The 64,891-nt window shown below is 35.5% G+C and overlaps 1 protein-coding gene across 1 annotated transcript; it reads left to right on the top strand.

Annotated features, from left to right (window-relative positions):
- The first annotated feature begins 8,395 nt into the window (after positions 1-8,395).
- Positions 8,396-59,998, top strand: vwa5b1 (von Willebrand factor A domain containing 5B1). Its single transcript, XM_073823779.1, has 21 exons — positions 8,396-8,534; positions 9,372-9,530; positions 11,219-11,438; positions 13,261-13,409; positions 13,883-14,014; positions 19,463-19,587; positions 23,578-23,754; positions 28,333-28,443; positions 30,829-31,031; positions 37,715-37,829; positions 38,148-38,333; positions 39,819-40,020; positions 40,219-40,418; positions 48,247-48,436; positions 52,757-53,047; positions 53,120-53,257; positions 53,444-53,575; positions 55,228-55,302; positions 55,548-55,617; positions 56,949-57,075; positions 59,016-59,998. The coding sequence occupies exons 1-21, from the start codon at positions 8,396-8,398 to the stop codon at positions 59,697-59,699; spliced, it is 3,825 nt and encodes a 1,274-aa protein (XP_073679880.1). The 3' UTR covers positions 59,700-59,998.
- Positions 59,999-64,891: the final 4,893 nt, after the last annotated feature.

The raw sequence follows: 64,891 nt of genomic DNA on the forward strand, positions 1-64,891 counted from the left end.
TAATGTACTCACCCCCTTGTCATTCAAGATGTTCATGTCTTTCTTTCTTCAGTCATAAAGAAATGGTGTTTTTTGAGGAAAACATTTCTGGTTTCCTCTCCATATAATGGACTTCTATGGTACCCCCTAGTTTGAACTTCCAAAATGCAGCTTCAAAGGGCTCTAAACGATCACAGCCGAGGAAAGAAGAGTCTGTTTTTAGAAAATAACCAATCGTTTCGCTAGATAAGACCCTTCTTGCTCAGCTGGGATAATTTAGAGCCCTTTGAAGCTGCATTTTTGAAGTTCAAACTCGGGGGCACCATAGAAGTCCATTATATGGAGAGAAATCCTGAAACGTTTTCCTAAAAAAAACACCATTTCTTTATGACTGAAGAAAGAAAGACATGAACATCTTGAATGACAAGGGGGTGAGTACATTATTTGTAAATTTTTGTTCTGAAAGTGAACTACTCCTTTAATATACTACTGATTTTTGGCATAAAAGAAAAATCTGTCATTTTTGGCTATTGCTACAAATATAATATAATATAATATAATAGTGCTACATAAGACTGGTTTTGTGGTCCAGGGTCATATTTGTGGATCAAATGTGTATATCAAAGAATCTTCATTCAAAAAGATTGCGTAGCTGCTATTTATGACTTCCATTCATAGCTTGTGGAAGTTGGATTTGACATATTTTCTTCTTTATTGCAGATGAAATGATCAGCCACCGCTGCAGCCCTCGGTAAATCCCAGCAGATGAGATAAGAGACATTCACCGAGAGCGAGCGAGCAAGAGAGGGAAAGAGAGACAGTAAATAGCACATGTTAATTTAATTGAGAAACAGAAGCTGAGGTTTAAGCCAAGGCAGCACATCACTAAACACACACTCACACAGACACACACTTTCTCCAACCAACCTGTTGTCTTTTACAAAAGCCCTAGAGGCTCCATATTGATTGTCATGGTTACGTCCTCTGCAAAAGCAGATTAATCACACAGCCATGGGGACAAAATGCATTCAGAAAAAAATAAACTAAAACATCCTTGTCATATTGAAATCAAGATAGTGAGCTTAGCAATCACTAGTGGAAAAAACAGGACACAAAAGAACGTGAGACCAAAATTCTCAATGTGAGTCCTTTGCATGATCTGTGATCTCTCACCCTCCCCTCGTTTCCCCCCCATGCATGGTGTTGCATTTCAGCCAGTGGCACCCCTGGCTATCAAATAGAATACATGAATGGGCTCTCGTCAATGATTACGGAGAGACAGAGAGGTGGGGGAGCGGGTAGGTGGGTGGTACGGATGCTGAGGGGAGAATTGAGCGTCGGTGGGGGGCTGCTGAGGTTCGTGTTCATCTGTTGCACAGGACAAGCCCTCGTTTCCAGCTCTGAGCTTCATAACCACATGTTGCTGCGCTGACTGACTGCATTAACGCTCCTCCAGCTGCTTCTATATCTGTCGGTCTCTCTCTCGCTCTCTGCCTCCCTCCTGTCCATCCTTCGTTCGGCTCAGTTGTTGTGTCATCTCCAAGAAGCAGAGAGCTTTTTCGGAGTTGCAGCCTGATGTTATTTTGGACCTCGCCGATTCAGACGTCGAGAGGGCTGCAGATGTGAGGTAAGAGTTCTGCTTTGTGGAAAGTGCATGTTTTAGATTCAAGGTGAATTTGGAAAGTGTTTCAGAAGCACTGGTTGTGCATCCATAGTCAGTTTGGTGGAGATACGGGATCAACAGGTGGTTGTTTCTGTGCCGTGTCTCCCGCAGTGTGTGTGGTGGCAGCCGTGGAGTGCGTGGAGTGGGTGATTTGCCTGTTTCTTTGGGAGTGATTCACACTCCACTGCTCCGGGGAGAGGATGGATGGGAGGCGGGGGTTGATTATTGTCTGTCACTTTGGGCTCTTCTCATTTGGGTCCCCTATAGAATATGGAAGAAGGCTAGAATAGACAAACAAAATCGTATCAGTGTTGAGAATTAAATAGATTTTGACCTTTACCTGCTCTTTTTGCTTTGGTAGTGCTTCATTTTAGCTTATCATTATATGTTATAAATGTATTTTGAGCAGAAATTCAGCATATTAGAATGATTTCTGAAGAATCATGTGTCACTGAAGATTGGAGTATGATGCTTGAAAATGAAAATTCAGCTTTGCATCATAGGAATAAATTCCATTTTAAAATATATTCTTATAGAAAACACTTTTTTTAAATAGTACAAATATTTCAAAATTTTACTGTTTTTGCTTATTTGAAATTGAAATAACATTTCAGATTTTTGATTAAATAAATGCAGCTTTAAGTGAGCATCAGAGATTATTATTTTTAATTTGTTTTTAATTTTATTGGTTGCCTACGTGGTTTCAGTTTTTTTTAGCAGCAAATCGGTATTAGAATAATTTCTGAAGAATCATGTGGCACTGAGGACGAGTATGATGCTGAAAATTCAACTTTGCATCACAGGAATAAATTACAATTTTAAAATATATTCAAATAGAAAGCAGTTATTTTACATTTAAATAACATTTCAGATTTTTGATCGAATAAATGTAGCCTTAGTGAGCATCAGAGATTATTATTTTTGAGTTTTTAATTTCATTGGTTTCCTGCATGATTTCAGTCTGTTTTTTAGCAGCAAATTGCATATTAGAATGATTTCTGAAGGATCATGTGATTAAAGTCTGGAGTAATGATGCAGAAAATTCAGCTTTGCATCACAGGAATAATTACGTTTTAAAATTATTCATATAGAAAGCAGTTATTTTGCATTGAAATAACATTTCAGATATTTGATCAAATAAATGCAGCCTTAGTGAGCATCAGAGATTATTATTTTCGAGTTTTTATTTTCATTGGTTGCCTGCATGATTTCAGTATCTTTTTATAGCAGCAAATTGACATATTAGAATGATTTCTAAAGGATCATGTGATTAAAGTCTGGAGTAATGATGCTAAAAAAAATTCAGCTTTGCATCACAGGAATAATTACATATTTAAATATATTCAAATAGAAAGCAGTTATTTTAAATTGAAATAACTTTTCAGATTTTTGCTTGAATAAATGCAGCTTTGGTGAGCATCAGAGGTGATTATTTTTGAGTTTTTAATTTCATTGGTTGCCTGCATGATTTCATGTTTCTTCAGCAGCAAATCTGCATATCAGACTAATTTCTGAAGAATCATGTGACACTGAAGACTGGAGTAATGATGCTAAAAATTCAGCTTTGCATCACAGGAATAAATTCCATTTTTAAATACATTCTTATAGAAAACAGGATTTTAATTTATAATAATATTTACATTTTTTTGATCAAATACATGCAGCCTATGATTTTTTAAAATCATTGGTTACCTGCATGGCTATTATATCATGTTTACAGTTGACACATAACACCTTTGCATTGTGCAGAAACGCCCGCTCCACTCAGGACACATGATGGCAGTGTTTGACCGGTTTGCCGTGTGTTATAAGGGGGAAATCTATTGCACTCTCATCCCGTCACGCGGCACCGCGCCAAACCCTAATCTATTAGAGAGAGGGGGTGTGTGTCTGAGAGTTATGGCCATGTGGACACCTTGATGAAAGCGTCTGTTTCTGTTCTGTGATAACAGAGAGCTGTTTCATCTCAAACATTTATGTCCTCTGAAAATAGTTGCTCATAAATCTTGAGCCGAATTGGCTGGGAGTCAAGTCAAATTTCCAAAACACCCGCCCACTGTGGAAGTTCTACAAGTTCGTTTTTTAGTCTTGAGCTAAATGATAATGCGGTTTCCTCTTTCTTGTTTTATATTCTTGGATGTTTCTCAGAGGTTGCTTGTTCCGAGCTCAGGAGACCTAATTGAGTTCTTTGTGTTTGTTTGAGTCTTAGAAAAGAGGTGGGAAAGCTGTTTGGAAATGATCATTATTTTTCATGATTTTGTTTAGTTGCTTCTGCTTTATGAGCTTTATCGCAGATGTTTCACCTGTAATTCATTAAATGTTGAATTTAAAATAATAGTAATATTAGAAACAATGAGTTATCAATCGGCCATATTGGTGGGACTGAACGTAAACAATGCCACTGAACCGAACGAAAACTCGCATATTTTGCTGATCATTGCTGCTGAAAATGGTTATTTATTGTCCTGTTTTGGGCTGTACTAATCAGACAGACCAGGAAAACATTTGGAGTGCTGTAGACTGGCAAAATTTATAACAAATCAAGGAGAAGAGTGCAAAAAACTGTCTTGAGGAACAAAAGGCGTTTTTGATTGAAGAAGATTATATTAAAATCTCTTATTTTTGAGCACAGTGTGAGGCGTGAGATCATTTCCAAAGCACTTTTGTGGTTTTCAGACAAATCTGAGAACAAGAATCAACAAAAGTCTTAGGAGAAACAACTGCAATATTTATAAATGTCATAGTATAAGAGATCTTATTTGTGACATTTTTGTTGTTCAGAGGTTTTGTTTGTTCAAATCTCAGGAAACGTAATGGAGTTTTCAGTTATGATTTATTTGCCAACATGTCAGATATGTCTTCTTATGTCTTAGTAGAAATAAAAATAGACAGAAGTAAAAATTGTTGACACATGCTGGTTTAAGAACAACCATTTCTGGGTTATTTTGACCCAGCTTGTTGGGTTTTATACACTAACCCATTTGCTAGGTTGTTTTTTGACAAAGTGAGTCAGTCAACCTATTGAAAAATTTACTGTAAAATCTGTTGATACTGTACATATACAATCATAAAACCTTCCAAAACATTCAGTAAATGTTTAGGACATGACAGGAGCACCAAGAGCAGCCAATGGGAATCTGTGGGAAGAAAACTGCTATTAGCTGTTCCAGAATATGACTTATATTTATGACTTTACGTTCATGTTTTAAAAAGTTACATCAAAAACAGTTTACTGTGCCATTTTGTCTATCAGACATTAAAGTTAAGCGCGACCACAACTGCAACAATGGCGCACTAGATCAATAGCGCTCCTATTGTGGAGCGCACAGTAACTTTGTCACATATAACTGCAAAGTCACGTCGTGTTTCAGTCCTGGTTGAGCTTTCGTTTTTGTCTTTTCCCACTGAGGACAACTGAGGGACACACATGCAACTATTACAGAAGGTTGAATCACTCACTGATGCTCCAGAAGGAAAAACCATGCATTAAGAGCCAGGGGGTGAAAACTTTTGAATGGAATGAAGATGTGTACATTTTTCTTAATTTGCCTAATTAAATATCATTTTTTAAATCTTTCATTTAGTACTGCCCTTCAGAAGTTATAGAAGATACTTACATGTTTCCCAAAAGACAAAATAAGTGAAATTTACCCTGATCTTCAAATTCAAAAAGTTTTCACCCCCGGCTCTTAATGCATTGTGTTTCCCTCTAAAGCATCAGTGAGCATTTGAACCTTCTGCAATAGCTGCATATGAGTCCCTAAGTTGTCCTCGGTGCAAAAAGATGGATCTCAAAATCATACAGTCATTGTTGGTAAGGGTTTAAATACACAAAAATGCCGAAAAACCAAAGGATTTTTGAAGGATTTTTCTGAAGAACAGCAGGCCATAACACATATTTTATGTGAAATATCTAATTCAGGTCAGTACTAAAAAAAATGATTAACAAAAAAATAACATCACTCTTATGTTGGAAATATTATTTACATTTTGCAGATTCTGCAAGGTATATGTTAACTTTTCAACTCAACTGTAATAGAAACCTTCATTTCTGGGTTGTATTGACAGTAAAAATGATCCAGCAGCTGAGTTACAGAAAAATACCCAGCATCAGGGTAAAGAAATATTAAAAATAACCCAATAAAATGACCCAACAGGCTGAACCAAGCATTTGGGTTTAAAAAAATAATAACAGCATTTTTTAGAGTGATGAGTACAGAGTTATACAACAAATCTTTTGGTGACAGACTTTGCATTTTGGCAGATCTGAGCAGAGTTTGAAACATTGTTCAAAGAAATCTCTCTGAGAGCATTAGAGTTTTTTTTCTAAAAAGAGAAACCTGTAATGCATTAGCTTTCCATTTCAGTTCCATTACTGTCCAAGGGAATCAATTGAAAAGTTAAAGAGATCTCATTTGTGCTCTGAAAACCGGTTAATTTGAGTATTACATCATGTTAATCGCTTTTTCTGGAACAATCATTAATCGGACTGAGAGACACAAATGCTGATCTCTATCATGTAACTGCTCTGGTTTAGTATTCCTGTAGTCTGACGTTCTGTACACTGACCTCAGGTAAAAACCACATCAGCACTACAGTGCCCGTGGCTTGTTTGATGTGCCAGAGGTTTCTGTTCCCTTTGATGCTGCTGAAGCAGACCTGAGCTTTGTGTGCCAGAAATCCAGTCGTGGGACAGGGAGGGTTTGTGTGGACCTGTCAGAGGTCTTCATTCGGACAACAGAGTGACATCCAGAGCGATACGGATAATGCTGTTGTCTTCTCCTCTTGATTAATGCGACAGGCGTGAGGGCAGTGATGATTGTTATGATGTGTGACATCTGTGAATATGAATGATTTGGTTTTGTTTTTTTTACTCTGTGAGCACAGCTATAATAGGCACAGAAATACTAGACACTTGAGCCACACTTAAAATTGGTGAATGTCACCGCTTTAGATATGAAATTTTAAACCGGGTGGCATTTATCTGAAGGACATGCACAAAGACAGTTTGAAATAAAAACATGTCACAGTTTGTATGGTTGTAAGTGATAAAATAGTAAAAGCACTTTTCAAAATGAGTTTCTGGTGGTTTCCAAATGTCTAAAGATAAAATGTCATGAAATACATCTGTGGTCACGTCTTTCTTAAAGGGATAGTTCACTCAAAAATGAAAATTAGCCCATGATTTACTCACCCTCAAGCCATTCTAGGTGTATATGACTTTCTTCTTTCTGACGAATACAATCGAAAAATGTTTTGTCTCTTCCAAGCTTTATAATGGCAGTGAATGGGTGTTGAGATTTTAAAGTCCAATAAAGTGCATCCATCCATCATAAAAAGTCCTTCACACAGCTCTGAGGGTTAATAAAGGCCTTTTGAAGTGAATTGATGTGTTTGTGTAAGAAAAATATCCATATTTAAAACTTTATGAAGCGTACTCTCTAGCGCCTGCTAACTGTTGTACACGCGTTCATGAGATGGCGTTCCAGCAGATTTATAAAGTTTTAAATAGATATTTTTATTATACAAATGCATTATTTCACTTCAGATGTCCTTTATTAAGCTCCGAAGCCATGTGGAGCACTTTTTATGATGGGTGGATGCACTTTATTGAACTACTGAATCTCAACAGCCATTCACTGCCATTATAAAGCTCGGAAGACTCATTTTTTAATATAACTCTGATTATATTTGTCCGGAAAAAAAAAGTCATATACACCTAGGATGACTCGTAAATCATGGGGTAATTTTCATTTTTGGGTGAGGTATCCCATCAATCTGTTTATTTTTTTCCTAAACATCCCTAAAATAAGATAAATTTAACTTGAGAAACTAAATTTTGTAAGATATTAAATGTGACTTGCTTTAAGAGAATATATTTTGAAAGTTTATTTTTCGTACTGTAGTTTTTTAAACTAACACAACAAAATTTAATTTGTTAAATGTATGCTTAAAACAATAATAATAACATTCCAGGTCTTTTATGCATTTTTGCTTTTTTATTAAAAGTACTTTGTTGTAAGGATGTTTAGATATTGTCTGGGCATTCTTACATTTTAATGTGTCCAGATAAATAAATAAAATATAAACAATGCATAAAAAAATAAATAAACAACAAATATACATTGGACTCTTATTTATTATTTATTTATTTACATTTATGTATATTTATTGATTATTACAAGAAAACAAAATTATTGTTATTATTATTAATGATATTAATAACAACAAGAACAATAATAATAATAATAATAATAATAATCATAATAATAATAATAATAATAATAATAGGTTCTTTTTGCAGTTTCAGTTTTTTAAATAAATTTATCTTGTTTTAAATATGTTTAGATATTTTTCTGGACGAACTGGAAATTGTCCATAAAATAAATGTATGTCAAAAAAAAAAAAAAAAAAAAATTAACACACATGGACAATAAATATACAAGGTCAATGTTTGTTTGTTTACGTTCTGCAATATATGTCTTGTTTTATTGCTTAAAACAAGAAAACACAATGATTAATAATAATAATAATATATTCTTAGATATTTTGATATATTATTTCTGCCCACAAAATTAAATGTGTCTAAAAAAAAATGAATAAAAAAATAGCCCCAAATTATGATTTATTTATTGGCGCTCTGCAAGATATATTGTAAAACATGTTTTCAATGTTATCTAGGTTTTTTAGGGAAACATCCCCTCTCACACCCTTCTCTGAATGTGAGAAGCTGTACTGGACAGAACCACCAACATGCCGGGCCTGATCAACAAGAGCAAATGGAGCGCTCTTCCTCTCAGCGTCTCCGACATCACTTCCTGTGTCAGGGGTTACACCCTGGCAATGACAGCCTCCTTGACCTATGAAAACATTGAAGATCACTCTATCGAGGGTGAGTATGCTGTCTAATAGGCGCATTAGTTCTTCTAATATTTGTGACCCTGGACCACAAAACCAGTCTTTAGTAACACAGGTATATTTGTATCATAGCAAAAAATACATTGTATGGGTCAAAATTATTCATTTTTCAAATATATTTTGTAAATTTCCTAGTGTTAAAATATCAAAATATCATTTGGACAACTTTAAAGGCGATTTTCTCAATATTTAGATTTTTTTGCACTCTCAGATTGCAGATTTTCAAAAAAATTGTATCTCTTATTTATTATGATGTATAAATCTCCATTTCTAAAAATGGACCCTTATGTGGTCTGAAATGTAAATCTTTAGCAGCTCTTGTCAATTCTTCACTATTACACTCAAAAAAGATTTGGATTCCAGTGCATATTTCTTTGCAGATTTGTCATAAAGTATTGATTTTTTTTGTTTTGATCCAAAAGCACTTATCCTTTTCAGCTTTGGACAAAAACCACAAAAGTGATTCTTATCCTCAAAAGCAATTTGGGAAGAAATACACTGAACTCTTTATAATCATAGTAATACTACATAAAAATGCCCTGGATGCAAGAAAAACACTTGTCTTTCCCTCCCAACCTCATCAGCTAATTGCGTAAAGTCTAGAAATGTCACTGGCAGATTGCTGCTCTGCGGTCTCCAGTGTCTTATTGACTCCGGCAGATTGGATTTTGCATTGGTCAATGCTGAAAGCACTAAAACGAAGGATTTAATTTCTGTCAAGTGCAAAATTAGCTTTGTGGAAAGATCGCCTTTCGCTATTGTGTAATAAACAATGCTTTCTCCTGTAATCCTCTTCCTGTGATTCATGCAGGAATCTTTCTATACCCTCTGGATGGGAGCAGCGTCGTGGTCGGGTTTGAAGCGATGATTGGCAGCCAGATAATAACCGTGCAGGTCAAAGATAAAACGAAAATCGATGATTGTTACTTTGATGGCTGCAATGCCAATGGAAGCCCGAAGAGCGGAGGTGGTAAGATTGTATGCTTATTTATAATGCTCTTACTAGCTAATCCCTAATTCAGAGCTTGAACATAAGGCCTGTCACGGTGTCTGTTGAATCCAGTTAAAGGAATAGTCACCCAAAAATGAAAATTTCCTGAATATTGACTCACCCTCAAACTATTCAAGATGCAGATGAGTTTGTTTGTTCATCAGAACAGATTTGGAGACATGTAGCATTACATAACTTGCTCACAAATGGATCCTTTGCAGTAAATGGGTGCCGTCAGAATGAGAGTCCAAACAGCTGATAAAAACTTCACAATAATCCACAAGTAATCCACTACAGTCCATCAATTAATGTCTTGTTAAGTGATAATCTGCACGTTTGTAAATACAAATCCATCTTTAAAATGTTTTTAAATTCAATCAGTTGCTTCCAGCTAAAATATGATTGCTTTCTATAATATTGCTTTCACCCGTGTAAAAGCTTGCTGAATTAGGAGAGAAATATGCAAAGAACAAGCAGCATTTACTAATAAAAACAATCCAAAACAGTTCTAAACAAATTAATTAATTAATGGAGTCATGTGGGTTACTTTTTTATTGTGATGATGATTTGATCAGCTGTTTAGACTCTCATTCTGACGGCACCCATTCACTTCAGAGGATCCATTGGTGAGCGAGTGATGTAATGCTACATTTCTCCAGATCTGTTCCCACAAAGAAACTCATCAACATCTTGAATGGCATAAGGGTGATTAAACTTTCCACAAATTTTCATTTTTGGGTCAACTATTCCTTTAACACATCTTATTAAAGGGGTCATCGGATGCCGATTTTTCACAAGTTCATATGATTCTTTAGGGTCTTAATAAAAAGTCTGTAATAGACTTTGGTTAAAAATTTGGTTAAAAAAAAAAAAAAAACACCCTTTTACTTTGTCAAAATCAGCTCTGCAAAATATCAGCTTATTTTATTGCATGGGCCCTTTAAATGCAAATCAGCTCTGCTCGCCCCGCCCTTCTCTGATGTGGGATTGTGAGCTGTAATGTTTACTTTAGCCACATTTAGCTGCGTTTAGCTGTGTTTATCAGCGAAACTTGCCAACAAGCACATTATTAAGAAAGGCCATTTGCAAAGATGCATAAAAAACCCTTATACTCACTTCTGCTGTGGGTGAAGCTGCATCACGAATGATTCACACGAACATAGATGTATATGTAGCTCAGGATCGATGCTTTCCTTTTAAAAACGAAAGTAACGTTATCCTCTGCCTCTTTAGTGGCTCAGATGTCGGGAGTAAAAAATGACTGCTATGTTCATTATTACATCCAACAACAGAACACCTTGATCGCTCAATTAGAGTCTTCCTCTGCACCTGAGTCGACACAATGGCGATCGTATTCGGACTGTTTCGGCTCGGTGAGGGCGGGTCTAAGGTAAGACGCTCCTGTCAATCAACGGTGTGCCGTCACAACGACAAGAAGCTCAGAATGACCTGATTTTAAAAAGGGGATATTACTTTTAAAGATTAAAAAAATACCACTGGGTGGATTTTTGTCATTGTAGGGTGGCTGTGTAGACAAACTACCAACACACATTAATGTTCAAACAACATCTAAAAGTTAGTTTTGCATCCGATGACCCCTTTCAGCTTTTTTCATTAAAGTTGACTGTATATTTCAGAGGCTTTACTGATGAGTCCTCTTGTTCCAGGACATATAGTTTTGGATGAGGATCAGGAGAGGACAGTGCTGGTGGTCAGTCTGGGGGTCATTCCCCCTCTGGAGACCGTTAATATACAGGTCAGCACCTCCTCTGAGCTTAGCACGCTCCCTAACGGGGTAATTCGGGTGAGCTCACCTCCTGTCTGCTCTCCAAGAGTCCAACGTTCTGTCAAAGAGGAACAGGCGTTTTCGCCCAGCACTGCTAGGAGGTGTGTGATTCATTAATGTTATTATAGTATTTCCATGGAAACACTGTATTTATAAACCTCAAACATTCTGGCTTCCATTTCTAAAGTTCACACCGTAATAGAAGCAGTTCAGTCAGTCTGAACTTTTGTAGATAATTTCAGCTTTATCTGTGCTGCCTATTTTGCATTTTGTGTTGCATGTTATGCTTTTTAGAAAATTTAAGATTATAATCTTCCATTGACCTACAACGACATGTTAAACATTACACTGAAACTGATATTAGTGTCTCTTATGAACTAGTTCTTTTTAGTGAATCAAAAAATTACAGGACAACCATTGTAGTCTCATTCTTGAATGAATGACACTTATGAGTCAGTTATTTTTAGTAAATCAAAAACACACTGACTGGTTGTTTATATGACAAATCTGTGATATCAGTGTAATGTTTGCGTGCTGAAATAAAAATAGTTGAAAAATGTCTCATCTCAGGCTATCCAAGATGTAGATGAAATCGTTTCTTCATTGGAACAGATTTGGAAATTTGAAATTTAGCATTACATCACTTGCTCACCAATAGATCCTCTGCAGTGAATGGGTGCCGTCACAATGAGAGTGCAAACAGTTGATTAAAACATCACAATAAACCACAAGTAATGGACACTGCAAAAAAGACTTATCTTACTTAGTATTTTGACTTGTTTTTAGTCAAAATATCCAAAATTCTTAGATCAAGATGCATTTTTCTAGATAAGCAAAATAACGTAAGATATTTAGTCTTGTTTCCAGGGGAAAATTTTAAGTAAAATGATCTCCCACTGGCAGATAATTTTACTTATTTTAAGCAAAATGCACTTCATTTAAATTTTTTCCCCTAGGAAACAAGACTAAATAATAAAAATAATGTCATGTTGCTTATCTAGTAAATGCATCTTGATTTGCGAATTTTTAGATATTTTGACAAAAAACAAGACAAAAATACTAAGTAAGATAAGTGCAGTGTACATGACTCCAATTTATCAACTAACATCTCGTTAAGCAAAAAGCTGTGTTTTTAAAAAACAAATCCGTGAATAAGGTATGGACGGAAGTCATGTGGATTACTCATGGATTATTGTGATGTTTCATTGGCAAGCGATGTATTGCTAAATTTCTTCAAAATTGCTATCTTGGATGGCCTAAAGGTAAGTAAATAAAAAACATTGTGCAAACTGTTCCTTCAAATCAGAGCAGGTACTGACTGGTTCATATGACATGATTAAAAGCATAAATATCTCTGCTATTGCTCTGATATTTGCATACTGAACTGAGACTGCACTTCTTTCTTGCATTTATTTGCATACAGAATTTTACTGCCATCTGTTTAAACATCTCTAGGTATCTTTCCACTAACAAGATCGTCATCAGATCCCTCTGACTTCCATTGTATGGACAAGAAGCATAATAGCTTTTATGTTACACAGAAGAAAGTATGTTATATAATTTGTTGACTATGGCCCGGTTTCTTAGACAGGGCGTATACTAAATGAGGATTAGGCCATAGCTCGATTAAGATATTTAAATAATTTTTATAAATGTGCCTTAGAAAAAAACATTACTGGTGTGCATCTTGAGACAAAACAAAGGCACTGATTTATTTTAAGATCACCAAGATTTCTTTAGATTGAAACAGCTCAGACTTTTTAGCTCAGACAACTCATTTTAGTCTAGGACTTGGCTTAAGTCATGTCTGTGAAACCAGGGGAATATGTTATACAATAAGTTGACTATCCCATATAATTACTGTACGTCAGGACTGAATGAGTAAAAATTTTGTATGAATGTCTACCTGCTGATTTGTCTCAGGAGGGAACAGCATCATTGTGCCGCGGGAACTCATGAGCAGATGGCCTCAGGAGTATGTTTGGCTGCGTTGTTGGAGGAAGAGACCATCAACTCCATTGACTATGAGTTTAACTTCCATCTTGAGATCAGAGGACCATATTTACTGGCAGGTTAGTTCCTCCTCCATCCTCATACGTGAGTCTAGAATTAAACATACTCCTGACTTGATTTCCAAAGAACACAAATAAATCTGAATACATGTAAAATGTAATGCTTTTATTTGGATTAAAATGTCTGAAAAATATGTTAATGTAATATACCCTGCCAGCTTGCTAGCCTAAATGATGTTTGATGCGTTAATAGTCTCTTGTGTTGACTTGGAAATCTTCTAAAAGTTGCATTGGATAAAAGCATCTGTCAAATGCATGAATGTAAAATGCAGTATATGCTTGTTATTTCAGCTGGGAATCAAGCCCAAATGATTTTAATGTGTTGATAGCTTTGCTGCACTACGTTTTTTGATACTGGTTGTTTTGCGGTATGCATCTTCGTGCTGGATTTGCAGAACGGTTTAGTCCTCGCATGTGGTCTAACGTCTGTTGCTCCTGCTTATTTTAGATGCTTTACAAGTTTCTCTGTGCAGGTGTGGAAAGCCCTTCACACGCCATCCGGGCGGACGCTGACCCCTCGGCTCGCTCTGCCACCAGCATTGTGGTCACACTGGCAGACAAATACACCTACGACTGCCCTGTGGAGATACTGATCTATCCCAGTGGTGTGTAGCACACATAATTACAATAATTATACTGTTTGTCATGATCTGAATATGCAGCACGAAACAATGACAAGCCAGATGTTTTTAGTGAATCAAAAACATAAAGCGTGACCAGTGTAGTCTGATGTACGAACAAATAGCTCTGAGTTGGTTCTTTTTAGTCAATCAAAAACATACAGCATGACCAGTTTAGTCCGATTTTTGAGCGAATGGCTCTGAGTTGGTTCTTTTTTAGTGAATCAAAAACATACAGCATGACCAGTTTAGTCCGATTTTTGAGCGAATGGCTCTGAGTTGGTTCTTTTTTAGTGAATCAAAAACATACAGCATGACCAGTGTAGTCCGATTCTTGAACAGTTGGCTCTGAGTTGGTTCTTTTTTAGTGAATCAAAAACATACAGCATGACCAGTGTAGTCTGATTCTTGAACAGTTGGCTCTGAGTTGGTTCTTTTTTAGTGAATCAAAAACATACAGCATGACCAGTGTAGTCCGATTCTTGAACGAATGGCTCTGAGTTGGTTCTTTTCATGAATCAAAAACATACAGCATGACCAGTGTAGTCCGATTCTTGAACGAATGGCTCTGAGTTGGTTCTTTTCATGAATCAAAAACATACAGCATGACCAGTTTAGTCCGATTTTTGAACGAATGGCTCTGAGTTGGTTCTTTTTTAGTGAATCAAAAACATACAGCATGACCAGTGTAGTCCGATTCTTGAACGAATGGCTCTGAGTTGGTTCTTTTCATGAATCAAAAACATACAGCATGACCAGTTTAGTCCGATTCTTGAACGAATGGCTCTGAGTTGGTTCTTTTCATGAATCAAAAACATACAGCATGACCAGTGTAGTCCGATTCTTGAACGAATGGCTCTGAGTTGGTTCTTTTCATGAATCAAAAACATACAGCATGACCAGTGTAGTCCGATTCTTGAACGAATGGCTCTGAGTTGGTTCTTTTCATGAATCAAAAACATACAGCATGACCAGTTTAGTCCGATTTTTGAACGAATGGCTCTGAGTTGGTTCTTTTTTAGTGAATCAAAAACATACAGCATGACCAGTGTAGTCCGATTCTTGAACAGTTGGCTCTGAGTTGGTTCTTTTTTAGTGAATCAAAAACATACAGCATGACCAGTGTAGTCCGATTCTTGAACAGTTGGCTCTGAGTTTGTTCTTTTTTAGTGAATCAAAAACATACAGCATGACCAGTTTAGTCCGATTTTTGAACGAATGGCTCTGAGTTGGTTCTTTTCATGAATCAAAAACATACAGCATGACCAGTTTAGTCCGATTCTTGAACAGTTGGCTCTGAGTTTGTTCTTTTTTAGTGAATCAAAAACATACAGCATGACCAGTTTAGTCCGATTTTTGAACGAATGGCTCTGAGTTGGTTCTTTTTTAGTGAATCAAAAACATACAGCATGACCAGTTTAGTCCGATTTTTGAACGAATGGCTCTGAGTTGGTTCTTTTTTAGTGAATCAAAAACATACAGCATGACCAGTGTAGTCCGATTCTTGAACGAATGGCTCTGAGTTTGTTCTTTTTTAGTGAATCAAAAACATACAGCATGACCGTTTTAGTCCGATTTTTGAACAGTTGGCTCTGAGTTGGTTCTTTTCATGAATCAAAAACATACAGCATGACCAGTTTAGTCAGATTTTTTAACAGTTGGCTCTGAGTTGGTTCTTTTCATGAATCAAAAACATACAGCATGACCAGTGTAGTCCGATTCTTGAACAGTTGGCTCTGAGTTTGTTCTTTTTTAGTGAATCAAAAACATACAGCATGACCAGTTTAGTCCGATTTTTGAACGAATGGCTCTGAGTTGGTTCTTTTCATGAATCAAAAACATACAGCATGACCAGTTTAGTCCGATTTTTGAACGAATGGCTCTGAGTTGGTTCTTTTTTAGTGAATCAAAAACATACAGCATGACCAGTTTAGTCCGATTTTTGAACGAATGGCTCTGAGTTGGTTCTTTTTTAGTGAATCAAAAACATACAGCATGACCAGTTTAGTCCGATTTTTGAACGAATGGCTCTGAGTTTGTTCTTTTTTAGTGAATCAAAAACATACAGCATGACCAGTGTAGTCAGATTTTTTAACAGTTGGCTCTGAGTTGGTTCTTTTCATGAATCAAAAACATACAGCATGACCAGTTTAGTCCGATTTTTGAACGAATGGCTCTGAGTTGGTTCTTTTTTAGTGAATCAAAAACATACAGCATGACCAGTTTAGTCCGATTTTTGAACGAATGGCTCTGAGTTTGTTCTTTTTTAGTGAATCAAAAACATACAGCATGACCAGTGTAGTCCGATTTTTGAACAGTTGGCTCTGAGTTGGTTCTTTTCATGAATCAAAAACATACAGCATGACCAGTTTAGTCCGATTTTTGAACGAATGGCTCTGAGTTGGTTCTTTTTTAGTGAATCAAAAACATACAGCATGACCAGTGTAGTCCGATTTTTGAACAGTTGGCTCTGAGTTGGTTCTTTTCATGAATCAAAAACATACAGCATGACCAGTTTAGTCCGATTTTTGAACGAATGGCTCTGAGCTGGCTCTTTTTTGGTGAATCAAAAACATACAGCATGACCAGTGTAGGCTGATTCTTGAACAAATGCCTCTGAGTTAGTTATTTTTAGTGAATCAAATACATACAGCGTGACCAGTGTAGTCTGACTCCTGAATGAATGATTCCTATAAACTGGTTCTTTTTAGTCAATCAAAAACATGCAGTAGGTTCCTTAACAAATGACTCTTTTGATCAAGCTCTTGTAGTGAATCTAAACATACAGTACAGCACCACTACTGTAGTCTGATTCTAAAACAGAATCTGAAATGGTTGTTTAGTGAATCAAAACCATACAGTGCGACCAGTATAGTGTGGTTCCTGAATAAATGACTCTTATGAACCAGTTCTTTTAGTGAATTAAAGACATACAGCGTGACCAGTGTAGTCTTACTCCTGAACGAATGATTCTTATAAACTGTTTCTTTTTAGTCAATACAAAATGAAGAGCACAACCAATATGATCCAACTTCCGAACGAATGACTCTTATAAACAGGTTTAGTAAATCAGACATTTTCAGCACAGCCAGTATTGTCAGATTCCTGAAGGAATGACTCTTATAAGCTGGTTCTTTTAGTGAATCAGAAACATAAAATGTAATAGTGTAGCCCAATTCTGGAAAAAATGATTCTTATAAACAAACTCTTTGTAGTGAATCAAACATTTTCAGAGTAACCAGCGTGATCCAACTCCCAACTGAGTGACTCTTGTAAGGTATTTCTTTTTTAGAGAATCAAAAACATACAGCACAACCAGTGTAGTCTGGTTCCTGTACAAATGACTCTTTTGATCTAGCTCTTTTAGTGAATCATAATGAACATACAGTACAGCACCACTACTGTAGTCTGATTTGTAAGCAATAGAATCTAAATTGGTTGTTTTTAATGAATCAAAAACAGACAGCACAACCAGTGTAATGTGGTTCCTGAATGAATGATACTTATGAACCGGTTCTTTTGGTGAATCAAACGTTTTAGTTTAATATCTACAGCATTTAAGTTATTAAATGTTGTAGATATGCAATAAATAAATACAATTAAATATGTATGCTTAATTTAGTAGGGGAGAGTGGGGACGGTTGCAACACTTTTAGCATTTCCTTTAGTTTCTCAGAGACTGTTTGTATTAGAAAGCCGAAATTTTAATACAATAAAGCCGCATCTGTCAGCTAGTCACCCATATTGCTGCAACATGTGTACATATTATAGTATACATACACTTTACACTTAAATAGACAAAGTGTAATAAAATGTAATGAAATCATTCTTAAATATAATTTAGCAATTTCTTTATTTTATTTGTTCACAGTCACGGTCTTCAATAAGGTAAATTGGCTGTAAAAAACAAACAAACAAATAATAGTAAATTAAAAACATTGTTAAGTAACAAGTAGATTTTTTACCTATTCACTTAAAAAAAGGAGAGATAACTAACTATTAAAGGGGTTCATTAGTATTATCGTTATAAAATTACAATTATGTAATGTTATGGCAAGCTTTTAAAGCAATATTGTGGTAAGGGACAGCATGTTGGGACGGTTGCAACAGTGTGTTGCAACCGTCCCTACAGGGATAGCTATGATAAAAATTGGTATATTAGCTTGACAACATATCATTGGCACACGCTAGCTATGCCTATTAGAAACTAAGAACGCACAGATTAAAATGTTATGTTTTTACAGTTCGTCACACAAACAACACCAAAAATCTAATCTTTAAAAAAATTACTTTTTTTACCAAGAAAATGATTTTGGGTAGAAGGAATGATCACATGTGACTGATTTCTTCCAGGAAGTATGAGGGGCCAATAAAGCATGTGCAGTATGAATATTATCACTGTATCTTATTCCTGCTTGAAGAAATAAGCAATGTTGCAACTGCCACACGTTGCAACTGTCCCCACTCTCCCCTATAATGTTAAAAATATAGTGAACACCAGTTATTGTGATTTCTCTAAAAAGATTGTGAAAAGCTATTTGGAAGGTTATGTAAGAATTGTTTTAAATTAGTTTATAATTACTGCAATTATCTCAACATTTCTTATTTTCAAATGAGGTATTAAAAGAATCATTAACGAATCAGAATTGTTCAACGGAATCAAATTAAATTCTTACAATTTCCATCTTTAGAAACCACCTAGAAATCTTGGCAACCAAAACGCTAAAAACCATCCTAGCAACCACTTCTAGTGGCAACAAGCGCACATTTTAGTCTTTTTATGAAGCTGTTTTCTTTGTGGACCTTCCCAACAGTGTTGTTTTCTTGTCAGGCCATTTGGTCCCCACATGAAGAGACAAACAAGATCACAGCCACTCTGACCTGTGCTAACTGGACAATAGAGTTGCCTTTCAGAGCAAACCAGTGCTAATCTCTCCATGTGCCTGAAAGCTTGTCCAAGCGAGAGGCGGTTTATTAAATCATAGACTATTGAAAGATTATTCCCAAGTCCACAGCCATATAACATCATTTTTCGTTCTATAAGCACTGTTTAGTTGAGCTCTATATTTCTTCAGCCACCTCATCGTGCATCTCGACCTCCGGCGGTGTCTGGGAGGCATAAATGAATCCCTCGATGCCTCATAAGCTGCCGCGTAAGATTGCCTCACTCTGCAAGCGACCCGAGGCCTGTATTGTGCAGTTGAATTGATAAGGGAGCCGAGTCAAAGGGGCAAACGTTCAGCCGTACTGATGGCGCCAATGCACTCTGTGTCTAATACAGCTGCTGTTTTTAAGAAATACCGCCACCGTGGGAGTCCTTCATGTCTGGCAGTAACACAACTCATCGTCTGCTGTCGTAATTCAATGTTGTAGCTCCACACGGAGAGCTTTTAATGCTGTTCAGAGATAGTAATTCTTCCTTTCTTTGCGTAGAGCCCCATCTGCCACACGTTCTCATCGAAGACGGAGACATGACACCGGAGGAATATGATGAGCATCTGAAAGGAAGGAGTGACTACATAAAGGCCACGAAGAAGGACAGCAGTAATGAAAAGACAGTGAGTGAAACGGTGAATGAGGGAATGGAGAAAAAAGAGACAAATGCCGATGAAGTAGGCTGTACAAGGACGAAAATGATCAATATAAGTAGTACAACACTGTGATGCTTTTGTGCTACCTTTTCAAACTACATAATTGGTCAAATCTAGCAAAATGATTATTTTGCATAAAGGTTCATAAACTGTGCAGGAAGTGCTGCTTATTTGAAATAATGCTCTCAAGGTGTGTTTTAGTGACTACATACAGTTGAAGTCAAAAGTTTTCATACACCTTGCAGAATCTGCAAAATGGTAATTATTTGACTAAAAATAAGAGGTACCATAAATGCATGTTATTTTTTGTTCAGTATTCCACATAAAAGAGGTTTACATTTAGTCCACAGAAAAAAATAATAGTTAAATAATTGTTCAAAAGTTTACATACACTTGATTCTTAATACTGTGTTGTCCTGAAAAGTTAAACTGCATCAGGTCCATCAGGTCCCACAAAGTATGGTTTTCCAGCATTTTTGTGTATTTGAACACTTTACCAGCAATGACTGTATGCTTTTGAGATCCATCTTTTCACAATGAGGACAACTGAGGGACTTATATGCAACTTTTACAGAAGGCTCAAACACTCACTGATGCTCCAGAAGGAAAAAGCATGCATTAAGATGCATTAAATTTGAAGTTCAGGGTAAATTTAACTTGTTTTGTCTTCTGGGAAACACGCAAGTATCTTCTGTAGCCTTTGAAGAGCAGTACTAAATGAAAAAATATGATATTTAGGCAAAATAAGAAAAATGTACACATCTGCATTCTGTTCAAAAGTTTTCACCCCTGGCTCTTAATGCATGTTTTGTCTTCTGGAGCATCAGCGAGAGTTTGAACCTTCTGTAATAGTTGCATATGAGTCCCTCAGTTGTCCTCAGTGTGAAAAGATGGGTCTCAAAATCATACAGTCATTGTTGAAAGGGTTCAAATACACAAACATGCTGGAAAACCAAATAATTTGTGGGACCTGAAGGGTTTTTTCTAAAGAACAGCAGGCAGTTTAACTGTTCAGGACAAACAAGGGACTCATGAACAACTATCACTAAACAAAAAAACACAGCTGTGGATCATTCAGGTAACAACACACAGTATTAAGTGTATGTAAACATTTGAACCAGGTTATTTTTTATAAATTCAACTATTATTTTCTCGTCTGGACTGTATGTAAATATATTTTATGTGAAATATCTTATTCAGGTCGGTACTAAATAAACAATAACATGCATGTTTTATGATCCCTCTTATTTTGGTTGAATAATGAACATTTTGCAGGTTCTAAAAGAGGGATGTAAACTTTTGACCTCAACTGTATTCTTTATGAACTTTCCCACACTCCTATGTCCCAGACCCTGGTGACTCTCTAAAATTCTCAGGGTTTTTAACGACCAAGCTGTTAGATTAAGCCTAATGGCACTCATACTAAAATTCAAGTGTGAAATCAAATTTAGTTAGGTTCTCTATTTAATGCGAAATCTCTTGACAATTCTTGCTAATCGTTGCTTCAGGAAGTAGTTACATCAAGTGGGAATGTCAGCACAGCTCCATGTTTCTCAGCCATGCAGTGCTTCAATTGCATGCTTATATAGATGTTCATGCAATGAATAGATGTTTCTATGGAAACCGTCAAAGGTCTTCAGCGGAGTCCATAGTGTTCCTACCTACTGTGTAGCGAAATAAGGGTTAACTTCACCTCCGTCGGGATGTGTGCTCCTTTAATTAAATCTTTAGAGCACGAGAGGGGAATCCGTGAACCGTAAAAGATTTTCAAAATTATGATCTTGGCTCATAGTTTCACATGCTTATGAGTATCTGGCTCTAACAATCACTCGCTGACGTGAGCCGAATAACACCGAATAACAGAAACGAATATTATCATTTGTTCACCCACGTTATTCCAAACCCGTATGGCTTCTTTCTTTTTTTCCATAAAATAATCAAGTAGCTGACAGTAATAGTGTCTTAATCTGAATATGAAAAATAGTGTAGAATGACAATATTTGTGCTCAGACACTAGTGTGTATGTAGAAGAAATCTATTTCCAGCAAAGGTTAATTTAGTTAGTGCGTCAGGGACACGGCAGATTTCTAAGAAGTAATTTAATGTACAATGGACTAATTAATTGAGACGTGATGTAAAGTGGCTGAAATACATAGCTAATTTAAAATACTTTCCTCAGGCTATTTGGCATCCTTCAGATGAGTCTGAACTCTGTCGAGTGCACAGGATATGAAATATTTCCACTGAAAGTTCACCCACACTTCACCACATTACATTGAACTCTCAGCCTTGCATTAGGTAGTTTGCATCCTCAATCTCTATCTTCTTGTTTTCTTCTTCTTCTTTCTTTTTACCAGGGGTGTAAACTTGTGAACAGAATGAAGATGTGTACATTTTTCTTCTTTTGCTTAATTATCATACTTTTTTTTCATTTAGTACTGCCCTTCAGAAGCTACAGAAGATACTTATATATTTCTCAGAAGACAAAATAAGTTATATTTACTCTGATCTTCAAATTTTAAAAGATTTTACCCCCATCTCTTCAAGGGTATGTAAACTTTTGAACAGGGTCAATTTGATAAATTCAACATTTTTTTTTTCTTTTGTGGACTATATGTAAATGTATTTTATCCAGGTCAGTACTAAATAAAAAATAACATGCATTTTGTAGGATCTCTCTTATTTTGGTCAAATAATTAACATTTTGCAGATTCTGCAAAGTGTATGTAAACTTTTGACTTCAACTGTATACACACACACACACACACAAAATTTTAACATTTGTATAAAATAATGCATTTTAAGCCAATTTACCATCATTCAGCATATATGTGACCCTGGACCACAACACCAGTCATAAGGTTAAATTTGACAAAACTGAGATTTATACATCATATGAAAGCTCAATAAATAAGCTTTCTATTGATGTATGGTTTGTTAGGATAGGACAATATTTGACTGAGATACATCTATTTGAAATCAGAAATCTGAGGATGCAAAAAAATCAAAAAGACTGAGAAAATCACCTTTAAAGTTGTCCAAATTATGTTCTTAACAATGTATATTACAAATCAAAAATTACATTTTGATATGTTTACAGTAGGAATTTTACAAAAAATCTTCATGGAACATGAACTTTACTTAATTTCTCAGTGATTTTTGGCATAAAAGAAAAATCAAAAATTTTGACCCATGCAATGTATTTTTGGCTATTGCTACAAACAAACCCCAGCGACTTAAGACTGGTTTTGTGGTCCAGGGTCACATATTGCCATCTATAAAATATACTGTTATGAAAAAAAGTCATGTTATATTTCAGTTCTAAAATGTATTTTATTTGCTGCACTAACTTTAATGTATGTTAATTTAAAAAAAAAGAAAAAAAAACAATTGTATTACTGTGTTAAATAGTATATACTGTATTACAACGAGAATTAAAAATGTATCCTTTTGCAGGGTCCTAGTTTTGGTATCGAAATATGTAATTTCCAAATTCTACCATACCAAAAAATGCGGATTTGGCAACCCTATATCCAACACCAACTGCATACAGAGCAATTTAAATACTCTGCATACTGATAGCAACTCTGTGATGCACAAAAATTATATTCAATATTAGAATGTTTGCCAGAGCGGGATTAAGAAAACAGTCCTGCACAAGGACTTTAATACAAAAACGCACACGATGAATGGCGACTATAGAAAGCAAAAGCCAAATCCCGGACATTTTGGCCAATTTTTTAGGTAAAAAAAGAGGACATGTCCGAGGGAAAAGAGGACATATGGTCACCCTACGTATGAGCAGTATTAAGATATTCGCAAATAACAAATATGCAAGTTTCGTTCTGTTCATGTTTATATGTTGTTTTAATGTGACATGTTTTTCTCAGATTCACCAGCTTTTTTCATTATTGCCTTCAGTAATGTCTCTTTCACTGGCTTATGTGTTATGTGTAGGTGGACATCATTCGGAAGCGTCTCCATAAAGACATCCTCCACAACCCCGTGGTCATGCTCAACTTCTGCCCAGAACTTCGTTCGACGACCTCTGACCTGCGGAGTGTCCAGGGGGAATTCATCTTCCTAATTGACCGCAGTGGAAGCATGAGTGGGGTCAACATCAATCGAGTAAAGGTAAGATGCTTGTGTTTCTGTGTTAAACTAACTCTGCCTCTTACTCCCAATGCTCATTAAATTTTGATGACATCCTAATTTATTCAGCAGTTTAAAACCCCAAAGTGCATCATTTGTGTTAATAACCATTAATAGAAACGAGTTTTATATGGACACAGCAGTGCATATTTAACAAAGAGACGGATCGCCCATGTGTGTTCAACAGTTTCAGACTGATTGGATGGTTTTATGCGGTTTACTCATCCTCAGGCAATCCAAGATGTAGTTTGTTTCCTCAAAAGAAAAGATTTGGAGGAATTTAGCATTACATCACTTGCTCGGCAATGGATCCTCTGCAGTGAATGGGTGCCGTCAGAATGAGAGTCCAAACAGCTGAGAAAAAACATCACAATAACCCACAAGTAATCCAGTCCGTTAATTAATGTCTTCTGAAGTGAAAAGTGGCACGTTTATAAGAATCAAATCCATCATTGTGATGTTTTTAACTTCAAAGCATTGGTTCCAGCAAAATACGAGTTCTCTGTTCATAATATTGCTTTCTCCAGTAAAAAAAGTAATCTCTTCTGAATCAGGAGAGAAATATGTACAGATTAAGCATTGTTCACAAGCAAAAACAGACCAAATCAGTTCTAAACAAATGTGTTTGTGGATTTTGATGTGAGAGGACAACAGTGGACTTTATTTCAGCTAAAATTATGATGGATTTGTTTCTTACAAACACAGTTTATTACTTTACAAGACGTTAATTGATGGACTAGTCATCTGAATTACTTGAGGATTATTGTGATGTTTTTTTTTATCAGCTTTTGAACTTTCATTCTGATGGCACCCATTCACTGCAGGTACTCATTCACTGCATATATGTAATATTCACAATATTGTAATTATGGTTTTGCTCGAAACTGAGCAACATTTCACTTATTTGTCCCTGAGTAGCAAAGTACTGTTAGAGTAATATGAATCAGTTAAATATATTTCTCTGAATAGGTTGAACACTTAAGTAATTTGTTTGTATTATCATTTTAAAATGTTCAATTAAGTCCCCATATGGCTTTTTGTATGGAATGCACAGAAAAATATGAACAAGTATAATGCATTGTGTTTATTTCGTGAAAAAGTGTGAGAAATGTGCCTTGATTTTTAACCTTTGCACAAAACATTTCGAAACAAAGCTGTTTTAAAGTACGTACACTGCCAATCAAAAATCTGGGGTCAGTACATTTTGTAAAGAAGAAATGTATGCTTTTATACAGAAAGGATGCATTAAATTGATCAAAAATGATAGTAAAGACATTAATAATGTTACAAAAGATTGATATCTCAAATAAATGCTGTTCTTTCGAACACTGTATTAATTGAAGAATCCTAAAAACACGGTATCACAGTTTCCACAAAATATATTAAGCATCACAAGTGGTTTTATCATTGGTAGTAATATGGAAAGTTTCTTGAGCAGCAGATCAGCATATTAGAATTATTTCTGAAGGATCATGTGACACTGAAGACTAGAGTAATGATGCTGAAAATTCAGCTTTGCAAAACAGGAATGAATTACATTTGAAAATATATTCAAATACAAACCACTTATTTTAAATTGTAATCATTTTGGGCAATTTTACTGTATTAATGACTAAACAAATGCAGCTTTGGTTCACTGGGGTTGGTAAGAAAAATCTTTTTTAATGATAGTGTGCACGTTGATGAAAAAATGTATTTTCACAAAAACCTGAAATAATTACGTTGTTATTGTTTTAGCTGTTTTTGCTGCATTCCTTCACTGAAAAAAGATGTGTCTTTGTAGTTCTGAATCAAATCAGAGCCTCTGAGCAGCCTGTTGAAGGGGTTTTGTAATGAAATAACCAGCTTGTTGCATTGAATAGCTCAAGCAGCTACGATAATTGAACTTGGTAAGTCTCCATGCTGAGATTGGAGATTTTGTGCACCGTGAGTGTGTGAATGAGCGTGTGTGTGCGCGTCCCCTGTTGACGGGGCTCTGCAGTGTGACGCACGAGCCAGCAATGACTCACAGCGGTTTTGATTGAGGATGTTCCCCCTCTGACCACAGATTTCAAACTGCTCTAATGTAAAGGCTCAGGTCATTCTAGCGGTAATATCCTTCTCAGAATATCCTTGACCCTGAAGAAGACTCGCCCCATGCTGAAATGTCATATATCCAGCATGATCCCTTCTCGGCTGGAGGAGGACAACAGTAGATGTATGTAATAACACTGAAAGGAATCGTTCAACCAGAAATGAACATTTTACTCACCCTTTATTTCTTTCTATGTAAGAATTGTGCTGGTCATTTCTGCTATGCATTTACTCAAAAATGAAAATTAGCTGAAAATGCACTCATCCAAGATGTAGATGAGTTTGTTGCTACATTTTTCCAAATCTGTTCTGATGCAGAATCACTTGTCATTGCATTAAGACTCAAGGGGGTGTAAACTTTTGAACGGGGTCATTTTTATAAATTCAACTATTTACTGCATTTGTGATTCTGCAGTGAATGGGTTTCTAAATTTATAAATGTGGATAACCCCCAAAGCCATGTGGAGCACTTTTTATGATGGATGCACTTTATTGGACTTCAAAATCTCGACACCCATTCACTGCCATTATAAAGCTTGGAAGAGCCAGGACAATTTTTAACACTGCAAAAAAAAAATGCAGTGTTACTTAGATTTTTTGTCTTGTTTCCAGCCAAAATATCTAAAAATTCTTAAATCAAGATTTTCTAGACAAGTAAAAAATTTGTTCTTGTTTTCAGAAAAAAACAAGTCAAAGTTAAGTGAGTTTTTGCTTAGAACAAGCTAAATAATCTGCCAATGGGGCAAGCAAAAAAATCTTATTTCAAACAGAAAACAAGATTATTTTGCTTGTTTCAAGCAAAAATGCACTTAATTTGGACTTTTTTCTGAAAACAAGAATAATTTTTTGCAGTGAATATAACTCCGATTGCATTCGTCTGAAAAAGAAAGTTATATACACCTAGGATGACTTGAGGGTGAGTAAATCATAGGGTAATTTTCATTTTTACAGTAAGTGAACTATCCCTTTAAGAATGAAGTATCTTTTCACATTCTGTGTCAAGTTCTGTTTGAATTTGTAAGGAAGTGTTTGGTGAAGGTTGAAAACCGGTGATTTGTTATTTAATTAATTCAAAATGGTAACAGACCTTATCATTGTAAAACCTGTGAAAATGCTAGAACTCTGTAATGATCTCGTTCTTATTTACAAACTTAATTATAACCTGCTAATTACTCGCCACAGTACCTGCTGTCAATCTGTCGAAAGGCAGCATTATAAATTATATCTCTAATTTAGATGAGACAAAATGGATGTCTGACAGGTCTAATTGCAGTGTTGAGCGAGCGCCGCTACACTGTTGTCTAATGGCTCCAGGTTTGCTAACAAAGACTGTTGGTTCAATTCAAGCAAGAGTGACACAGCTGAAATGCCATTAGCGATCGACCACAAGTCTAAATATTTGGGGGAACGGGTCACCCTGTGTCTGTGATGTAATTAAGTTAATGAGAGTTGCTTTACATAAGCAGCAATCTTAAATGGCAAGTGACTATAATCTCTGGTAATGACTAATGTATTATTAAAGCTACAGTTGAGGTCGAAAGTTTACACCCCCCTTTCAGAATCTGTAAAATGGTAATTATTTTACCAAAATAAAAGGGATCATACAAAATGCATGTTGTTTAATTAGTACTAACCTGAATATTTCACATAAAAGATGTTTACATATAGTCCACTAGAGAAAATAATGACCCTGTTCAAATGTTTGATTTTTAATACCTGAATGATCCACAGCTGTTTTTTTTTTTGTTTAGTGATAGTTGTTCATGAGTCCCTTGTTTGTCCTGAACAGTTAAACTACCTGCTTTTCTTCAGAAAAGTCCTTTGTCCCACAATTTTTTTTTTATTTATTTTTTTTTTTTTTAGCGTTTTTGTGTATTTGAAACCTTTGATTTTGTATGATTTCACACAGAGAGACTCATATGCAACTATTACAGAAGGTTCAAATGCTCACTGCGCAGAAGGTAGAAAGAAACATTAAGAGCCGGGGTGAAAACTTTTGAACAGAATGGAGGTGTGTTTTCTTATTTTGCCTAAATATAAATATTTTTTTCATTTAGTACTGGCCTTCAGAAGGCTACAGAAAAGAGTTACATTTCCCACTCAAATTTTAATGCACTGACTCATGAACAACTATCACTAAACAAAAACACAGCTGTAAATTATTCAGGCAACAACACAGTATTAAGAATCAAGTGTATGTAAACTTTTGAAGAGGGCCATTTTTATGAATTCAACTAATATTTTCTCTTGTGGACTATATGTGAATGTATTTTATGTGAATTATCTTATTCAGGTCAGTACTGAAAAAACAATAACATGCATTTTGTATGATCCCTCTTATTTTGTTAAAATAATTAGCATTTTGCAGATGCTGAAAGGGGGATGTAAAGTTTTCGACCTCAACAGTATCTATCTATAATATATATCTATATAATTAGTAATGTACAATCGTTCAAATTGACCTCTTCCTTTTGTGTGCGTTCACAGGATGCTATGGTTGTGATTCTGAAGAGTCTTTTCCCAGCATGCTTGTTCAACATTGTGGGATTTGGATCCAAGTTCAAAACGCTGTTTGCCACCAGTCAGAGCTACGATGAGGTTAGTCACCCGCAGGGACCCACAGGTAGCGTCCACACTCAATGCCCTCATTAGATCAGCTGTTACTGTCTAAAGGATCAATGCTTGTGTTTTTCTGCCAGGATCCACTGGAAAAGGTCTACAGTTTCATACTGATTTCATAATTTATAAAAACACTTGAGTAAACAGTGCACTGAACTGATTTCCCCCCCTCAATATTTTCTGTTGTTTTCCAGTACAAAAATCAAAATATTCTTAAATCAAGACATATTTACTTGAAGACAGTTTACTTAATTTCTGAAAAATGTAGCAAAATGAAGTGACTGTATACAGTGCCTTGCAAAAGTATTCATTTTTTCACAGTTTGTTTTGTTGCAGCATTATGTTAAACTGCTTTAAATTACTTTTCCCCCACATCAATCTACATCTCATACACCATAATGACAAAGCGCAAAACAGGATTGTAACAACTTTGCGAATTTATTAGAAATAAAAAACTGAAAAGATCCCGTTGCATAAGTATTCATACCCTTTTCTGGGACACTCGAAATTTAGCTCAGGAGCATTCATATTGCTTCTAGATGTTACTACACTTCGAGTGGAGTTAAACTGTGGCAAATTCATTTGAACGAGTATGATTTAGAAAGGCACACACCTCTCAGAAAAGGTCTAACAGCTGAAAGTGCAGATCAGAGCAAAAACCAAGTCCTGAGGTCAAGATAACTGCCTGTAGAGCTCAGTGACAGACTTGCGTTAAGGCAATGATCTAGGGAAGAGTTCAGAAAAAAATCTGCTGCATTGAAGGTTCACAGAAGCATTATCCATAATGGAAGACGATTGGAACTAGGACTCTAGAAAATGTCTGCCAGCCCCCATCCAAGCTGACAGAGCTTGAGAGGTGAAAAGGTGAGGCAAAGAATGACAGATAATTGCCAAATGCAGATGTGCAAAGCTTGTCACATCATACCCAAAAAGACTTGAGGCTGTAAACGTGCTTCAACTATGTACTGAGTTAATGTACTCATTTCAGTGTTTTATTTTTAATAAATTTGTAAAATTTGCAAATCTGGTTTTTGCTTTGTCATTATTATGGTGTATGGAGTGTAAATTGATGTGGGGAAAAACTCATTTAAAGCAGTTTAACATACTGCTGGAACAAAACAAAATGTGAATAAAATGAAGGGGTATGAATAATTTTGCAAGGCACTGTACTTAAAACTAGAAAAAAATATGCCAGTGGAATAAGAAAAATAAACGTAATAAACATCATATTTGTTTTCCGTAGTCTATCAGCAGGTGTTTTTTCTTGTTTTAAGCATAAAGTCAGCTAATTAACTTTGCTTCTAAAGTAAATGTATCTTGATTCAAGACTGTTTATATATTTGCACTAGGAAAGAAAAATGCTGAGGAAGGAAACATTTTGCAGTGTAATTTAATGATATATATAAAACTATACACTACCAGTCAAAGGTTTTTGCACAGCAAGATTTTTGATGTTTCACCAAGCCTGCATTTATTTGATCGAAAGTACAGCAAAAACAGTAACATTTTGAAATGTTTTTGCTAATTTAAATAACTGTTTGTACTTGAATATATTTTAAAATGTAATTATTCCTGATTTGAAAGCTGAATTTTTAGCATCCTTACTCCAGTCACATGATTCTCCAAAAATCATTCTAATATTCTGTTCAAAAAACATTATGATGTTGACTTTTTTCAGGTTTCTGATGAATAGAAAGTTCAGAAGAACAGCATTTTTCTGAAATAGACACCTAAATGTCTATTTCAGTTTAAATATCATGACAATTTAAAGCATCCCTGCTAAATAAAGAAATATTAATTTCTGAAAAAGTTATACTGACTCCAAGCTTTTGAATGGTATAGTGTATAATGTTACAAAATTTAATTTTTTATTTCAGATATAGCTGATCTTTTGATCGTTCTATTCATTGAAAAAACAGAAAAAAGTACTCACCTGTTTTAAATATTGATAATAATAATAAATGTTTCTTGAACAGAAAATCAGAATATTAGAATGATTTCTGAAGGAAATGTGACACTAAAAACTGGAGTAATGATGCTGAAAATTTAGGTTTGATCACAAATAAATTACATTTTAAAGTATATTCAAATAGAAAGCAGTTATTCTAAATAGTAAACATTTTTCACAATATAACTACTTTTGCTGTATTTTGGATTAAATAAATGCAGGCATGGTGAGCAGAAGAGACTAATTTAAAAAACATTAAAAAAAATGACTGTTTAAAAACTATTGACTGGTAGTGTGTACATATATAAAATAAAAATACAGTGTCTGAAAATAATATATTTTTGCTTCTTTTGCATGAAAATACAGAATGATTTTTCCCCCAGAAGTGTCACTAACAATCCTCATTTATTTCACAGGAGAGCTTGGCATTGGCTTGTGAGCATGTGAAGAAGATCCGGGCTGACATGGGCGGCACAAACATATTGGCTCCTCTCCACTGGATCCTACGGCAGCCCATGCAGAGAGGTCATCCTCGCCTACTCTTCCTCCTGACCGACGGAGCCGTCAGTAACACAGGGAAGGTTATTGAGCTGCTCCGCAGTCACGCCAGGTTCACCAGGTCAGTGTTTGTACGCATTTGGCAAATGCTTTTATCCAAATTACATTGCATTTAAAGTTCACATTATTATATACAGAGTTTAGCTCCAATCCCAATTATACACACTTGAAGCTAATCAAGCTCTTACTAGGCATACTAGAAACTTCCCAGCAGGTGTGTTGAGGCAAGTTGGAGCAAAACTCTGCAGGAATCCAGCCCTCCAGGACCGAGTTTGGGCACCCCTGCTCTATTGTATAATGTACTGTTGCCTTGTCAGAATTTTTAACGTCTATCAAACATGATTGCACTGTGTAATTAAAAGGTTGTGCTAATCAGGGTTTGAAATTAACACCCGCCAACTGCTATGTTCACTCATTAATTTTTTGGGCAAGTTCTATTAAGCCAAATCTGATGCTGTCTACACTGGATGTGGCACAACACGACAGTAAATTGATGCCGTGTTCTATTTATGACTTGCTGACACAAAGTTTACGTGATTCGCAATGGTCGCTTTGTCACATCCAATGTGTACAATTGTAACTGGTTGGTATTATTCGTTTAGTAGGAGTTATAAATGGCTGGTATCTTAAAAATGTAGTAGCCAAATTGGCTGGTTAGTGATACATTTACACCCTGGTGCTAATGTATTAATCTGAACATTTGGTAGATTTTCAGGGCATTTGGAATTGGAAAGAGTTCATCAAATCAAGATCTTGTTTTTTTGGCATTGACATTGACTGATGCAACAAGGTCATGAAGCACTCACTAATTAGTTTGGAAGCCATCTGGCAGGCTATCTATTAAAAAATAATATTAAAAACCTTTTACATTTATGGAAAAAGTTAAGTTAACAGTTAAAAGGTAATATTCTTAAATGTGGCTCATCAACCCACATCATAGCAGGTTCGGCAGTATTTACTAAAAGTACAATTTGATTAAATTGCAATACTTTCTAATTACAAACAGTTTTATTTTATTTATATACTAGTATAGTATTTATAGTATTTATTTTTTTATTTTAATTTTTTAGTTTTTAGTTTCAATAATTTATGTGCTTTTGTAATTTTCATTAGTTTTTTTATTCTATTTTGCTTACATTTTTATTTCACTTTTAGTAATTATTAAACTTGTTTTATTTCAGTTGATTTTAAATGAAAATTTGATGTTTATCTGCTTTGTGCGAGTGCATGCTGCGCTGCTCCAAAGCGTCTGCTCCATACAGCGAGCGCTTCAGAACCAGTCAGTTTTTAGGGAAAACAAAAAAACAAAAAAACACACACGCAAGTCGAAAGCCAGTTTAGTTTGACTTTTTTTTGTTTGTTTGTTTTCATTTTGAAAACCCTGTTATCTTTGCCGTTTACCTCACATTACGCTTTGGAGGCTTTCTTTTATTTATTTTTTATTAATTAATTTGATTGCACAGTGTTTGCGCGCCCTGTAATGAATTGTTTAGTCTGTATATATCACAGCATGTGATGGAGTCCATGCCTCGTCTTATTAGTTTTTGTTAATAAATGATATCAGCTAGTTTTATTTTATTATTGTTATGCTGTTTAATTAAAGATAACATATCCATCTTTTAAGAATTTGTTTTAATCTTAAAATTGATAGGTGTAGCCTATATATGTAAGCAAAACCAAGATCATGAATTCGAAAATAAAGGTGAAAAGCATCCTAATGGTGCGTTCACACCGCACACTTTGTCTGCGTCAGGCAACGCACCTAACGCATCTAGTTTGACGCATGTACGTTGAAGCTGGCAACGCTTGCTTTTTGGTGCGTTCACACCGCAAACGTCAGGCAACGCACCCAACGCATCTAGTTTTCTGCACACTTCCCCTGAATAAACCATGGCAAACTATTGGGACTGGACATTTTGGAATCCTCTCATGAACATGTATCGCTAGCTAACGAAATGGGAAATAATTACGTTGAGAAAAGATTTGACAACCCGATCTCTTCAGCGATCTTCATCCAAGCAAGTTCCTTTACATTCCTGTCTTTATACAACAACGAGGACGGATCATACAATTCTCTGCGATTGCAGACGGCTAGAATAAGTTTGTAGCCGTCTTCAATCGCAGAGAATTGTATGTTGTTATTTTTTCTGCTCCCGCTTCATTCAAAATACGTGTGGTGACATCGCTACAGTGAGACGCTCTGATTGGTTGACGCACTGCGTCAAGTGCGTTAAGTCCGTCAAAAGTTCAACTAGCTGAACTTCTGCGTTGCTTGCGTTGGCTGCGTTGACGCTTGAAACGCAGGTAACGCTTGAAAAGTTGACGGATCCAACGGACACAACGCAACGCAGAGCCTCTGACGGACCTCTGACGGACTCAACCATTGACTTTACATGTAATCTTGCCGCAACTGACGCATGACGGTTTGGGCGGTGTGAACGCAGCATTAGACATTCCAATAGCGGAAATCCCGTTCACTAAATTAAAATCACAAATAATTCTAATGAGAAAGAACGGGTTGAATGTTAACTACGTTTCACTACGCTCCAGGCAACCCGTTACCCGTGTTTTTCCAAACTTCTACCCGTGAAAGTGCACTGGAAAGGCACTCAAACCCGTGAATTCCCACTCGTGAACTCGTACTAGATTGACGTACTCCCAGTTCCGAGTTCTGACGTAACATAGCCCGAGAAACAACAATAAAGCCTCTAGGGGTGCGGTGTTTATGCAAGTAGTACACGGTGGAAAAATAGAGTTTAGGACAATATAACGTTGCAATCAAATTATTAATAATATAAAACTAATAAATGCTTGGCGTGACTTGCCTGGAACGTTACAAAGCCCTGAGTCGTGGTTTGAAGACGTGATTTACGAGCTCAAAAACCTGCCTGGAACGCAGCATTAGTGTGTATCATGTCGCAAAATGTGGCGAAAAGTCCTACACAAGGGGAATAGTGTGATTAAGGTGTGAACATGTCTTCCATAATGCGACTAAAATAGGAATACTCCACCTGTCAGAATTCGACTTGTGTTTACTTCGATTATGACTTTAGTCAGATTAAATTAATCAAAAATATCAGTTAACATGGTTGCTTCTTAATCAGAGTATTGTCTTAATTGCGTTAAAATCGGAATATTGTTGTCCATGTAAACGTACTCATTGAGTAACAAAGGGAACCCAAAGTATTAAGGGTGTACTCACACTAGGCAGTTTGGACCGTGCCCGAGTGCGTTTGACCACCAAAGCGAGGTTCGTTTGACTAGTGTGAGTGCTCCGAACCGTGCCCAGGCGCGGCTCGTTTAGCCGTCCCTGGCCCGCTTGGAAGAGGTGGGCCAGAGCACGGTTCAGTTGGACTCGGGCGCGGTTCGCATGCAGTGTGAGCGCTAACCGTGCTGGAGCACGGAACAGGACATGTGACGTCGCGTTTTTGCGAGGTAATCAACGTTTTTATAGTCCGTAATCAAAGCTGCAAAGTCCTTGCTGCACTTCAGCTGGTACCTTGCAAATCTCCTCATACGAGCAGCACGATTGCGCGAAAATTTTCGTGCCATAAAGGCGATAGACCTGTTTAACAATAGGCTGTGGACCACCGCGGAACAAACGACTCAAAATTACTATCCACAAAGTAAAAACAGCGATGGAATAAATTGCGTTCAGCGAGAGCGCTGCTCGTCCCGTTTATCCTGAAACCGTCACACCATAATGACGTAAGCGTGCTCTGGCACGAATGCTGAAACCCTATGTGAGTGCAGGCCAGAGGGGGAGTGGGGAGGGGGGACAATCGTACTCGGGCTCGGTTCATGGCAACCGTGCCTAGTGTGAGTACACCCTATAAGGCTTGTGGCTCTATATATCGTAAATGATGTCTCTTACTGAAATATGTAGCAGAAAAAAAGAAAAAAAAGAGAAGCAAAGAATGGAAAGATGCCTGTGGATGCTTAAAACTTCCTAAAGACCTGCGTCTTTGTTCTCTCCACTTTAGCCCTGATGCCTCTGAGGCTTTTAGTAGACCATAGCTACTGAAAGAGCTTACAAACGGCAGAGACAAGAAACGCCAGATGCCATCCTGGCAGAATGTAAACAAGCGGACAGATTTCACTCGATATCCAGGGATGTTTAGACCTTCCCACCTCCTTGTGGGAAAAAAAAATCAATGGTACAGCATTTGGTTTAAGCCTATGCTTATATCCATCACCACCTGTAAGCTCTTTCAGTAGCTGTGTATCAGTATTTCATTTTCCGAGATATGCATTCTGAGTTGTGTTATGTTAAAAATAGCAACAGGTAGTACCAGTAGCTCAACCAAGTGCAACCATTTGACATCATTAAAATAATGGCACCCCCTGTAGTTTACAATATATATAAAATGATTTGGAATTTGTTAGTCTTTCATGGGTTTTCTACTACATATTTCAGTAAGAAATATCATTTACATTATATTAAACCATACAAGTTTTAATACCTGGGGTTCCTCTGAAGACATACATGCAATTGGAGAGACAATTTGCACTGTCATTTGGAAAAGAGCAGCTTGGACAGTCTTAAAAATATCCTATTTTATTTTCCACGCATGACAGCCGTAAGGTTTTGAAACGATTTGCTGATTAAATGACTCATAATTCAAATCTTTAATTTTTGGGTGAACTAATCCTTCAATATCATCGGTTCAAGGATACAGAGCTGCAGAACTATTCAGGTAATATGATCATAATCAGATCAGCACAGCCGCTGGAAAGAGTAAATTGATGTCTCTGCGTCAAATCCTTTTAGATCGCACTATAGCCATAACGCGGCTGGGATTCACAGCCTTTGTTTCCGCACTCTGCTGCTTCCAAGAGGCTCCCACCACCAGTCATTTTATCACATGCTGAGACGTTCACCTCAGAGAAGGACTTCTTTTCTTTCCTGTTCTCCTCTAGAACAGATGCTACAATAGCTTTCTTTCAAACGAATGGACGAACCTGTGGGTTTTAACCACCTTTCCTGCAGTACAATAGACACACGATGGCTGGGAAGTGAAGCTGTGGTATAATTTACTATCTTAAACAGCACTTGCCCTCCACAGATGATCAAGAATAATCACAAATGTGTCTTTCTGCACTTCGTGTTTCTGGTGCGAGGACAAGACTTGGCTTTCTTTGCTTGTTAGGGAAGAATGTTTCTTAGAAAACTGATCTGATTGCTCATCCACGCTTTTAGTAAATGGACAGATGTGTTCCCTGTTCTCTCATATCTCGCACACAGCGAGCCGCAGATGCTGCTGCCTACACTGAAGGTCACTTATCTTCAATTACTACTGTTTGTCTTCAGATACTGTGTATTAGAGCTGGTATGGTTTACTCGCTCAAATCTAGAGATTGGAGAAATTTCAAAAATGACTGCAATATATAAGCTTGGTTCTGAAACCTAGTTGCTGCCTACAGAGAGAGCATTTTAAGGCGTCTTTGGCACTATATATATATACACTTATGGAAAAGAACAGAAACATTTTTTACACTTTTTTTAAAATCCTTTTTACTATTTTTAGACTAATTATTTATACTATTGTCTTTTTTACTTTTTTATGTTTCTTTTTATAATATATATGTCATATCATGTGTGTGTGTTTTTGTGAATCATTTTTTTTTTTTACCATTTTTACCTTTAAGTAATTTTACTATTTTTATTCCATTTATTTTTTAAATTTTCACCATTTTTTTTTACTATTTTTTGGATATTGGATATATTTAAAAAAATGTATATTATAAAAATAAAATATGCTCATGTAATATTTAATTTTTATGCATGTATATATGGTTAATTATGGGAAAGGACAGAAACATGTTTACTATTTGAATTTTTTTTAATCAATTTAAATATTTTTTATTTTTCAGTGCCATTTTTTTTAAGTGTACAATGTATATTTTAAAATATTAAATAAAAAAAATACACTTTTTTTTACCCAGTTCTAATATGTAGAATTTTATTTTAGTATTTATTTTGTATTTATTTTATGTTTACTTATATATGGCGTATTATGAAGAAGAATGGGGGAAAATAATGTATAAAAAGATATTGTACTCAATATTAGTAAGTAGTATTCATTGTATATTTATTATAAATGTACTTATACCTCACTATGGAAATGTCTAATGAAAAATTGACTGTTATACCCAATACTGTCAATGTGCTGTATTAGTTTTTTTTTTCATGTATTTTATACTCATTAGAATAATGTGTTGTTAGCTAGCAACATCCTAAGATAAAACTGTATTGGAATCAATTCTTTTAAACCAAGTTGATCTGTATGCAAGTTTTATTGGGATTTTGGGCATTTCACAGGTAGGTCTCTTAGCTTGTACCATGTAAGACCAGTTTAGGCTGATTTCAATAGTTTGTTTTCCACTTGTTTCAGTTTGGATGCTTCCTAAGAAGGCAGCTGCCTATGTAGGGAATAGACAGCAAGCCCGCTTGCTGTGTTGTGAGACAGAGAGTTGCACAATCTATGCTAGTTGCTGAAGAAGATTTGATGCTTATTATTGAAATAAACAATATGAATAAGTTCCTTTCCGGCTTTTCTGACAGCACGCTTGCCATTCCCGAAATGAATAAAGCAATAAAGTTCAGAAAATTAAAGTCATATTGTCTGGCAGAGCGTCACCCAGTAGAGATGCAGTTCCTTCATAATGTGTTGCTCTTCTGATGTTTTCACCGACTCACCGCACCTGTTGTGTCTCTGTGTGTGTGTGTTTGCATCATGGCAGGTGTTACACGTTCGGTATAGGCCAGAGTGCGTGCAGGAGGCTTGTTTTAGGACTGGCCGCCATTTCCAGAGGCACAGCTGAGTTCCTGGCAGAAGGGGAACGACTGCAGCCCAAGGTCGTCATTTCCTCTGACATGTTTATCTTCCTGCACAACAGCCAGCTATTCTGAATATCACTGCAGAGCAATTACAGCAGCCATGTAAATTGAGGAGTGTCCGAGTGTATTAGCAATTAACAATTCGTTTTGTTCAGTCAAACATGAATTAGGATAATGATCAGAGCTGACAGCACATTTACTGTTGTTTTGCTTCTCTCCCTGGTGTTTGAGACTAGCATCTATATCTTTTCCCTTTTTTTATTTCTATAGACTGTGCTCTCTTGATCGAGTTCACTAGGTGGTGTTTGACCTGGCTGTTATTTGTGTCGCTGGCAGATGATTAAGTCGCTGAAGAGGTCCATGACATCAGTGCTGACTGACATCTCCATTGAGTGGCTATATCCAGAGACAAAGGAGATCCTGCTCTCTCCGGTCGGGGCGACCTGTCTGTTTCCTGGTGACCGGCTGATTGGATACAGTGTGGTCTGTGATACAACCAGATATCACTCCAACCCCAAATCAGTAAGTCATCTGTCCATTGGTCCGTCTGTCAATCTAACCATCCGTCTGTCTGTCCTTCTGTCCACTGTCATCCATCTGCCTGTCTGTCCATCATCCATCCATCTGTCTATCCATCTATCCATCCAACCATCCGTCTGTCCATCGTCTGTCTGTCCATTGTCCATCCATCATCCATCCATCTGTCCGTCGTCCAAGCGTTCATCCATCCGTCCATCTGTCTGTCCATTGTCCAACCTCCATCTATCCATCTGTCTGTCCATCATCTCTCCATCTATCCGTCTGTCTGCCCATCATCCATCCATCCATCCATCCATCCGTCTGTCTGTAAATCATCCATCTGTCTATCCATCTATCCATCCAACCATCCGTCTGTCCATCGTCTGTCTGTCCATTGTCCATCCATCATCCATCCATCTGTCCGTCGTCCAAGCGTTCATCCATCCGTCCATCTGTCTGTCCATTGTCCAACCTCCATCTATCCATCTGTCTGTCCATCATCTCTCCATCTATCCGTCTGTCTGCCCATCATCCATCCATCCATCCATCCGTCTGTCTGTAAATCATCCATCTGTCTATCCATCTATCCGTCTGTCTGTAAATCCATCCATCTGTCCATCTGTCTATCCATCCATCTATCCGTCATCTGTCCATCGTCCATCCATCCATTCGTTTGTCTATCCATGCATCCATCCATCTGTCCATCCATCCATCCATCGCTGTGCATCTATCCATCCATCCATCCGTCTGTCCATCCGTGTGTCCATCCATCCATCCGTCCATCATCCATCCATCTGTCTGTCCATTGTCTATCCATCCGTCCGCCTGTCCATCCATGTGTCCATCCATCCATCATTCGTCCGTCCATCCGTCCATCATCCATCCATCTGTCCATTGTCTATCCATCCGTCTGCCTGTCCATCCGTGTGTCCATCCGTCCATCATCCATCCATCAGTCTATGGATCCATCCATCCGTCCATTCATCTGTCCATCGTCCATCCATCTGATCATCTATCCATCCATTCATCCATCCATCCATTTGTTTGTCTATCCATCCATGTGTCTTTCCTTCCATCTGTCCATCCATCCATCCATCTGTCTGTTCATCTATCCATCCCTCTGTCCATCCATCTATTCATCTGTCCGTCCGTCCACCCATCTATCCTTCAACCTATTCATCTTCAATCTACTATGCTTTTATATTGATTTAGTTATGAATATGCAATTTTGTTCTTGTATTAATATCTAGATAATGTTGTTATTTGTTAATAATACTGTTAATATATAGTTTTTCCCATATAATATAAAATAAAAATGGTTAATCTGTAATTATTATACCCTATATATATTAACAATAATGATATGAATTCAAATTATTATTATGATAGTTATTGTTTTAAAATTTACTGTATTTTAATGCTACATTGAATATAAACAAATTATTATATATATTGTATTTCTCTGACATCTTTTCTGTGGTGTAACAGGACAAACGGAGGCGATACAGCATGATGCGTTCCAACGAGTCGTCCAGTTCAGTGTTCTATCACTCTCAAGAGGAGGATGCTGGGAAGGTTTCCACTGACGGTCAGGGGCCACACAGGGACAATCAAGTCGGCTCGCTGTTTGATGGTTGCCAGGAGACCATGTCTGAGAGCAGTCCTATCACCACGGAGCAAGACATTATGGGTAAAGTACAGCTCTATCAATGGTAAACATGTACCATTTGAAAAAAAAAGTCCACATGACTTGAGTTACAGAATTTTCATTTCTGAATAAACTATTCCATAGTGTCTCCTGATGAAAGGCAATTTTCTTCATGAAGTCAGCGAACATGAAAATAAATTGAGAGAAAATTAAAGATTTATTATTATTATTTTTACACAGGAACTGACACAGCTACCTCTCCGCGAAGACGTGCTTACAGCACCAATCAGATTGTAGATTACAACCCAATGAAGAAGGCCTACACCCCCAGTGACCCCAGCTCAGTGGTGGGCAAAAACCCTCTCAGAAGAGCAAAAGTTCAGGAGCTCATTGGACAGACACATCCAGACCATGGAGCTCAGTGGAAAATGGACTACCAGGTTGGTAAACGCTAAACGATAACGCTCTACAAAACGTGCTACCAAACTATGTGAATATAAACGCTGGAGGACAAAGAACCATTTGGGACAAACCGATTCACTAGAAAGAATCAGATTTCCCAACACTACATTCAGTACAGAAGAAAAAGAACCATTTAGGACGAACCGATTCACTAGAAAGAATCAGATTTCCCAACACTACATTCAGTACAGAAGACAAAGAACCATTTAGGACGAACCGATTCACTAGAAAGAATCAGATTTCCCAACACTACATTCAGTACAGAAGACAAAGAACCATTTGGGACAAACCGATTCACTAGAAAGAATCAGATTCCCCAACACTACATTCAGTACAGAAGACAAAGAACCATTTAGGACAAACCGATTCACTAGAAAGAATCAGATTTCCCAACACTACATTCAGTACAGAAGACAAAGAACCATTTGGGACAAACCGATTCACTAGAAATAATCAGATTTCCCAATTCTACATTTAGCATGGAGGACAAAGAACCATTTGGGACAAACCGATTCACTAGAAAGAATCAGATTCCCCAACACTACATTCAGTACAGAAGACAAAGAACCATTTAGGACGAACCGATTCACTAGAAAGAATCAGATTTCCCAACACTACATTCAGTACAGAAGACAAAAGAACCATTTAGGATGAACCGATTCAATAGAAAGAATCAGATTTCCCGATTCTACATTTAGCATGGAGGACAAAGAACCATTTGGGACAAACCGATTCACTAGAAAGAATCAGATTTCCCAACACTACATTCAGTACAGAAGACAAAGAACCATTTAGGACAAACCGATTCACTAGAAATAATCAGATTTCCCAATTCTACATTTAACATGGAGGACAAAGAACCATTTGGGACGAACTGATTCACTAAAAAGAATCTGATTTCCCAACACTACATTCAGTACAGAAGACAAAGAACCATTTAGGACAAACCCATTTACTAGAAAAATTTTTACTAAAGATTTGCCCATTTAGAACAAAACAATTCACTAGAAAGAATCAGATTTCCCAATACTACATACAATATGAAACCTAGAGAATGGTTTAGGGTGAACCGATTCACTACAAAGAATTAGATTTCCAAACACTACAGTATGAAAGAGAAAGAACTGTTTAGAATGAACCGATTGACTAGAAATAATCCGATTTCCCAACCCTACATACAGTATGAAAGCCAAACAATGGTTTAGGATGAACCGATTCACTAGAATGAATCACATTTCCCAACACTATACAGTATGAAAGAATGAGCCATGAGCTGATTCACTAGAATTAATCAGATTACTCAATATTACAGTTTAGAAGCGAGAGTGGTTTAAGACAAAACGATTTACTACAAAGAATCAGATTTCCAAATACTACATACAGTATGAAAGAGAAAGAACTGTTTAGAATGACTAGAAATTTGACAATTGACTAGAAATAATCCGATTTCCCAACCCTACATACAGTTTGAAAGCCAGAGAACCATTTAGGATGAACTGATTCACTACAAAAAAATCTGATTTCCAAACACTACATACAGTATGAAGGAGAAAGAACTGTTTAGAATGAACCAATTCACTAGAAATAATCAATTTCCCAATCCTACATACAGTATAAAAGAAAGAGAACGGTTCAGGATGAACTAATTCACTAGAAAAAAAATCAGATTTCCCAATACTACATACAATATTAAAGCAAGGGAATGTTTTAGGATGAACCGATTCACTAGAAAGAATCAGATTTCCCAGTACTACATACAGTATGAAAGAGAGAAAAACATTTAGAATGAAATGATTTATTAGAATGAATCAGATTTCCTAACAATGCATACAGTATGAAAGCGAGAAAATGGTTTAGGACAAACTGATTTATTAGAAAGAATTAGATTTCCCAATACCACATGTAAGAAAGAAAACCGTTCAGATTGATTCACTAGACTGAATTCAGTATAGCAGTGCATTGGCCAAGTAATAATGTCTTCATTTGCATTCATAGAGTAATTGCTTCTGGTCCAATGGTGACTCATAAACATACTGTGTCTTCTTTTATGAATGACCATATCTTAAAATACATATCCTGAGTAAGCAATAAACATTATAAACTGGAAATGATGAGAAAACATTTGTATCTGTAATCCCCTTTGTGCAAGTGTGTATTGACACGAAGCAGACGGCTTCTATTTAGGAAGTAGTTGTTTTCTTTAGAAGAAAATCTGTAGGCAGCCTTCGCCGTGCCATCTGCTATAGCCCAAGCATCTGCTCGGATATGAGAAGAGCTCCACAGATTCGTCTGTTTGTTCCGAGGGGTTATTTGAACTCATTTCTGAGATCTGTGATGAGAATGTAATTCAATCTTCTTACCGCCACATCCACATAAATAGAGTTTAGATCGCACAGCCAGCCGAAGATGAATTACGGTTCCCTGGACGATTAAGCGATGAAAGAATGTGCAAAAAGGAAATATGTTTTCAGATGGACACTTTAGAGATGCGCACCCATGCGCTGAAATATAAATGCACCTTTGGAGTCCACGGGGAGAAAAAAAGGTTGGCGGTTGTCACAAAAGATGTGCCAGTGTTTGAACGGGGCCGAAATAACGAGGCCAAAAATATCCCGACCTAGAGACAAATTAGTGTGTAATCAAGACCACAACGGAGAGGTGTGCATCCTTTGTGACTGATAATGATGGCCGTACTCATTTCACGCATGATGGTTAAGCTGAATGGCCGAGGAAAACCCTCTCAATTCACAACAGTCCTTCTGAGGAGACTTGAGGATGCTTGCATCCTTATTGTACTTTCCTAATAGACTACAATACATTTCTAGATCTTTAGTAATTGCATTGCTTAACATTTCTGGTGCCCTGTAACATTTTTGTCAGGTTACCAAAAATGTGCTTGAGTTAAATGTAACATTTAAATAAAATAAAATAAATTGATTTAACATTAATAATTAAATTAACATTTAATTACATTTAACATTATTAATTTATTAAATAAAGCTTTTGATTTATTTAACATTAATAATTAAAGTAACATTTAATTTACATTTAGTTTATATTTAATGTAAATTGCGTTAATGTAACACGAGTTAAATTGGGTTTATTCAAACCAATAATATTGGTATATATTATTTTATATTATTTACTGTAAATAATATAAAAAATTAAATATTATTTAAATATATAATAACCAATATTTTGTTAGTAGTAGTATATTGTTCAAATATTAACATATTTAAATAATATAAACAATTAAATATTTATTTAATTTAAATATTGTTGAATTAGCAATATGTTTTCATGTTGTCACATTCGTCAACAATTTGGGTTTGGTGGTATATTTAAATAAGATAAACGATTAAATATTTATTTTAAAAAATATATTTAATAACACTTTTTTCATGTTGGTAGCAATATTATAATATTGTCACAATATTGGCATATTTAAATAATATAAACAATTAAATATTTCTTTTTTAATATTATTATGTTGGTAGTAGCATAGTATAATTTAATTTAAATATTATGAATAATTAAAAAAGAATTTAAATGTTAACATATTTATAAAATAATATAAACAATGAAATATTATTTAAATATATACTAACCAATATAAATAAATATTTATATTATTTATTTAATTTAAATATTATTGAATTAGCAATATGTTTTCATGTTGTCACATTCCTTAACATTTTGGGTTGGGTGGTAAAATGAAAACTGGGTTTATTGTTAGTGTTATTTATTATTAAATAATATTATATAAACATCAACAAAAAATATATATATATATATTATATTATTATTATTATTTTTTTAAATAATCGTTTATCTTATTTAAATATGTTGATGTTTATATAATATTATTTAATAATAAATAACAGTATAATAACAGTAACAGTATAATATAATAATAACACCTAAAATGTATAATAAAAGTAACAATTTCATGTTGGTAGCAAAATTATAATATTGTCACAATATTGGCATATTTAAATATCAACAATTAAATATTTTTTTAAATATTCACAAAGCAGTACTTTTTTTTTTTTACCCATGTTGGTAGCACCATAGTATAATTTAATTTATATATTATAAACAATACATATTAATTTAAAATGTTAACATATTTATAAAATAATATAAACAATTAATTATCCATGTTTTAAATATTTTTATAAAGCAATACTTTTTTTCATGTTGGTAGCATTGTTATTGTATTATTGTTTTTGTTTAAATGTAAATATTTATTTTTTAATATTGTTATTAAATTAATAATATTTTTATTAATACTATTATTAATATTATTTAAAAGGCAGTACTTTTTCCCATGTTGGCTATAGCATAATTTAATTTAAATAATACAAACACTTAAATACATGTTTAAATGTTAACATATTTATTAAATAATATAAAAGAAAATAAATATTTATTTAAATATAATTTAATAACCAATATGTTTTTATTTTAATAAATCACACTCCTCAACATTTTTGGTTCCCTGTGTCATATTTGTCAGGTTACCTAAAATGTGCTTTTTGTGGTAAAATGAATTAAACTGGGTTCATTGCTATTGTTATTTATTTTTTAAATAGTACTATATAAATATGAACTTATTTAAATAATATAAATAAATAAATAAATAAATATAAACCATTAAAAAAGTAAATATAATAAATTAATTTTAAATATAATAAATTATTTTTAAATATTATTTAAAAAGCAGTGTTTTTTTCTATTTTGGTAGTAGCATAGTGTTATTTAATTTGAATGATTTATTATTATTTATTATTTAAATATTATTTAATAAAACAATATGTTTTCATATTAATAATCACACTCCTCAACATTTTGGGTTCCCTGTAGATCAGGTTTCCTAAAAATGTGCTTTTTGTGGTAAAAATGAATTAAACTGGGTTACCTAAAAATGTGCTTAATATAGAATAAAACTAATCTTCAAAATATAATAAATTAATACTATATTATTATTTCATATTCAAATAGTATTATTTAAAAAAAATAATAGTAAAAAAAAATTTTTTTTTTTTTTTTGTAATTGCTCATTCCTCAGCATGCTGGCTGACCAAATAATGACATATCCTGTATTTATCGCTTCTATTTCATGACATTGTTTCTGGAATTAAATGAGTTCAGTGATACTCCTGCATTGCTGACACCCTGCCAAGAGACATATTGAACATCCAGACACTTGCGTTCATCGTCCAGGGTACAATTAGTTCTGACAACTGTGACAAAACCCTTGATGGCCAAGATAAAATTCCCAATGTCACGCTCTTTGAAAGGGGAGAAGATATCAATAGTCTGGACGACACTCTGCACCGCATGCAATTGGCCATGGAAATTTGATCAAAAGAGACTGAGAAATATTACAGATTAGCTACGGCAATAACAGGAGTCCTTGATTTCCCCTCAATGCATGCAATAATGACTTTAATGGTCCTTATTAGCTCTTCAGCAGGCATCAATTTTTCATGAACCAAATTGCCATTAGACCCAAGTGAACAGAGAGCCGTGGCGGTAGGAGCAGGCATGGAAACGCCGACTCAAAGAATCATTGTGTTCATAAACTCCCTCTACATGAGGTGGAATAAATTAGGTTCTTTCACTACGTGTTGCATTATGCCGGAAATGACAGCGGGAACCTGCATGCTAAGTGCAGGCATAGAAACACATTCAGACTTGTTAGCATTAATGCCATTACTGTGGCATTGTGATTTTTCTTTACTTCAGGGAAAGGAGCAATAAACATTTTTAACTCTGTCCTAATGCCATGTTCATATATCGATGAGTAAAAGGGTTTGTCAGGTTACCTAAAAAGGTGCTTCGTATTGTCCTTAGGAGTTAAATTGTCAAAAAATAAATAAAAGAAAACAAAAAGTAATTTAATATTAATTATTTAACATTAATATAAATATTTCATATTAATATAATAGTTAATAAGTAATTTGTATATATATATATATATATATATATATATATATTTTTTTTTTACTTTTTTATATTTAATATATATTAAATGCATATTTTAACTAACGTAATTACTTTTTGATATATATATATATATATATATATATATATATATATATATATATATATAATTTCAAAATATTGTTTTTACTGAAATTTTCAACAAATAAATGCAACCTTACAGAGTAAAAGAGACTTCTTCCAGAAACATTAAAAAACTTAATTATTCAAAATTTGACACTTTAACATGTTAATATAGTAAACATGTCTTTAAAATATTACTGTTTTTACTGAAATGTTCACAAAATAAATGCAACCTTACAGAGTAAAAGAGACTTCTTCCAGAAACATTAAAAAAACTTAATTATTCCTAATTTTTTAAAATATATTAAAATAGTAAACAGTTCTTTAAAATTGCAGTATTATTTTAAAATATTACTGTTTTTACTGAATTTTTCACCAAATAAATGCAACCTTACAGAGCAAAAGAGACTTCTTCCAGAAAACAAAATTTAAAAAATATTTTTTTTTGACATTTTAAAATATATTAAAATAGTAAAAAGTTCTTTAAAATTGCAGTAATATTTAAAAATATAACTTTTTTAATGAATTATTCAAAAAATAAATGCAGCCTTAGAGTAAAAAAAAGAATTCTTCCAGAAACATTAAAATCTTAATTATTCCTAAATTGACACTTTACAACATATTTACATAGTAAACAGGTCTTTAAAATTGCAGTAATATTTCAAAATATTACTGTTTTTACTGAAATGTTCACCAAATAAATGCCACCTTACAGAGCAAAAGAGACTTCTTTCACAAATATTTTAAAAATCTGAATTATTCAAAATTTTTGACATTTTAAAATATATACAAATAGTAAACAGTTCTTTAAAATTGCAGTAATATTTCAAAATATTACTGTTTTTAATGAAATTTTCACCAAATAAATGCATCCTTACAGAGCAAAAGAGACTTCTTTCACAAATATTTAAAAAAATCATAATTATTCAATTTTTTTTTACATTTTAAAACATACTAAAATAGTAAATTGTTCTTTAAAATTGCAGTAATATTTCAAAATATTAGTTTTTACTGAATTTTTCACCAAATAAATGCAACCTTACAGACCAAAAGGAGACATCTTCCAGAAACATAAAAAACCTTAATTATTCTAAAAGTTTTGACATTTTTAAATATATTAAAATTGTAAAATATCTTCCAAAAACATAAAAAACCCTTAATTATTCCAGATTTTTGACCAGTAGTGCATATTATATTATGTTAACATATTAAAATAATAACTTTATGTATGTATTTATTAAAAATCATTTAAATGTTAGCATTGAAAAAAATGCATATATATATATATATATATATATATATATATATATATATATATATATATATTTATTTTTTTTTACATGCAAATTAAATAATTCTAAATATAATCATAATATGTAATATGTCTATATTTATAATTATATCATGACTGATAAATGTTTGATATTTTAAACCTATATTCCATTTGTGTCATGTCTTGTACTGTTGTGCCTTTTACCCAATAAATAAACTTACTGCTTTTTTATGCACAAATACACAGCTCTGCTGACATTACATGCTCTCTTAAAAGGGAAATCACTCTTCAAGAGACATTATTATGACAATATTTGCCATAACTGTGCCTGAGTTATTGCTAAATGATTATATATTCAATATTAGAAGAAAAAATTCTACATCAAGTGTGCCATTGTAAACTGGGTAATTCAAGTACAGTGAACAATAGGACCAATGAACTGTTACTCATTTTTCCAACAGCCGCAGTTGGCCAGCTTGTGTGCCACATCCTCAAGAGGACGTCCCATAACTGCTCACAAACCTCAAGTCCACCAACCAGAAGCTCTCCAGGGGGAGTCTAAGTCGGATCAGACCCATCCCAGCCCAGTTGTGGAAGACGGCTCCAGGTCTTCAACCGACAGCCCTTCTTTAGGCAGCACCGGCGATGCAGGTTGGTCCTTCCATACAGTCCTTGAGTATAGAAGAACAAAGACATCAATTTCTGATGCATAATAATCTTAGCGCCACTTGGGCCCAGAGTTAAACCGGCTTTTAACTAGGGGTCGACCGATTTGTGTTTTTCAGGGCCGATGCCGATACCGATTATTACAGATCAAATGCACCGATAAATGATATTTTGAACCGATATGTGTCTAGTGTAAAAATAAAAATTGGTAAGATGAGACCACAGGTTTGAAGTATTGGCACTTGTACCACCCATACTGACAACATCTCCACGTTTTGCACACTGCCTTCCCTGGTGTTTGTTGAGTGTAGTACTCCCACACTGCACTACGTGTCTTCTTCCGTGCATCCATCTACAATAAGGGTAATATAAAGAGAGAGTTAAAAGTGGGGCCGCTGTATGCTTCCTGATTAAGCCTATGCATACTGTATTAAAGCTAAACAGCTTGGGGAAATATAACTATTTGGCTTCAAATTATTTACATGTTAGAAATGTTCATGTAATAGCATAAGCTATAATAATTTCTCATTAATTATTTTCTGATGGCTAAATCCAATGAGGTGACTATCCAATTCATCATCTAATGCACATCAATTGATTAGCTTAAAAACGCACAATGTGTAATATAATAAGCTTGTTAGTTATGCTGCGTTCCAGACAACCCGTAGTCATAATTAAAAAACCTGCCTGGAACGCAGCATTAGTTTGCTCTGGTCGACGCTTTTCCGGGAGAAATGCCCATACAAGGAGTTCCACCCTTCAGGACGTCGTAAAGAGCCATAATCGCAAAAAGCTTTCCGAAACTTGTAAGAAACCCGGAAGTGTGTATTTGGCACAGAAATACTCTTGTTATACATCCAAATTGTTTTTTTTTTTTGGCTATGTTTAGCATGGGAATCCAACTCTTTAACAGTGTAAATAACTTAACATGCATGAAACAGCATTGGACCCCCCTTTAATGTACTGTAAGATGAAAAATCAATACATTTATAAATGGTTTCAGTTGAGCAGATTTGTTATTGATTTGATACTGGAGTTTAATATACTATTAAAGTCTCTCAATTCATAACTTTTGAAGCACTGCCATCAAAACACAGCTTATGCAACCAATTCAGAGCATTCGGCAATAAATTTCAAGACTGTCAGACTTCAAATCGCCTGCCGTGAGCAATTTGCCTGTCATTATTCGTAATCTGCAGGTCTCGGTTTTTAATGGCGACTATCAGCTAATAGTTTTGTGCAATAAAAAAGATATTTAACCTAATTGCCTGTCAGCTATTGCATTAAACAACTACATGTTCTCAGATTCAGATGGACATCTCATTCTTTTTCAGAGTTGCATTTTAAAGCAATTTCAAACTAATTTTTTAAATCCTTAGGCTTTTGTGCCTCACCCAGCTGTTTTTAAAGGGATCCCTGGGTATTAGGACTTGTGTCAACGTTAGGGCTGGGCGATATGGCAAAAATGTAATCTCGATAATTTTCTCCCCATATTGAACGATAACGATATATATTTCGATATAAGCTGTTGATGTTGCCAGCTTTAAAATTGTATCCCAACAATGACTAAAGCCACAAAAATGAAAGGGTTCATTAAATTACATTTAAAGTATAGTTTATTAACAAAAACAGATTACAGATTTGGCCTTAAAAATTAAAACAACTTACTAAAATAAATTTAAAAAATAAAAGTTGTGACAGAGTATGGTAAATGAGAGTAAATGTACAAAATGTAAACATAAAATTATTGTAAAAACATAATTTGTAACACAATTATTTATTTATTTATTTATTTATTATTATTAACACAATTGTTTATTTTCTCTATTATAGGTTGAGCTATTTAAATTAGAGGCAACCACTGCATTTTGAAACAATCTACAGTATAAATAACAAAAAATTACGACACGGTTCTATTAAGTGCAGACAATTCAGCCATAATCTAAGTAGGCTACTCTCTAAATATTCAAAGTGCAAATAGAGACGGATATTTCAAGCATGATACAGAGCTATAGACATACACAACCTATCATAGCCTACATACTAATAACAGCCTAGATATGTCATGTAGCCTAATTTGCGCGCATTGGGGGGATTAAAATTGCTTTTGAATGCGCGTGCGTTTTTTGCTTTCGGTTTCAGTTTTAACAATCGCGCCAAACTCTCAGCTGAGCTGAGAGTCACTTTTCAGGTAGCCAAACCACTTATATAACGGAATTCGTGCTACCTTTTTTGTCGACAATTTCAACATCTTTGGATAATAACTCGAAGTTAGTTTCACTTTCGTCGCTGCTTCCTCTCTCTTTTTTTTTGTCGTCCTGGTGTTAAGTTTGCTTCGCAAAGTGCGGTAGGAAATGAACTTTGTACTTTGACATGCACACGCACGCTGTACGCTGATTGGCTGTTTTCGCATATTTCTACTGTGTGATTGGCTCTTAGATTAATCCATATCGAGCAAAAAATGTCTAGAGCCTATCATCGTTATTAACATAAATTTTATCGCGATTCGATATGATATCGTTTATCGGCCCAGCCCTAGTCAACGTATATAAGCGTACGCTAAAAACCAAATGCCATACTATTGATTTTCCCCACAAGGAGCCTAACACCCTGGATATCGGGCGCCATTACTTCAATGAAGTGAAATGGCTGCACTCAGTGGGCTACTGCCGCTACCTGTTGCTATTTTACCACAATACAACTTGGAAAATAAAAAAGATGCCTGTGGATGAGTACAACTTCCTAAAGACCCGCGTCTTTGTTCTCTACACTTCAGCCCTGATGCCTTAGAGGCTTTTAGTAGACCACAGCTACTGAGAGAGCTTACAAACAGCAGAGACAAGAAACGCTAGATGCCATCCTGGCAAGATGTAAACATGCTGATGCTTGTCATGACGCTGCAACCACTGAAAGAGTTTCTCAGCATGGATTTCACTATATCCATCACCACCTGTAAGCACTTTCACTAGCTGTGGTCATCATATCAGTATTTTATTTTTAGAGTTGTGTATTCTGAATTGTGTTGCGGTAAAAATAGAAACAGGTAGGGCCAGTAGCTTACAGAGCGCAACCATTTCATGTCATAATGGCACCTCCATAGTCCAAAATATGTATGAAATGATGCAGATTTTTTAAAATAACGAAAATCTTTCATGGGTTTTCTACCTCAATTACAGTAACATAATTTACGTAATATTAAGCCATGCATGTCATAATATCCAGGATTCCCTTGGAAAGCTTTTGTGCCCCATCCAGCTGTTTTTTAAAGGGATCCCTGAGTATTAAGACTTGTGTGGCTTAATATAACATAAATTATGTCTCTTACTGAAATATGTAGTAGAAAACCCATGAAAGATTTACGTTATTTAAAAAAAATCCACATCGTTTTATATATATTTTGGACTATAGGAGGGCGCCATTATTTCAATGATGTCAACACAACTTGGAAAATAAAATACTGATACAATGACTACAGCTAGTGAAAGTGCTTACAGGTGTCAATGGAAATAAGCGTAGGCTTAAACCAAATGCTGTAGCATTGATTTTCCCCACAAGGAGTCTAAACACCCCGGATATCGTGTAAAATGCACGCTGAGAAATTCCTTCAGTGGCCGCGGAATCATGACATCTAGCGTTTCTTGTCTCTGCCATTTGTAAGCTCTTTCAGTAGCTGTGGTCTACTAAAAGGCATTAGGGCTAAAGTGGAGAGAACAAAGACGTGGATCTTTAGTAAGTTTAGGACTTTAGAAAGGCATCTTCCCCTTCTTTTCTCCTCTTCTTATCGCTAGGAAAAGCAGTAAAGACTTACATCACTTCTCTTGTTGTCCTTCAAATGAAAGTTACAACCAAAAGCTGCACAATGTGACGTCGTATCAGTATTTTATTTTCTGAGTTGTGTTGTGGTAAAAATAGCAACAGGTAGCGCCAGTAGCACACCGAGTGCAACCATTTGACATAATCAAAATAATGGTGCCCCCCATAGTCTTAAATATGTACAAAATGATGTGGATTTTTAAATAAAGTAACTCTTTCATGGGTTTTCTACTACATATTTTATTAAAACATCCCAAAAATGGCATCTTATCAGAATCCAATGTATCTGAATTTCTGGTTCCTTTAGTCAACTAATCATTTAGGCAATCCAACAACTTGTCAATTTTGAAAATATCTATCCAACTTTTAAAGTTCCAACTTGTCATTTAAGCTGCTTATAAACTCAGCCAACTGGTTTGTGATGTTTTCCACAAGAAAAGCATCTGTTAATACTCTAAATATTAAGTTTACCTTCTGTTTAATTTCCAACAGATGGCTACACGCATCAGCTTTGCGAAGTCGAAACGCCCCAGGATCCTCACGTGCCAGAATTCAAGGCCAGTCACGGAAAGGGAGATTGCAAAGCGGTCATATCAGGACTGCTGTGTGGGAAACCCATGAGATGGGAGGTGGCCTTTGACATCCAGCCTTACCTAAAAGGCCGAGAGCGGGAGGAGAAAGTTCACGAGGACCTGTGGAATGAAACTTTTCATCACCTGGCAGGACGATCCATTATTCAAGACTTTGAACACATGGTGGATAAAGAGTGTGAGATTGAGCATGGTAAGGAACTGGAGTCGAATTACCAAATATTAAAACATCCAACTGACTTAAATATATGACCGTTTCTTGTAGGTTCTGGGAGAAGGTACCAGCTTTATGCCATCCACACGAGCAAAGCCTGCAACATCTTGAGCAAATACACAGCATTTGTACCTATCGATCTCGACAGCAATGAATATTTACCCACCTGCGTTGAGTACAGCCATCCCGGTAGGTCATTCTTCTAATTCATTCGAGTTCGTAAGGCATGGCAGTTGCAATCATTACGTCAAAGACACTGTTCTCAGGAAGAAGAAAACAATGAGGAGTGCAGGGAAACAGACGAAGCAGTTGCTCCTGGCATAAGCAGACAATTAGATTATGGTAATGACTCTTTGTATATTTGTTTATCTCCAGGGGAGGATCATAAACGAAGTTCGCACTGCAGTTCTCGTTCCGGCAGCAGGAAGAACCGCGGTTACTCTGTAGGTCTGGGTCGCTCGCAATCAGGAGGTTTGCCTGGGCAAGATGACGCAGCACTATGCTACAGTAAGATTGATGACAAAATAGCGACAATTGGGCTTGTTTACAACTGTGGAGTTATGAGATGGAAAATTGCTGGATCATAAAAGACTTGATTTTATATTACATGAAATGACTAAAGCTTGATTTGATTTGATTTCTTATTCTTTCATTTCCTCTGGCTGGGAGTCTATGGAAATCCCTAGAAACATTTGGTAAAAAGTTATGAAATTGTGCACTGTTGTTGAGGAGAGTCTCGACTTTTATTATACCCAATTTTGGGTCTCTAATTCAAACTCTCTAGTGCAACCAACAGGTCAACGTTCACATATTTTGTCTTAAACCAACAACTAGTCATTAGACTTTGAGTCAGACAATCTTGAAACTATATTGCCATAGTGATCAAAAGACTTCTGATATATCAAACTGCTTAAAGAGAAAATTCTGTCATTTATTACTCACCCTTATGTTGTTCCAAATCCATAAGACCTTTGTTCATCTTCAGAGCAAAAATTAAGATATTTTTGATGAATTCCGAGAGCTTTCTGACCCTGCAAAGACAGCAATGCAACTGACACATTCAAGGCCCAGAAAGGTAGTAAGGACATGGTTAAAATATTCTATGTAACATCGTCAAGGTCAAGTTAACATACACCTTGCCAAATCTGCAAAATGTTAAATAATTTACCAAAATAAGAGGGATCATACAAAATGCATGTTATTTTTTATTTAGTACTGACCTGAATAAGATATTTCACATAAAAGACATAATCCACAAGAGTGAATAACAGTTGAATTTATAAAAACGACCTTGTTCAAAAGTTTACATACACTTGATTCTTAATACTGTGTTGTTAACTGAATGATCTGTTCTTCAGAAAAATCCTTCAGGTCCCACAAATTCTTTAGTTTTTCAGCATTTGTGTGTATTTGAACCCTTTCCAACAATGACTGTATAATTTTGAGATCCATCTTTTCACACTAAGGACAACTGAGGGGCTCATATGCAACTATTATAGATACATGTTTTCCAGAAGACAAAGTAAGTTAAATTTACCCTGATCTTTAATTTATCCCAGCTCTTAATGCATAATGTTTCCTTCTGAGGCATCAGAAGTGTTTGATCCTTCTGTAATAGTTGGATATGAGTCCCTCAGTTGTCCTCAGTGTGAAAAGATGGATCTCAAAACCATAAAGTCATTGATGAAAAGGGTTCAAATACACAAAAATGCTGAAAAAACAAAGAATTTGTGGAACCTGAAGGACTTTTTTGAAGAACAACTGTTCAGACAAACAAGGGACTCATGGACAACTATCACTAAACAAAAAAAAAAAAACAATTGGGTCATTCAGGTAACAACACAGTATTAAGAATCAAGTGTATGTAAACTTTTGAATGGGGTAATTTTTATAAATTCAACTATTATTTTCTCTTGTGGACTATATGTAAATGCCCTTCAAGGGGAATCAATGGGTTGAAGATCCAAATTACAGTTTCAATGCAGCCTCAAAGGGCTCTTCACGATCCCAGCCGAGGAAAAAGTGTCTCATCTAGCTCACTGATCCTCATTGAAGTCCACTATATGGAGAAAAATCCTGGAATGTTTTCCTCAAAAACTTTCATTTCTTTCCGACTGAACACTTGTGTCTGCACCCTAAAACTCTTCTTCGCTCTACAGATGTAGACGATGCACCCCAGTCCCCCTGCAAAACACCCTCATCCTCCAGCTGGGAACGATGTAGCTCTTCTGAAGGTACTGTTTGCATTCACTTGGTTACTTTGGCTATTACAGTCTTGCAGGTGTTCAAGCATGTCAAACAAACACAGCGGTATAAATCACTCAAGTTTGTAGCTGCTGAATTCATTAATTAGATTTGACCTAGGGGAGCGCAGGCGAGTTCATTGAGTGCTCTTTGCCTTGGAGTGCAGTGTTTGTTTGTTTGTGTGTGTGTGTTGGGCCACAGAAATGATCAGAAACTAACCTGCACTCTCTTTCAGCCTCTCAAAGGAGTTCGTCGGTGACCTCTGACCACTCGCAGAGATCAGTCGAGAGCCTTTTCTCTGCCAGGTGGGTGTAAACAGAGGGAACGAGCAAACAACGTCCACAAATCAAGTTGCACAATTAAAAAACACCGTAATTCACAGAAAACAAATGAATAATTCAGCAGTTTGCATCAATCCTGTGTCATTGTTTTAAATCATGAGTTGAATTTGCATTTTGATTGCTTTCGGTAGTCTGTCGGGTGCATGTAATGAGTTCAACTCTTTGAGAAGACAGACATTCAATAGTCATTCAAAAAATTATAAACGGGGGTTACCGTATGTACACTGACAATGCAACTGTTTTGTGCAGGTATTTCATTTATTTTATAATAATTTTCTGTTATATTTTGATGTGAAGTACAATTTGTTTCAATTAAATGAGTCAGTGTGCCAATTATCTTCCGGCAATCAGTGTTTGTTCTATTGACGTCAAAGGTTTCGCCATTAGCATTTTCTTTTTAAAAACATTAGTCTAAACTTATTGAGTTTGAGTGAATATATGAAGTGAAGGATACTCCAGCACAATTAGAGGATGTTAGTCACACACACTCAGTTTTAATTAGCACTTGGATTTAAGAAACATTGACATCGTATGCAGAGGGTGAATTAACAGCAGGATGAAGCTGTGGGGGCGGGTTTGGGTTGTAAAACACTGTAGGACCTGCTCATGAATATTAATTAGGATATGCACAAATGTGACCAAAAAAGTCATAAGGGTCATTTTTTGGGAAAAACGCTGATTAAATAAGCTTTCTATGGCTTGTTAGGATAGAAAACTATTTGGCTGAGATACAACTAAAATCTAAATATTTCGAAAATCGCCTTTAAAGTTGTCCAAATGGAGTTCTTAGCAATGCATATTACTAATCAAAAATTAAGTTTTGATATATCTATGGTAGGAAATTTACAAAATATCTTCATGGAACACGATCTTTACTTAATATTCCAATGATTTTTGGCATAAAAGAAAAATCGATCATTTTGACCCATACAATGTATTGTTGGCTATTGCTACAAATATACATGTAATCCCATTCAAATGAACATATATTAAGTACATAGAACCAAGATTTTAAACAAAAGATAAATCGTACTCCAGACACAAAAGTAAGCCCTCCCCTTTCGTGTCTGGAATCTCTTTCACAGTTTTACCTCTCGCTGTCACTTGAAATGTCAGCCAAACTAATGGCCAAAATGTAAGGAGCGGTGCTATCAGGGATGTGTGCACACTTTCACAAATTAACGGATGTGAAAGGGCAGATTTCACCAGGAAAAAAGCACTTTATACGTGTCTGTGCATTTAATGACGACAGTGAGGCGCCGGAGTAAAAGGGTGTTGTTTCTTTTTGCCTCTAGCAAGCTGAGCCTGAGCAGGACGCGTCTCCTGACAAAAGCCGCCAGGGGCTTCATGAGCCGGTCGCAGAGCAAAATCAGCAACTCAGTGGGAGAGAGCGAGAATGACAACAAGGACTACATCCCTCTGGTTTCTGTCGCCATATTCTGCTTTCAGCATGTTGATGCCCTGTGGTTTTTGTAAAATGTACATTTGAAGTCAACATGAAATTGATATTGCCCCTATTGACTTCTTTTGATGCATGTTTCTTTGTTCACATAAACACACATACAAATATATATATCCTGTACACATATGCTGTATGCATATATATATATATATATATATATATATATATACACACACACACACACACACACACACACGGATGACTTGTAATATACATTACTTTATGTAAATATAATAGTGACATAATAAGCAGTAATATAGTTATAGTAATTACAATACATACACACACACACATACATATATACATATATATATATATATACACACACACACACAAATATATACACACATTTACATTTTATACATACACGGATATATATGCACACATTTACACAATATATTTATTTGCATTGTGTGTGTGTAGTTTAAATATATATACATATATATGTATATATTTGTCTATATATAAATATACACATTTATATACGCACACATTTACACAATATCTTTACATATATAAGTGTGTGTGTATAGTGTAAATAGATATACAGTGTGTGTGTGTGTGTATATATATACACGATTATATATGCACACATTTACACACACATTTATATTTGCATATATAAGTGTGTGTGCATGTATATAGTGTAAATATATACATTTATATTTATATATAAAATATAAATGTCTATAAATATATACACACACATCTATATATGCACATATTTATATATACACACATTTACACACAATATATTTACACATGTAAGTTTGTGTGTATAGTGTAAATATATATATATGTATATATAAATGTCTATAAATATATACACTATATTGTATATAGACATATATATATATATATATATACACACACAATATATATATTTATATATGCACACATTTATATGTAAATAAATTGTGTAAATGTGTGCATATATAAATATATATATTGTGTGTGTATATATATATATATATATATATGTCTATATACAATATTATACACACTCACACACAATATATTTACACTATATAGTGTATATACACACCCGTTTATGTGCACACATTTACACACACAATATATTTACATACGTGTGTGTGTGTGTGTGTGTGTGTGTGTTACGACCCATTTAGTGTGTATATATATATGCATATATATATATATATATATATATATATATATATATATATAAATATACACACAATATATTTACATATATAAATATATATATATGTATGTCTATATATAGTGTATATACATGTTTATATATGCACACATTTACACACATAATATATTTACATGTATGTGGGTGTCTGTACAGTATATATTAATGTATAATAGTGACATGATATAATAATATAGTCATTGTAACATATTTCTTTACAGTATATATATATATATATATATATATATAATTTGTTTTTCTTTCTCTTATTGTGGAAGTAAAATGGGTTGCAAACAACAATTCATGTTGACTTCAAAAGGTCACAACAAAATGCCTGAAGAAACTTTAGCTAGTAATAACGTCATTGTGTGTATTGCATCCACTTGCCTCATAACCTATAAATAGCCAGTCAATACTCACCTTGCACACAAAGGCAGTCTTCTTTACGTATAGTGAGTAATAGATCTGTTGACATTTAACAAGCACCGATCAATATCCCATGATCGCTTAAGTCTGGTTAAATGAGATGCGCTATTTGAGTACAATGTATGGGTCATGGCAATTACTCAAAGTAAACAGTGATAAGCCGTAACAAAATCAGTCGAGCGTTTATTTAAGGCTAATGTAATTGACAAAGCCTAAAGACCTTAAATGGCTCATTGAAGTTCAGTGTCTGAGCTTGTTTATATATTTAAGCACTGGTTAAATAGACATTATGGTTTCTTCTTCCTGTTGCAGGTGTCATTGCAGCTGTCCTGTGGGGCGTTCATGTTGGACAGTGCCTTGTGTGACGCCATCAACGTGCCCATGGACAAGCTGAAATGGACGTCTCCATTCACCAGCCACAGAATCAGCCTTACCCACGTCTCCCACTCCAGCTCCCGCCGATCTGAGAGTCTGGAGGTCCACCACAGCTCCTCGCCTCCTCCAAAAGACTCAGATTTAACCTCTGAATGCGAGGAGCTGGTGTCTCGCACCTCTTCGTCCTCATTTCAGGCCCGAAGCCCTCGGATGGAAGGCGAGCCCTCGCTGTTGAGTGGATTCTCATCAATGTCGACCGAAGCCCCGCCGTCGCCTATCAACTCTTTTTACGACAGTGGACGGGGGTCCGAGTCAGAAATCGCAGAGACACCCCTACCGGGTTCGCCTGGGATCCTGCAAAGGGCTGTGCAAGACCCCGAGGGGATGGTGTGGGCGACCGCAGTTGCTCTGGCCTGGCTAGAACACAGTTCAGCCAGTTATTTCATTGAGTGGGAGATGATCGCAGCCAAGGCCAGCATGTGGCTAGATGAACAGATTGTCCCAGAAGGCCGAGACCTGGCGTCGGTGAAAGCCGCGGCCAATCAGCTCTTCATCATCCTCAGACATTGGGACGAGAACCTGCAGCTCAACATGCTCTGCTACAACCCCAACAGCATGTGAGGATTGATAGGGTAGGGATGAAACTTCAAACTATGCGAAACAATGACTTGTTTTAATGTTTATTCTGTGGGTTCCGTTTTAGTTTTATGGATAGAAATGTAGCAGAATTTCATCCGCCCGAAGGCCAGAAACATACTCTGCGCAGGTATGTAGACGCCAGTGTATTGCTAGCTTCTTATTGTACATATGTAACTTGCGTTACTGTAGCAGAAACAAACCTCTAAAAAACTGTCTTAGATGAAAAAAAAAATTCTGAGGAAAGTTGTAGTTATATAAGACATAGATGCAAATCAGTGTTATTTTAGTATTATATATACAGTATTATTATACAGTTTCTATTCATATTTTTTATACTTTTTTTTTTTTTTTTACATTTTAGTGTTTGTGTGTTTGTTATCATACTGTCTGGGTTTCATTTATTTTTATCTCAGTTTTAATTTACTTACTTTAAATGAGACATTTTAGTGCTTCAACTTCCAAATATGAAAATGATTCCATGATTTACTCACCCTCAAGCCATCCTAGGTGTATACCCTGTTCAAAAGTTTACAAACACTTGATAGTTAATACCGTGTTGTTACCTAAATGATCCACAGCTGGGGTTATTTTTTGTTTACTGATAGTTGTTTGTCCCTTGTTTGTCCTGAACTGTTAAACTGTCCGCTGTTCTTCAGAAAAATCCTTCAGGTCCCACAAAGTCTTTGGCTTTTCAGCATTTTTGTGTATTTGAACCCTGTCCAACAAAGACTGTATAATTTTGAGATCCCTCTTTTTACACTGAGGACAACTGAAGGACTCAAATGCAACTATTACAGAAGGTTCAAACGCTTACCGATGCTGCAGAAGAAAATACCATGCATTAAGAATTTAAAGATCAGAATTTGAAGATCAGGGTGAATGTAACTTATTTTGTCTTCTGGGAAACATGTAATCTTCTGTAGCTTCTGAAGGGCAGTACTAAATTAAAAAAAAATATGCTATTCAGGCAAAACAAGAAAAATGTACACATCTCTATTGTTCAAAAGTTTTCACCCCCAGCTCTTAAAGGGGTCCTATTGTGCTTTTTGAATTTCAGCCAGTGTGTGGTGTGTACATTTGGGCATAAAAAAAATATCTATAAAGTTACAAATCTTAAAGTCCACTCCAAAGGGAGATATTTGGTTTAAAGCTGCCATAGAATGCATTGAAACAATATTTTAAATTGTTCTCTGATATCTACATAGAAGGTATATGGCATAGGAAAGGGCAAAAAATCTGCAGAAACGGTTTTACAGGTCCATTTGCAACCCTAGGATTTGTCCCTAGAATGAAATGCTCTGTTATTGCCTTATTTGGAAGGTTCCTGCATAATAATGAGGAGATCTGCTCTGATTGGCTGTCTCACTGAGTGGCTTGCTCACAATGGAGAAAATATATATTTAATTACGGCCGCTTAATTTATTTAACTCTAGCCACTTTTAATATGCGGTTTGTTGAATCTGCCGTTTTGAATCCGCAACATTTTTTTTCTCTCACTACTGTGATCACATGTGCTCTGTGTAACGTTACACTGCAGCGAAGTAGTATAACATAATAACGACTTACCACACAAGTTTTGATGCTTTAGTGATGCTCAGGATCTGTAAATCATTGGCCATCATCAGTGCACTCATCTCTCCTTAAAATCTTATGCACAGGCTACCGCTAGCACTAACCATGTCCCTTCAGTGGTTTTACTGATGTACTGACGTTACTGATGATTAATAGGGACTATTGCTTAATAGTTGGTGTTATGTTGGAATTGACCTATTTTTCGTGGTCTTTTTCAAACACCAGATTTATGTAAGAAGGAGGAAATGGTGGTGTTTGAGACTCATGGTATGTCATGTCCATGTACTGAACTGTTATTATTCAACTATGCCACGCTAAACACAGTTTTCCATTCTATTGCACCTTTAAAAAAAAATCCCTTTTCAAGAACTACAACGAATGGCTTCTTTGGACTACATTTGTTTTCCGGATTCTATGATGTCACAACAGTCCATTAGAATATCATTCTAAAGCCTCGTTCAGACTGTCAGCCCAATTCCGATTTGTATGCAAATCCGATTGAAATCCGATCATATTTAGGTAATCTGAACAGCAGCGAACTACATGAAATCCGATTTGGTCAAATCCGTTTCGAGCTACATTCGTATGTGGTTTGGAATCCAATTCAAATCGGATTTCTGCTTTTTCATGTTTTCATGCCATGTAAAACGTAAACACGTCAGACATTTTTGTGGAAAACATAACAAACGTCTTTGCAGAAACAAGCTTGTGTTGTTGCGAACTGCAAATCAAGCGGGAAAAAAACAATATACAGCTAGTATGCACCTCTTTGAGTTTTGAAACCAGCGCGACGGCAACATATCGCAAGACAGCATCTATATTGCAAACTGTATTGCTGTTATTGTTGTTTTTAGCGTTGGCATAATAACGCAACGGCATTGCCATAGAAACCAACGCACATTCCGTAAAACGAAAGAGTGCTTATGGACACACAAATCGGATTTGAACAGTTGCGATATGACTGTGTGGACAGTCAGTTATTCAAATCCGATTCCATCCAGATATGGACAAAATCGGATTTGGGCTGACAGTCTGAACGAGGCTAAATAAATCCTGCCTACAGAAGTTCAGGGTGGCTCGTATAAAACGCGAGCATTGACTAAAGTGTCCACAAACTGCTCCGTTAACCGTGCTGGAGCTGCGTCAGTAAAAGCCTCCTTTAGCAATCCAATGTGTTTTTGTAATAAAAATATTCATATTTAAAACATATAAATTACTTTAATCTAGCTTGCGCGGTTGTACACTGAATTTGCTGCTTTGAGAAGGGGCGTGCCAGGACTGAAACGCCGTCTAAACTGTTCGCCAATTGAAACGCAGTGGGACTGCTAACCAATCACAACACATTTGGTTTTTCGGAAGGTGGGCCTGTATCACACACCAAACTAATCGACCCATTTGTGCAAAGCTATTGTAATAATGTAAATTATGTGAAAAATAATGCCTTTTTCGAACCACCAAGCATGAGAGCATGTTCTACTGCAACCCCAAAACAAAATAAAGACTTTGTAAAAGAGCATAATAGGACCCCTTTAATGCATTGTTTTTTCTTCTGGAGCATCAGCGAGAGTTTGAACCTTCTGTAATAGTTGCATATGAGTCTCTCAGTTGTCCTCAGTGTGAAAAGATGGATCTCAAAATCATAGTTATTGTTGGAAAGGGTTCAAATACACAAAAATGCTGGAAAACCAAAGAATTTGTGGCACCTGAAGAACTGAAGAACAGCAGGCAGTTTAACTGTTCAGGACAAACAAGGGACTCATGAACAACTATCACTAAACAAAAAACACAGCTGTGGATCATTCAGGTAACAACACAGTATTAAGAATCAAAGGGATGTAAACTTTTGAAAAGGGTAATTTTATAAATGCAACTATTATTTTCTCTTGTGGACTATATGTAAACATCTTTTATGTGAAATATCTTATTCAGGTCGGTACTAAATAAACAATAACATGCATTTTGTATGATCCCTCTTATTGAGCATATTCTGAAAGGGGAGTGTAAACTTTTGACCTAAACTGTATATGCATTTGAATAAAGTCTATTGTTTATTTAGGTCTATTTTTATTACCACAGATAATTATAATATAATCATAATTATCCTATTACTCGATTAATCATCCGAATAATCGACCAATTACTTGATTACCAAAATAATCTTTAGCGACGGCACTAATAGCACCCCTTGTGGTAACACTGAAAATGCTGACAATTCTGAATTGACACATTTCAAAACTGTGAAATGGAGTTAGCATGCTGTAGCTAGAAGTGTTCTCGTTCACACATTTGCGTAGAGTATATTCCAGGCCTCGCACCACCCAAAAAACTTGCATGTCTTTGCAATTTTCGTCCGTGAAATGGAAAGATTGTTCGTATTTTTAGCTTGTCTCTGAAATAATAATGTGCATATGGTTTAAATGAACTGTCTGGTTGCCGCTTTGGAAGATTTTGTACCATAAACATTAACGTACGAAGCCTATAGTGACTTTTGTTCATCAGTTGGCGTGGTTGACTGCTACTGTATATGTGGCATTTCAGGCTGTTTTAGTTGAGGATCCAGTGACTGTAAGATGCAGATACATATATAACATCATGCAATGTACATTCGTTTGCCTTTACGATCGTTAAAGATGTCAAATCGTCGCTGGAACGACACTTTTGATTGCTGTTAAGTGCTCTCCAGTCCTAAGTGCCTAACCTTGCAGAACTTTCTGGACTGTTGATATGAACGTTGTACTGTTACTGCAAAGCGTAATTGATTATTTTTTAATTTCGCTGACTATATTGCCGTGTATGTATTATTATAGTACTTTGTTGATGTCAGTTACAAAAATTGTACAGAAATCAGTGGCTGTAAATATGTGTTTAAAAAGTAGCCTAAATGGTAAAACACAAAAGCTAACGTTCTTCTCGTTATATTGCGTCGGTTTATTTTATTATAATACGTATTACTCCTCAGGTATTGCTCTTGAGTACTGTTGTCTAAGTAGATGCATGAGTGGTTTGTGAAAAGATCTTTTATCTCAAGGTTCTTTTCAGACCGAGCCTCTCTTATGTGCTTGTGACGGTGGCAGCTGGTTTGTGAGAAGTGCATTGCGTCAATCAATTGTACTGTACTTTGTACTTAAGTGTTGAATTCTATTCAAGTCGTGCGTACATGCTAGTGCAATGCTGGACTGTGTAACTGCATGTAATAAAGATTATTGGATGAAAAACTGGGTTCGTTTTGCCATCTTTATTTCCTGTATTCACACTGACAGTAATTTGCACCCACAAAACAAAAGTTGTGAATTAGACATGCAATTTTGGTGTGAACTGATGATTTCAGATGTCAATAATAGTGATAGAGCTTTATGCAAATTCCAATACCTGCATCTGATTGAGCCATTAATTTAAAGGAACAATCCATCTAAAAATTACAATTCTGAATGCATTATATTGTATTTCAGCTGGTTGCTAATGCAACATTGCTTATTTTCATTTAGTGTAATTTTATGTACTAAAATATCTAAAACTTAAAATTTTATTAAAAAAAAAAAATATAAAAATAAACATGGTTATTATACTTAGCTAAAACGTTAAATTAAAAAAAAATTATATAT

The sequence above is a fragment of the Garra rufa genome, chromosome 18 (genome assembly GCF_049309525.1).
Source record: "Garra rufa chromosome 18, GarRuf1.0, whole genome shotgun sequence".
Taxonomy (NCBI): Eukaryota; Metazoa; Chordata; class Actinopteri; order Cypriniformes; family Cyprinidae; genus Garra; species Garra rufa.

Excerpts from the sequence above, each read along its gene's own strand:
- vwa5b1 (XM_073823779.1), top strand. The coding sequence starts at position 8,396 with ATGCCGGGCCTGATCAACAAGAGCAAATGGAGCGCTCTTCCTCTCAGC. Across the intron at positions 8,535-9,371 it reads TGAAGATCACTCTATCGAGG|GAATCTTTCTATACCCTCTG; the intron begins GTGAGTATGCTG and ends TGATTCATGCAG. Across the intron at positions 13,410-13,882 it reads AGGACCATATTTACTGGCAG|GTGTGGAAAGCCCTTCACAC; the intron begins GTTAGTTCCTCC and ends TTCTCTGTGCAG.